We start from the raw sequence: 72089 nt of genomic DNA on the forward strand, positions 1-72089 counted from the left end.
ATTTATACATAGTTATTAAGTCTCCCCTAAGCCATCTTTTTTCTAAACTAAATAACCCTAATTCTGATAATCTTTCTGGGTACTGTAGTCCTCCCATTCCCCTTATTACTCTGATTGCCCGTCTTTGAACCCTCTCCAGCTCCACTATATCTTTCTTGTACACTGGTGCCCAGTACTGTACACAGTATTCCATGTGTGGTCTGACTAGTGACTTGTACAGATGTATATTATAATTTATAAACCGATACAGTTAAACATGTTTTCTGTACTTGATATAGTAACATTATTGGTACTATACACATAAAATGTGAATATCATTTTCCTTAGATTTCCCCTAAAAATGTATTCAGCGGCTCCTCTTCTGCATGCACATGGTAAGTGTACTGGCTCCCTGCATAACACATCTCCTGCTTTACCCCCGTGCCCTGCTTATATGTTAGAGGGTAATACATTCCCTCTACTTTACACATGTGCATAACCACACTTATCCTAATATACACCCATACAGTTTATTACAGGTTTCGGTAGTGTTTATTTGCCTATGGGCACCTGGGATATTCATTTGCCTATAAGATCAATCACAAGACAGTAAACTAGTAAATAGGATCTGCTGTTGGCCTCTGCAAGAAGTAGATGGCTGTGCAAATCAAAGTGGGCGTCTCTACCCTGTGAAAGAAATACAAAAATGAAACATTATTACATGGTTACTTCCACTGTTGCTTTTTTTTTGGCTGCAAATCAATTCAAACAGAGTGTATGTTTTCAATCAGAAATACAAAAGAAACCTCCAGATATTTCAAATAGCCACAGAAGGCACACTTTTGTATTATCCCCTACTCAGTGGTATCTTTTATCTGATTGAGGTATGGATACACAGGGTCCCCTGATGAATTTTAATCAAACTCAAGGTTTCTACTACATTGTTTGTGGGTATAAGAGCGTTTACTGGCATATATACAGAAATGATTAACACATACTATGGCCAATGCAAGTGATGAGTGCTTTGTGATGTCACAATGATGACATCACAAACCCAGTGAATTTATGCTCTGCCAACTCTGCTCCTTGTCACATTCCATTAACTGACGGCTGTTGGTTACTTGGCAAGCTAATGTCTAGCAGAATGATTTTCTGTATTGTATTTCTTTTGGTGCTAATGCCTGATTCCCAGGTTTTAGGCTGCCTAAAATGTCATCAGGACGCTGAAAGAAAGCTTGATCAGTTTAAAATAATTTTGAAAAACAAGCATGTGGCAGATTTTAAAAAAGTCCATGCTTACATAACCAAGGGAATAAGTGACATAACAGATCACTTTGCAGATCTTCTACTTGGTAAGTACTAACAGCTTAATAAATGTATTAGGATTAAAACATGAACCCTTGTATTAAGCATTAGGGTTCTATCTTTGGGAGTGACTGGTTGATTATATTTCATTTACGTTTGTTTGGTTTAATATTGGCCCCTGGAAGGAATGGGATTGTCATATAGAAAGCTTCGAAGGGTCAGCTCGGGTACAATATGTCCTAATTCTAGCTGTGCCAACACCAATGACAATATCAGGGTGAAAAATCCTCTTCAATCTTGTATAAAACTTTATAACTTGAAATTTCTTTTTTTGTTTATGCCGCTGCACTCAGTGGGTCGATTATTCCTGGAGAACATCAGGTCAAAATGGCTTAAAATGCAGTTTTTCAATTTCATAACTTTTACAATGTGTTTTTCAGATAAACTTGCTATTTCCCAATTGGTTGAACAACTTGACAATCCTGTGCAGACGATCGGTGCCTCAGTTGCTGAAGGTATTTATTTGCTATATTTCATTTTATTAACCCCATTATCTCCAGTAGCCAGATATAGACCGATGTGTGTATTGAATATTGTTACAAAGAAGAAGTGCAGTGATTGAGCCATAACACTAGTGGTAGATTCAAAAAAAGGATTAGCGCCGTTGGGCTGGCAGATGCTCGTTCAACGACTCCAATCAACTTTACTTCTGTACAGCAGATCGGGGATTCATTTATACCCAAATTGTTGCTGAGATTTGGAAGGGGTAGAACGTAATTAAAAATAATGTTCTAACAGGTACTTTTCCTCAAAGGAGACAAATAGAGGTTTAGTCTTCACCGACCCGATATTCTAAACATGAATAAACGATATTGTAAAGTATATGGTTACCCCTGCATCCCGACGATCACAGAATGGGTGGGAAATGTATGTATTTGGCCCGTAACTAAACTTTTTTCTTTTGGTAGGAACTCACTACATGAACACAATCGATGCGAGTTTGAAACACCTTAAAGCAAACTTCAGTGCCATCTTTAACCAGTTTATGACAGAAAGTAAGTAAGGATTTAAGAAAAGCACAATCTCTTTGGAAACCTAAATAACTAGTGTGTTAATATTAGATTTGAAATGTAACTTTGCAGGTAATTAACCAATAGAGCATTAACAATAATGAGGATTATTTTTTAGATTTGATGTTTTGTGTTTTTTGCATTATGTGTAAAGAGATTACTGGTGGTTCTGTATTAATTTCTATATAGTTCATCATGTTTATGCTCAGTATGGGGGTATTTATTTTCACATTTTGGGGTTTTTCTTGTTACATTAGTGGTTGGGCAACAGATATTAGACTGTATCCCAGCTCCCTGCTTAGTGCATCATGTGAGAGGGAACACGTAATAGAAATGTGTGATGGAGATGCTTATATCTTGATCCCCTCGTAGTCAGCAACAGGGCTAAGAAAGAAGACTCCTAGGGATAGATAGAAAGCAGTCTTTGCAGTTATTTGGCAGGGCATTGGTTGTAACCTTTATGGATGACTCGAATAGTTCAATTGGCCGATATATACTGTATGCGTGCAAATACACTTTACAGAAGAGGCAATAATGATGTTATCTTTGATTCCAGGGTACTGTCCTAATCTGAAAGGTAAGCACAATTTAAAGTTTCTAAACATCTATATGTGTTTTTTTTATCCAAAATATCAACATGTCCCAAATGGCTTAAAACAATGACTACATTTAATGAATGAAGAACTTTAAAAGAAATTATATCCAGAAATCAGTTTCTTAATGAAAAACCTTTATTGAGATAAACATTAACAACGGTCGAATAACAATAACATCTTCCGACATTGTAGCATTGTGGCATTTTTACCTTGTTGGGTTACAAAATCCCACAATAACCATCACTAAAACAATAAAATATAGTTGTCCAACCTAATGCTCAACGTCATTTCTTGTAAAGGCAGAATTGTGTATTGGCTGGAAAGCTCTACAGAACCTAACTTTAAATATTTGGTGTTTGACTCTTTTTCATGAAGTTATTATATATTTCCGTAGATATATTTTCCTAACTTAAAGTTATTCCAGATTTTTCCAAATTCCTTTCCAAAACTTCAAAATTCCAAATGTTCCAAACTATTATATATTAATTGACCTGGTTTTAACCCAGGAATGCTATGGACATGTCTTATTTAGTATTTATCCACATAGTTTTACTAAATCTATAACTCTGTAATCTAAAAACAGAATAAAATCATTAATTTCCAATTGCGGAATAACACATAATGTAAAAACATGTATCTTTGTACTTTTAGTGTTAAATAGCAAATCATTTTTTTTCATTTTCTTATTCTGTTTTCTTCTCTTTTTAGGGGATAAAGCATGTGGTAAGTGTCTTTCTAATATACTTTAATCACGACAACAAATCACAATCCTTGTCAACATTATGGGTCCAACTGTTCAGCACTGGCATGATTCTCCACATACAATATGTCCTAATTGCTGGTGATTGAGGGTATGAGTGTTAACGGGGGGAAGAGAAATCAGAAATGTATCGTGCAATACAGAGAAAGGAGATAGTCCAATGGAGCAGCCAAGAGGTTAAGATAAGTCCTACTTTGCTAAGGAGAGAAGCAATATATTGTAAACAACAGAAGACCCTAGAATGGAAACAGGACAACAACCACTAAGGGGTTCCCAGAACAGGTCTATATTAATGTGAATGTTCTTCATATCAGCCATCATTGTATTGATTTTTTAAATGTCTTTCTGCAGGCTTGATGATCCAAACTCTCACAAGCTGTAAGAACTGTGAAGAGGTAAAGGTACCGTGCATGGGAGGTCATAGCCAATGTAATGGTAAGTGTTTTGCTCCTCACACAGTATCAAATGAAAATATCCAGTCGTAAATTACATTATATAGGTGATCACTTATTTAAATAAAGTCAGTCGAGATATATTCTCGTGATGTGTCTAGTAAACCTGGTTGGTGGGCTCATAAAAGATTCCATAGCTTCAGTGAAAGTTCTTTTTCTACAAAACTCTACTCAAACATGTGTTATATGTAATTCTCCTACGTATATCTCTTTCAACACGGAATATGCTCTGTGTTGAAATTACCCCTGGATTATTCTATTGCCACCAGAATACGCTGCTTGTTTCTATAACCATTTAATCTAACTATGACTTTTTATTTCTGTTTTAGAAAAGATGGATCAGTGTTCGCTATGCTTTTGTACTGCAGACAACAATAAATGCAAAGGTAAGAAACTGCCAGAAAATTATATTAAGCATTTTTATAATGGTTCATAGGTGAACTCCTTCACATGGCACAAAAAAAGACAGATCCTATTATCAACTAGCAACACTGGCCTGTAAACTCAAAATATCTGTTTATTTTCTGTGAAATAATCACGTATCTAGGCTGATTATCTACACAATATCATTAAGAAGCATGTAATAACTAAATATTGCAAATAATGACATTTGTATTGTTCTAGATGTGCAGAGTGGGAAATCCTGCAAACCTTGTAGCGGGCACGAATCCTGTATGACCGAAGTACTGAAATGTGGAGGTAAGACATTCATAATTTTGTACAAGGAAATAGAAAAATTATTTCTCTTCTTTATTAAAGTCATAGGATACATTGGCAAGACCTGTTCTCCCAATCCTTTACAACCTCTTTTCTCTCTATCCCACATTTTCTTCTTTTTCTAATTATTGTTGTGTTTTATGTTTTGTTTTAACCATTTTAGCCATAACCATAATGGCTAATTTTCCATATTTTCAAGTCACCTTCCTATTTATTTATCTTCAGCAAGAATGGAAACGTATTCCTGGTGCTCTGGTGGAGGTCTATGCATATCTGAGTTAGCCTTACGCTACTAATTATAAAAGAAATGAGTCTTTTTCGCATATTTTATACTACAGTTGATATAATCTTGAGGTCATGATATATATAACACTTGTGATATTTTCATTTTAGATCGGACTACAGACGTAATCAAAGGTCAAGAAGTAATCTTTGATTGTAGTTTAAATTGGCATGTCGATGTGGGGGAACCAATCCAGTACGTTTTTAAGAAGGTAATGTTCACAAGACCTTATAAGACAATTCACAACTAGAATACATATTTCACTGAAGACTAAAAAGTAGTTTAAGTCAAGAATAGTTATTGCAGTTTTTCAAATTCCAAAATACCAAGTAATATCAGAGCACCGCGTTATTCCACATTAAACTGTGTATAACATGAGAAGTCATTTGGCTTATAAACTAAATTGTGGAACTACTGTTCATGGAATGTTTGTCAAAAATACCACCGGTAAAAGCACTCTTTTTTCTGTTAGAAAAAAATATTTTATTTTGCCGCATTAAAGGCAGATCATTCCAGGGGCAAAAATAATCAAAAAGCGACTTAGGGGTTTTTGTAAAAGAGCAAGTGTGACACGAGGGAATTAGTAGCGCACATACTTAATAACAGTAAAAGTAATGAAGCTGATGCCTATTATTATTGTTCTGTTTATCTCCATTACTCATTTTAGGTAGTAAATCACAAAAGTGAAACATTGAGCATCACAGACCAGCCCTTCTTGGAGAAAAAGGGTGTTGACTTTGGTGATGCGGGAGAATATACTTGTACTGCCCAAACGAAGACCAAGACACCGGTCAGCACCCTGTTTTATAAAGTGAACGGTAGGTTTGATTTTGTGATCAAAAAGATGGTGTTTATTTCCACATTCCATATCATTATATTTCCCATACACCACTATATATTGATCTTACCAGTGAGATATATAAGTCAACCTCATGTCCATAGATATTGCTACATGTGGGTCAATTTACTAAAGAGTGAGATATCAATTATTTAATGTGACTCACAAGCTACTGAGCTGATACTTGTTAACTGTAAGTAAGGAGTAACAGTTTATCAGGACCTGATACTCAGACTCAGCTGCCACCTCAGTTATTGAATAGAGCAACAGAAATGCAGTAATTGTTCAATTATCTTCCACTTGGTGAATGAGCCTTATTTTACCCAATACAAGATTTTGTGTAGAGACACTTAACAGGTATGCATCATCTAAGCATATTTCATCGATTCTCTTTCTTTCTCTTCATGCAGTTTCAAAAGGGCCAGGAATGCCCTCAAACGCGACACAAACCCCCATTAATTTAGACGTGGAGATTGTGGAACAAGGCATCTTCCTGATCGGTACGGTTGTACTCATTTGTTTGATTATAATATTTGCTGTGGGAATACGGTGAGTACATTTTATGGAATTTGTTTCTTTCTTCATCCCAGGTCTCTGGAGATTGTGAGAAGTTATTCCTACTATTGGATAAGCTATGAATATATCTTATTACCGTGACTAGATACATACATGCATGGAAGTGCTATTTACATGCAAATAATAAAAAGGGATGTTTTGTTGGGCTATCAGTAACAGGCTTAATTATCTGGTCATGTTTAATCATCACAGGCTGGACATGGATTTATTTGGGCAGCTAAGTAACAGCAACTTTATAAGCCTTAACATGTAAATGAACATGAACTCTTTTCAGTGTAGTTTCAAAAGGGAGAACCAGGCAGTGAGATTATGTGATGTTTTATTAACAATTGCAATACAAATATATGTGACAAATATTTAATGTTTTTTTCAGCATCTTAAAGTACCAAAATGAAAAGCTGGAGAGAGCCATAGTAGAACAACTGAAAGCACTCGAGGAAGGCTTGGAATCCAATTCTGATTAAGATGATCACCAGAAACATCTGTCCCATCCCACAGATTCATGTAACATCTGAAATAAATTCCAATTTCATACAATTAACACCAGGTGACTGTGCAATATGTAATTATTCAAAAATAATTATTTAAAAGATCAGTGGACTCTTACATTTGATGGGGCTTCCCTAAGCCCATATAGTGCGCCTATTCCGGAATAATTTTTTATTTTTTTTTCCTTTTTCTTTTTTTATCTATATATTTTTATTCAAAAGTTCAAAATACACATGTAAGACATATCATTCTCAGAACCATATTTCATATATCAAACTTCTGAGTATGAATACATATATACTGTACGTGTATGCAGATGCGTATCTACTGAAAATAGTGCCTATGGCAAGCACTGAAATTGCGCCCCTGTCCAAATATCTAAAACCAATTTACTAGCCCCTGCTGCCCATATATATATATATATATATATTAGTCCCTGCTGCCGATAGCAGGTATAGATCAACACACAAACCCAGATCAATTGAAATTCACTTGTGATCTCAGCACTGAAGGTATATATCAAATAAACAGAATCAGATACAAATCCTGTATTTGAAGGTATACAATAACAATATATGAAATGTAGCATCGCAGGTATAGATCAAATACATGGAAACATCATTGCAGGTATTAATCAACTGAATAAGATATATTAACCCTGTATTTGCAGGTATACATAAATGATGTATGGAAACATAGCATAGCAGATATGGATCTACAGAATAACACAAAAACCCAGCTTTGCAGGTATAGATCAATCCATCTATTGATGGACAACTCATCCACACATTAACTCATGCTCTTCCTCATTAAGATAATTCATCCACACATTAACTCATGCTCTCCCTCATACAGACAACTCATCCACATATTAACTCATGCTCTCCCTCATACAGACAACTCATTCACACATTAACTCATGCTCACCCTCATTCACTCAATGCATCCACACATTAATTCACACTCTTTACTTATATCTACCCCCTCTCCTGCCCTTATCACTTTGTAACCCCTCTCCTTCCCTTATCACTTTGTAACCCATCTCCTTCCCTTATCACTTTCTAACCCCTCTCCCTCCCTTATCACTTTCTAACCCCTCTCCCTCCCTTATTACTTTCTAACCCCTCTCCCTCCCTTATCACTTTCTAACCCCTCTCCCTCCCTTATTACTTTCTAACCCCTCTCCCTCCCTTATCACTTTAAAACCCCTCTCCCTCCCCCTACTCACTATCTACCCTCTCCCCCTTTGTAGTTCTCTCACCTTGAGGTCCAGCGACGGGAGCAGGAGGCTTCTTTCTTCTAGCACTGTTGCAGTGCCCGCTGCTTCACTGCTGAGCGCCGTAATATGACGTATTACGGCGCTCAGCAGTGAAGCAGCGGGCACCAGCGAGCGCCTTTTAAATGCTGTCTTTTTTTTGATGCGGAGGAGAACGAGGGGCGCATCAACAAATAAGGACAGCGTTTGAAAGCCGATCACTGGCGTGCCCCTTTCAAATGGCGCCGATGCCACGAGCCATAGGTGCCATACCCTAGATACGCCTCTGCGTGTATGCGCCCAATACAAAAGAGATGCAAAGAAAAAATAAATAAATAAATAAATAAAAAAGAATTTCTCATGATATATATATAATTCATAGAACTAACAAATATCGTTTACCCTTTCTTCTTAACATTCATACATCAATGTCAACATTCTCTCCTGGGAGTAGCCGGAATATATCTTGTGGGCCCGCAAGTTGATCTCATAGTAATTTAATAAGTTGATTTCAAATGTGCAGGGGCCAAAAATATAAAAGAAAATGTTGTCATGTAGGGGTACCAACGCGTTCCTCCCAAAATAATTTCCAGGGTCGCCAGATTTTATCAAACAGGGGCGGCGCAAGGAAGGTGCCGGCCTAAAGCACAGTCCAGCGTGGGGGTGCCTACCCTCTATGGTCAGGGGAGGGCTGGCAGCCTAAGGCCTGGGGGGCAAGTCTAGTCAACTGGCCCATTGCACCATCAAAGCGGCTGCGAGCGACATTGAAAGCGGCCGTCGTGCGGCAGTCACTCCACCAGTGCCTAATGAAATTAAAGTGGCCGGCGTGCACGCACCGCATGCCTCAGCTCTTCATCCCACCACTTTTAAGACGTGGGAAGAGGAGCTGAGGCATGGCCGTTGGGTCTGAGAGCCGCATGATGCAGGGGCGTACCTAGAGTATTTGGCACCTGTGGCAGACCCTGTATGTGGCACCCCCCCCACACACACACACACTTTAAAACTGCATAGTTTCTATGGTTAGGCAAACATTGACAGGGGTACAGCATATTTGTTATCATTATATGCTTAGCACAGCATATTACGCAGCACCACCGTCAATGTGAGCCTATACATTGAGCCAGACACTGACAACCCCTATCACTATATACTAAGCCAAACATTGATGTGGTGTAGGCTTACCACTTTAGTGACTGGCATAGTATATAGTAGGGATGCACCGAAATGAAAATTCTGGACTGAAACTAAAAATTCAGCATTCACTTGGCCAAAACTGAAAAAAAAAACAAAAAAAACCTTTAAAATACTTTATTAAAAGTAACACCAAAATTAGACAAAAAAATCAACAATAATATTAACACATATATATATATATATACACACACACATATATATAACAACATAAATCACAATCCTATCATGCCTAGGTTCTAGCATGTGCTGGCTGACTTAGCATGATAGGAGTGTGATTGCTGTTTGCAATTATATATATAAATATATTAATACTGTCATTGAATTATTCTGTCCAATAAAAGTGTTAACACACCGAAGTTGGACCAAAAAATAATTTATAACAGCAATCACACTCCTATCATGCCTAGGCAGCCACAACATGCTGGAATCTGGGCATGAAAGGAATGTGATTACGGACTCCCTATGCCAAGCTATCCCCCAACACTTACACATCCATGCTATCTGAAACCCTCATTCACAAACATTCAGCATAACACCCATCACTCTCACACACTTACATTCAGCATAACACCCATCACTCTCACACACTTACATTCAGCATAACACCCATCACTCTCACACACTTACATTCAGCATAACACCCATCACTCTCACACACTTACATTCAGCATAACACCCATCACTCTCACACACTTACATTTAGCATAACACCCATCACTCTCACACACTTACATTCAGCATAACACCCATCACTCTCACACACTTACATTCAGCATAACACCCATCACTCTCACACACTTACATTCAGCATAACACCCATCACTCTCACACACTTACATTTAGCATAACACCCATCACTCTCACACACTTACATTCAGCATAACACCCATCACTCTCACACACTTACATTCAGCATAACACCCATCACTCTCACACACTTACATTCAGCATAACACCCATCACTCTCACACACTTACATTTAGCATAACACCCATCACTCTCACACACTTACATTTAGCATAACACCCATCACTCTCACACACTTACATTTAGCATAACACCCATCACTCTCACACACTTACATTCAGCATAACACCCATCACTCTCACACACTTACATTCAGCATAACACCCATCACTCTCACACATTTACTAATCCACTCTCTCCTACCTTTTCTTCTTTCACTCTCACTTTTCCTCTTCCTCCTCTTCTTCTTCTACTTCTTCTTCCTGTCCTGTGCACGAGCGCGGAAGACGGTGGGCGTGGCTTCAGTGTTGTGCGCCGGGATTTGACATCAAGTCCCGGCGCACAGCCACAGTTGCCGCGCGCACCATTTCTGGAGGCGTGCCGGCATGGTGGCAGCCCTCAGATGAGCGGCAGCCGGGGCGGACCGCCCCCCCTCCCTCCCCCGCCAGGTACGCATGACGGCCGCATTCGATCCTGCTCGCGGCCGCTTAATTTTTAACTTTGCGGCCGCAGCCGCATTGAATGCCTGTCTGCCGGTCGTCCGTCCGGCCCACCGGCCCGGATTTAGGGCGGCCTGGGGGGCAATTGCCCCCCTGCCCCCCGGCCCAGCCCGCCCCTGTCTATGGTGGACTAAATGAGTAGTCCAGTCATCTGAAGATAAGGCACCTCCATGTAGATCTGCTGGTGGAGTGGGGCCATTTGGAGAGATCATGGCTCTCTCTCTAACTTGCCCTAAATAAAAGGAGCGCAGGGCCTGTTCAGACCTCTGTCTCATTGCTCCCTTGTGAATCTGCCGTCTCCGCATATGACCGTCAGTTGAGCGGACATTGGCTAACCCCCGAGATAAAAGGAGGCATGCATTGCGTGACCCGTTGGGGGTAGCAGGGCAATCTGCATCGAAGACCGGCTGAGGTTTTCAGTAGTAAGTGAGCTACATGTAAGTGTGTGTCTGTCTTGGTATTTTTGTGTGTGTCTGACTATGTATATGTGTCTGGATATGTTTGTGTGTCTGTCTGTTAGTATGTGTGTTGGTATGTTAGCATGTGTGTCTGGGTATGTTCGTGAAAGTGTGTGTTTGGGTATGACAGTGTGTGAACATGTGTCTTTGTCCGGGCATGTTAGTCTGAGTGCCTAGGTATGTTTTCGAGTGTGTATGTTAGTGTGTGAACATGTGTCTTTGTTTAGTATGTTAGTGTGTGTTGTGTGTCTGTGTATGAAAGTGTGTGAATATATGTCTTTGGGTATGTTAATATGTCTGGTTGTGCTAGAATGAGTATCTGGGTATGTTTGGGTTGGTGCATTGGTGTGTATATTAGTTTGTGTGCATTTGTGTTAGTGTCTAGTGTCTGGATGTGTGTGGTTTGAGTGTCTGTGTGCGTTATTGAGAGTTTCTGGCTGTGTGTTAGTGTGAGTGCCTCTCCAGAGATCAGGCTTTGGATCCACACCTGGCTCAGCAAGGAACCTGTGTACACCGCAATGGAGCATTATCTACCCATTATCTACCCTTCCTATCCCTCCCTCCCTCCCTCCCTATTATCTACCCCCCCGTACTTACCTTTCATCAGTCCTGATACGAGTCTCCCTGCTCGGTCTCGGTGCCGGCTTGTAATGCTGAGCGCCGGAAATGACATCATCTTCCGGCACTCAGCATTACAAGACGGCAACGAGACCGAGCTAGAGGGCTCGCAGAGGAGAGAGAGGGGGGCGCCGAGCAGGTACTGACAACTTGGTAAGTGTAAACCACTCGGCGCCCCTCTCTCTCTCTTCCGCTTTAAAAAAAAGGGCTTGGGGCGGAAAAGTGCCGCCCTTCAAAAGTGCCACCTGGAGCAGTTGTCCCACTCGGCTCCATTGTCGGGCCAGCCCTGGTTGCAATGTAGGCTCCATCAACACAGAGGGGGTCATGTGTATGATGAGCTCAATGGCTCTGCCCTCAAGGGGGTATACAGGAGCCAAAGGAATGGCAAAATGAGGTTACAAAAATTGTTGCACCAGCCCTGGCCACAACTTGCCTGCAGAAGTGCTACAGTGGGGCAGCTATGTGGGACCATTGTCTGAACATTGTGATTGTCCTATAAAAACCATGACACTTGGAACGTATGCTAACTTCATAAATACTTGCTAATTTGGTACCATATTGAATGCACAAACTACTGATTCAACTAATCTGTAAATGCTCAAGTTCCCTGTAACATCACACCTGGGCATCTATGCAAGCCTTAAACAGTTACAGCCGTGTGGTGCTATGATTTAGACCCCAATGTCTATCGTTGTTGTAGTAGACCTTATTGGATTTTTTATCACAATTAAAACTTTGGCTAATGTGTCTCACAATGAGAAACAGCTGATGTCCATCCAAGATCACATATGTGGTAAGATTCTAAAGACCCGCATGATACTGCTGTGGAACATTACAAGTTGTGCAATACAGAAAGGTCTGAACATGTAGCAGAAACGAGCAGTTCTTTCTTCTGTCTGTTTCAGTGTTTTTTTCTGGACCAGATTCATATTCTCCATTCTCACCTCATCAGATCCAGAAACTAATGATGCAAATTGGAGATCCTCTAATGAAATTACATATGAAAATTATAATGAGATACAATATGTAAGTAGTGCAGTGGTTTTCATAAAATGGAACATCATAAGACCACACCTTGTTAACAGGGCCGGACTGTTCAACCCTTGAACCCGGCTTAAAATCACTCAAGGGAGCCAGAGGTCTGTTAAAGACCTCCGATATCGCTCCCTTACGATCCGCGCGGCAACAGCTGCTGTGCGCCGGGGTTTGTTGTCAGATCCCGGCGCGCATCACTGAAGCCGCGCCCACTGAACCGGAAGAAGACAGAAGAACTGAAGAAGAGGAGGAACAGAAGCAGTAAGGAGAAAAGAGGAAAGGTAGGAAAGCATTCAATGAGTGAGAGTGGATTGGTGTATGTGTGGATTAGTAAATGTGTGGATTAGTGTATGTGTGGATTGGTATGTGTGGATTGGTATGTGTGTGGATTGGTATGTGTGTGGATTGGTATGTGTGTGGATTGGTATGTGTGGATTGGTATACGTGTGGATTGGTATACGTGTGGATTGGTATGCGTGTGGATTGGTATGCGTGTGGATTGGTATGCGTGTGGATTGGTATGCGTGTGGATTGGTATGCGTGTGGATTGGTATGCGTGTGGATTGGTATGCGTGTGGATTGGTATACGTGTGGATTGGTAAGTGTGTGAGAGTGATGGGTGTTATGCTGTACCATTTCCAATGTATTTTTCATTATATAATTATGCTCTAGTACATCATAACTCCCATCACTCTATACTGTTCCATACAGTGGCAGAGCTGGGAGACAGAGGCCTTGCACCCCCACCGCAGGACTCCTTAAAGGTAAGTGAACTTCAAAGGGGGAGAGGGTAGATAGTTAGGAGGGGGTAGATAGGGAGAAAGAAGTGAGACGGGGGATAGGGGGTAGATAGGGAGAAGGGAGTGAGAAGGGGTAGGTAACATAGTAACATAGTAACATAGTTAATAAGGTTGAAAAAAGACCAAAGTCCATCAAGTTCAACCTATATACATATTGTGTCCCTACTGTTTTGATCCAGAGGAAGGCAAAAAACCCTTATGAAGCAGATGCCAATTGCCCCATACCAGGGGGAAAATTCCTTCCCGACTCCAAATATGGCAATCAGAATAAATCCCTGGATCAACGTTCTGTCCCTATTAATCTAATATCCATAACTTGTAATATTATTGCTTTCAAGAAACACGTCCAGGCTCCTTTTGAACTCTTTTATTGAGTTTACCATCACCACTTCCTCTGGCAGAGAGTTCCATAATCTCACCGCTCTTACTGTAAAGAACCCCCGTCTGTGCTGGTGTAGAAACCTTCTTTCCTCCAGCCGTAGAGGATGTCCCCTTGTTATAGATACAGTCCTGGGTATAAATAGGTCCTGGGAGTGATCTCTGTACTGCCCCCTTATATATTTATACATAGTTATTAAGTCCCCCCTAAGCCGTCTTTTTTCCAAACTAAATAACCCCAATTCTGATAATCTTTCTGGGTACTGTAGTCCTCCCATTCCCCTTATTACTCTGGTTGCCCGTCTTTGAACCCTCTCCAGCTCCACTATATCTTTCTTGTACACTGGTGCCCAGTACTGTACACAGTATTCCATGTGTGGTCTGACTAGTGACTTGTACAGTGGTAGAATTATTTCCTTGTCGTGGGCATCTATGCCCCTTTTGATGCACCCCATGATTTTATTTGCCTTAGCAGCAGCTGCCTGACACTGGTCGCTACAGGTAAATTTACTGTTAACTAAAACTCCTAAGTCCTTTTCCATGTCAGTCGTCCCCAGTGTTTTCCCATTTAATACATATTCCCAGCCTGGATTTTTCTTCCCCATGTGCATAACCTTACATTTATCTGTGTTGAACCTCATCTGCCACATCCCAGCCCAAGCCTCCAACCTATGCAGATCCATTTGTAATCGTGCGCTGTCCTCTATTGTGTTAACCACGTTACAGAGCTTAGTATCGTCTGCAAAGATTGATACTTTACTATGCAATCCCTCTACAAGGTCATTAATAAATATATTAAAAAGAATAGGACCCAAAACTGACCCCAGTGGTACCCCACTAGCAACAGTCACCCACTCAGAGTATGTACCATTAATAACCACCCTCTGTTTCCTATCACTGAGCCAGTTACTTACCCACATACACACATTCTCCCCCAGCCCAAGCATTCTCATTTTATGTACCAGCCTTTTATGTGGCACCGTATCAAATGCTTTGGAAAAATCAAGATATACGACATCCAGCGATTCACCCCGATCCAGTCTTGAGCTCACCTCCTCATAAAAGCTGATCAGGTTAGTTTGACAGGACCGATCCCTTGTAAACCCATGCTGATATGGAGTCATACATTTATTTTCATTGAGATACTCCAAAATAGCATCTCTTAGGAAACCCTCAAACAGTTTACACACAACAGAAGTTAAACTAACAGGCCTATAATTCCCCGGGTCACTTTTTGTCCCCTTTTTGAATATTGGCACAACATTTGCTATGCACCAGTCCTGGGGAACAGACCCTGTCACTATAGAGTCCTTGAATATTAGAAATAGGGGTCTGTCTATTACATTACTTAACTCCCTTAGAACGCGGGGGTGAATGCCATCTGGACCTGGTGATTTGTCTATTTTGATTTTTTTTAGGCGGCACTGCACTTCTTCCTGCGTTAGACAGGCGACATGTACTGAGGCATTTATCTCATCCTGCTGTATATTACCTGGCATTTCATTTTCCTCTGTGAATACAGCAGAGAAGAATATATTTAATAGATTAGCTTTTTCCTGATCCCCATCTATAACTTCTCCCTCATTACTTTTTAAGGGGCCAACGCTTTCATTTTTAACCTTTTTACTATTTATATAGTTAAAGAACATTTTGGGGTTTGTTTTACTCTCTTTGGCAATGAGTCTGTCTGTCTCCAATTTTGCTGCTTTTATCTGATTTTTACATATTTTATTTTTTTCCCGATAGCTTTTTAGTGCTTCCTCACTGCCTTCCTGTTTTAGTAGCTTAAATGCCTTTTTTTGCCATTTATTGCCCCCTTTACATTTTTATTTATCCACATTGGTTTTCTCTTGTTCCTGACTCTTTTATTCCCATACGGTATGTACCTTTCACAGTGAGAATTTAAGATATTCTTAAAAATCTCCCATTGAGTGTCTGTACTCTTGTTTTTGAGGACATTTTCCCAATTTACAGTGTTAAGGGCTTCTCTTAGTTGATCAAACTTTGCCCTCCTAAAGTTCATAGTTCTTGTGGCTCCTCTAAGAGTTCCCTTATTGAAGGACAAGTTATAATGTATCATATTGTGATCACTATTTCCTAGATGCCCCCTGACCTGCACATTAGTTACTCTGTCAGGTCTGTTGGTTAATATTAAGTCCAGTAGGGCGCCCCCTCTGGTCGGGTCCTGTACCATTTGGGACAGATAATTATCCTTACTTATAGTCAGAAACCGGTTTCCTTTATGAGATTCACAGGTCTCGCTTTCCCAGTTTATGTCGGGATAGTTAAAGTCCCCCATAATAACCACCTCATTGTGATTAGCTGCCTTGTTTATTTGCTTTAATAATTGATCTTCTGCTGCTTCCATTATATTTGGTGGCTTATAGCAAACCCCGATCAGTATTTTATTATTTTTCTTTCCATATATTTCTACCCATAATGACTCCACATTATCATTTCCCTCACATATATTCTCCCGCAGTGTGGCCTTTAGGCTGGACTTTACATAAAGGCAAACTCCTCCCCCTTTTCGTTTTTTCCGATCCTTCCTGAATAGACTATACCCCTGTATGTTAACCGCCCAGTCATAGCTATCATCCAACCATGTCTCTGTTATACCCACTATGTCATAATTTTCTTCAGACATTATTAACTCCAGTTCGTCAGTTTTATTGGTCAGACTTCTGGCATTAGTAAGCATACAATTTAGAGGTGTATGGTTTTTTTCCCTATGAAGCCTATCCCTATTAACTATTCTAACCCCTCCCTCCGCTCCACCCCCAGGTACATTTGTAAGCCCCAGTTCTCTATCTACACTATCTTCCCCTTCTATATTGTAGTTTCCCTCCCCCCCTTTCCCTAGTTTAAACACTCCTCCACCCTTCTGACCATCTTCTCCCCAAGCACAGCTGCACCCTCCCCATTGAGGTGCAGCCCGTCCCTACCGTAGAGCCTGTATCCGACAGAGAAGTCGGCCCAGTTCTCCATGAACCCAAACCCCTCCTTCCTACACCAGCTTCTGAGCCACTTGTTTAGCTCCCTAATCTCCCGCTGCCTCTCTGGTGTGGCACGTGGTACAGGTAATATTTCAGAAAATACTACCTTGGAGGTCCTTGCCTTAAGCTTGCTACCTAAGTCCCTGAAATCATTTTTAAGGACACTCCGCCTCCCTCTCACTTTGTCATTGGTGCCAATGTGCACCATGACTGCTGGGTCTTCTCCAGCCCCTCCCAGTAATCTGTCAACCCGATCCGCGATGTGCCGAACTCGAGCGCCAGGCAGACAACACACTGTTCGGCGATCCCGGTCTTTGTGACAGATCGCTCTGTCTGTCCCCCTAATAATTGAGTCCCCCACTACCAGCACCTGTCTGGCCTGCCCTGCGCTCCTCCTTCCCTCCTTACTGGAGCAGACACCCCTCTGGTGGTCAGAGGCAGTGACTTGCTGCAGTACTGCTAACTCTGAACTAACATCCCCCTCATCTGCCAACCGGGCAAACTTGTTGGGGTGTGCTAGATCAGGACTAGCCTCCCTGGTGCTTTTCCCCCTACCCCGCCTTCTAACTGTAACCCAGCTAGCTGCCTGACTGTCCTGTACCTCCATCCCACTATCCTCCCCCACCTCTACCTGCGAGAGAGCTTGCTCAGTGAGCAGCAGACTCCTCTCCAAGTTGTCAATAGATCTCAGTGTTGCCAGTTGCTCCTCTAGACTCAGGATTTGTGCTTCCAAATGAGCAACCCGCACACATCTCGCACAGCAATATGCACCCTCGAAGCGCTGCTCAAGGATTGCATACATTGAGCAAGATGTACACCTGACCGCATTGTCAAACATAGAGGACATCTTGGCAATGGGGATAGCTCAAATAACTGGCAAAAACAGACAGTAAGGCGCAAAATATATATAAATATATTATATGCAATCACAAGGATTTATACTTTACCCTCCTTCTTGCTTTTTAACTCCTTTTTGCTTTTTAACTCCTTCTTTGCTTGTAACTCCTCACTTAGAGATGTCACTTAGGAGATTCGCCCCAGCTCAGGATTCGCTTGTGTGTCCAAGCTAAATGCAACTGCAAATGCCAAGCAGAACTCACAGAGAAGGTTACTTAATTAGCAACACACCTGAAATAGCCCTTACCCTTTTTTTTTTTGCTTTTTTCAACAAAACTTTACACTGAACACAACACAAACAAACACAGTGCTCCCCCTTGCAATAGTAATGGATATACTCTCCTTCTTTGCTTGTAACTCCTCACTTAGAGATGTCACTTAGGAGATTCGCCCCAGCTCAGGATTCGCTTGTGTGTCCAAGCTAAATGCAACTGCAAAAGCCAAGCAGAACTCACAGAGGTAGGACAAAAGGGAGTGAGAAGGGGTAGATAGGGCAATCATACTCCTATCATGCCAAGTTTGGAATCTGGGTATGTCTGGGCATGATAGGAATGTGATTGCTGTTAACAATCATATATATATATCTATATATATTTATATATATATATATTGTTATTTAATTGTTTTGTCCTATTTTGGTGTGTTACTTACTTTAAATAAAAGTGTTAGATTTTTTTTAATGGTGTGGGGGGGGTCATTTCGGTTTCGGCCAGGTAAATGCTGCATTTTCAGTTTCAGTCCAGAATTCATTTCGGTGCATCCCTACTACTAATGAAGTGGTAGGCCTACACCACATCAATGTTTGGCTTAGTATATAGTGATAGGAGTTATGCTGCACTATTGTCAATGTCTGGCTCAATGTATAGTGATAGGGATTACGCTGTACCACCATCAATGTGTGCCTCAGTATATAGTGATAGGTGTTATGTTGTACCACCGTCATTGTCTGCCTCAGTATATAGTGGTAGGTGTTATGCTGTACAACCGACAATGTCTGCCTCAGTATATAGTGATAGGTGTTATGCTGTACCACCGTCAATTTCTGCCTCAGTATATAGTGATAACAGTAAGTGTTATGCTGTACCACCTTCAGTGTCTGAGCCGGTATATAACGGTAGAAGCTATGCAGTTTTAAAGTGTGTGTGTGTGTGTGTGGGGGTGCCACATACAGGATCCGCCCCAGGTGCCAAATACTCTAGGTACGCCCCTGCCACAGGGAAACTACGAGTCGGCGGAAGTGGCAAAGCAGCATGCCCCATTTTCCGCCCCTGCACCTCCCCTACCACCATCCTGCAATGGTAAATGTAGCCACAAAGTTCCCAGGTATGATTTTGTCTTATTGCGGTGTTAAGCAGTGAGGACAGTAGCCATGGAGGGGATATCTGGGGGCACTGTCCTTGGCGAATAGTTTTGCTGGTTTGTCAACCCAGAAAAATATTTATCTTCTAGATTAGAATACTATATAATATTAGCAATGGGTTACCAACAGGTTTCATAATCTAAATAAATGCCTACAAAATTAATAAAAAATTAGGTATACTATTAATGTTCATATTCAATTTTTATTTGGGAAAATAATGTTGAGATTTCCTCATACAGGTGTTCATAAAGTGTTTGTTAATATGAAAACCTACATAGTTGGGACTATCAGCCAGTAGCATGTGGTTTGTTTTAGCAATACTCTTTACGTCAGAAGCAACTGTATAAGGCCACAGCAAAGTGCCCCACTGATAATGTATACTTACACTTAATAGACTTTCCAATAAAATTATTTACTAAAATGTTATAAACACTGGAAGGTCATAAATACCAGGCAATCCTTACAGGGGAGCTCCTAATATTATATTAATTTTAAGGCTCAGGGTACAAATAGGAGCTTTTGTTGTCTTCACTGCAAAGGATTTTGGGGTAGCAGCCAAGGATTTTTATAATCAGTCATATAGCATGAACTCTGAAGACTTTTGTCTGGGGAGATATCCAGTTCTGGCTGATGTCCCGGAAAAGCATGAGGTTCTTGTTTGAAAACTGCAAAAAATGTAAACATTATAATTTAAAGTATGTTTTCCTGATTGTTAGTAGGACACAGCTTTCTCTATACAGTTGGACAATTAAAAAAAAAAAAAAACAAGTAGCATTTTAAAATATAACACCAGTTCACTTACGCGTCTGCAAAAATCTCTTATTCCAACTTTAAACTAGTACTGCCTTAAAGTATTTTTTTTGCTAGTCATTTTCCCGAATTTTCCATTATCCAGGAGCTTGATCAATGTTTAGACTAAGTGTGGAAGAACGTAGGCATTTTCTAAAACTTTACAGCATATATACCATCCTAAGTGTATTCAGGGGAAAGCAATGTGTTCTGTCCTGCAACGCTAATTGTGATAAGGAATTTAACCCCGTTGGCATCTACACCACTTGTATCAGTGTTGTGGCACAAACACAACTAGTGCCTTATGGGACCAAGAGACGCTTCAAAATATGGTTTGGGTAATTAATATTTGGTAGGGAACAGTACTTTAGGAGTACTTGTGGGTATTTGGAGGTACTTGAATCACACTAGTAACTATTGGAAAACGCTACATAAACTCTATGAATGCCATCTACTGACCAAATATTGTAATTCACCATCTCTATTCTGTTACTTTTTACACTAAAGATTTATTCCCTACGAGAAATGTAAAAAATTCTAAAAAGTCCAACAGTTCAGCTTTACGTCCCCAAAATATGCAATACAGAGGTTTAACCTAGGGCATGAATTTGTGACACTAGGAACTGGCCAAAAAAGTCAAGGAAACGGCTTGATTTTTTTTAGGAGTTGATATAAAATAGAACAAAAAATAGGAGCCTAATCTAAAAATCAAGGAGCCACTGCTACCTCGCTCCCTGCATTTGTCAAACTCTGCATTACCAAGACTGATATTTATGAAGGAGCCAATTATCCATAAACAATGGTGTTGGCATGATGGGGGCCATGACTCTACCACCTAAATCCTGTGCCTCTCAGCAATGACCTGCTGAACTGCACCGGGGCATTAACAGTCCTCCATAAGCAGAGAAATCACGTTAGGTCACATATAGAATTGAGGTTCTATGGCTCTTATGAAGGCCGCTAAAGACCAAAAATTAGTATTTTACCAATGTAAGTACGTTTTGCATTTGTAAATTACTTCTGCACATACCAGTGCCTGTCCAGGCATTATTATAGGTAGCCCCCTTTCAAATATGGATTTCTTACAAGGCCTCAGAGTCAAAGCTTCAATGGAGTAAAGGGACATTTTTCCCGAAGAAAATTTGAACAGTAAGAGACAAAAATTTTACTTACCCTGTCGCCTGGAAGACAAGTCTCTTTTGGGGTAATCAACGGAGTGGGAGGTTTGGTAATAGTGAACAAACTAAAATAAAAAAAATGAGGTTTTATCAGTACCTCAAATTCCTGAAAACTTGCCAAACATTTTGTGATATTATATCTAATAAAAGAAAAAAACAAAAAACGGAAATTTTTTACTTACCGTAAATTCCTTTTTCCTTAGTCCAGTGGCAGTACAAGTGGGTAGTAATCTTACTCGGGACAAGTAGAATCTAAAAGTGAATAAACAGTTAAATATCCGAAGCCCCTCCTCCTTACCCATAAAAACCGGCACCTCTCCAAAGATGGCAGTTAGTAACAAGACACACAGAAATGGATGCAAAGTAAAGTTTATTCTCAACGAAGGGAGGGAAATCTGTACTGCCACTGGACTAAGGAAAAAGGAATTTACGGTAAGTAAAAAATTTCCGTTTTTCCTGTCATCCAGTGGCAGTACAAGTGGGATGTAACAAGATCCCGGAGAAGGGGGGGGGGAAATGCCTAGGAGACAACAGCTCGAAGCACCTTGCGCCCGAAATCCGCCGCAGAGGAGGAAAAGACGTCTAGCCGGTAATGTTGTATAAACGTATTGAACGAGGACCAGGAAGCCGCCTTGCAGATCTCTTCAGGAGAAGCCGAAGCCCTTTCAGCCCAAGAAACAGACATGGCTCTAGTGGAGTGAGCCCTAACGGGAAATTGAAGCAACTCGCCCTTGGCCTGGTAGGCCATACGAATGGTGTCAACAAGCCATCGAGAAATGGTAGCCTTTGAAGCCGCCTTACCAGCAGAATGACCAAAAAAATTGACAAAAAGGTGGTCGGTGGTGCGGAAGGATGAAGTACGCTTGAGATATATGTCCAAAGCCCTTTTAACATCCAAGGAGTGCCATTTACATTCTTCCGGGGAGGAAGGAGACGGAAAAAACGAGGGAAGAACCAATGGTTGATTGATACTCGCCCTGGAGATGACCTTTGGAAGAAACGAGGGTTTCAAATGCAACACGACCTTGTCCTGATGGAAAACAGTGAAATCCGCCGAAGACGAGAGGGCTTGAAGTTCCCCCACTCTCTTGGCTGAAGTAATCGCCACCAAAAAAATCGTCTTGAGGGAAAGGATCTTCAATGAAACTTCCTCCAATGGTTCGAAAGGAGCCGAACAAAGAACCTGCAGGACGAGAGTAAGGTCCCAGGTAGGAAAAGGAGACCTTGACGGGGGACGCCGAATGGTCGCAGCTTTAAAGAAACGTCTTACTAGAAGGTGAGAGGCCAAGTCTGAAAGAAAAAAAATGATTAAGTGCCGAGACCTGACCCTTTAAGGTAGAAACACTGAGACCTGAATCCAAACCATCTTGCAAGAACTGCAGAATAGAGCTGATATTCTGAGGGAAGACAGTCAAACCTCGAGCAGAGCACCACAGAAGAAATTTTTTCCAAATACGAAAATATATTCTGGATGTAGAGCGTCTCACAGAATTCAACAGAAGATCAGAAAGGTCACCGTCAACACCTTGGTTCCGCAGAATCATCCTTGCAAAAGCCAGGCCGTCAACCGAAACATCCGAAGGAGGTCTGGACGAAGCTCCCTGTTGTCCAACAAAGGCTCTGACGTCGGAAGTTCCCAGGATGCCAAGGTAAGTTGTCTGAGAAGGGCAAACCAACTTCGACTTGGCCAGTAAGGTATGATGGCCAAGACCCTGGCCCTGTCTGAGCAAATCTTTTGGAGAATTCTCGGGATCAAGGCCACCTGAGGAAATATGTAGGCCAAACGGAAATTCCATTGAATTGAAAGGCCGTCCAGAACCTGAGGAGAATCCAGCCTGTTGAGGGACGCAAAAACCGGCACTTTCCTGTTTTTTCTGGTAGCCATCAAGTCTATCTCCGGGAGGCCGAATCTTGCCACCAAGATGGAGAAGGTCTGCGCGGTCAGGGACCACTCCGCCTGAGACCACTTTGCCCGGCTGAGGTCGTCCGCAATAAGATTGTAGCAGCCTCTGATGTGGGTTGCCGAGATGTCCTGCAGATGTTGTTGGGACCACTTCATTAAAACAGAGCACAGAATCTGAAGCTTTCGTGTTCGCGTTCCTCCTTGCTTGTTTATGTAAGCCACTGTCGTAGCGTTGTCCGACTGAATTCTTACAAAACGACCCTCTACATGGGGCCTGAAAGCCATGAGGGCCAGAAGGACTGCCTTTAATTCCCTGTAATTTGAAGACTGATGAGAATCTTCCGGAGACCAAATTCCCTGCCTGAAGAGGCAACCTAAATGCGCCCCCCAGCCGATTCTGGAGGCATCCGTGGTTAGAGTTATCCAATGTCTGGGTTGGAACGAGAGACCCCCGGAAAGATGGGTTGATTTCTTCCACCAGTTCAGCTGAGATAGGACTTGGCGTGATATTGTGAAGATTGCGTCTAAGTCTTCTTCCCTTCTTGACCATTTGGAAAGGATCTGCCACTGTAAGGGACGCAGCTGAGACTTTGCCCAACGGACCGCAGGGATGGACGCTGTAAGAACACCCAGGACACTCATAGCCCTTCTGACAGAGCAGGTAGGATTCCTTTGAAGAAAGGAAATTTCCTGTCTTATCCTCCTGATCTTTGATTGCGGGAGGAAGATGCACTGGGAAACTGAGTCCACCATCAACCCCAGGAACTGGATCCTGGTGGAGGGAAGGAGATTGGATTTCTCCTTGTTGATGATCCAGCCATGTTGTTCTAGAAAATGAACCGTGGTGTCCAAGTCTGCCAGAAGTTTTTTTGTAGAGTTGGCCTTGATGAGCCAGTCGTCCAAGTATGGTATGATAGCGAAACCCCGGAGTCTTAGGCTTGCCGTCAATGGGCACAGGATCTTGGTAAAAACTCTTGGAGCCGACGAAAGACCGAATGGGAGGGCTGTGAATTGAAAGTGATAAATTCTCTTGTTTACTCGAACCGAGAACCTGAGGAACTTTCTGGACGCGTCGGCCATAGGCACATGAAGATAGGCGTCTTTCAAATCCAGTGTAACCATAAAATCTCCTCTTTGCAGAATATGAGTGACAGATTGGAGGTTCTCCATACGGAAATGTTGATAACTGTTGACCCTCTTTAGATCCAAAACCGGACGGAATGAACCGTCCGGCTTTGGAACCAGAAAGAGACGAGAGTAGACACCCTGGAATCTGTGACGGACTGGGACCTTCTCTATGACTCCTTTCTGTAGCAGCGTGAGGCATGCTGAAAACAGGGCTACATTTTTGCTTTCCGCAGGATATGAGGAGATGAGAAAGCGGCTCAAAGGAGGTCGAAAAAACTTGATTTTGTATCCCTCCGCAATGATCTTCCGAATCCAAATATTTTGAGTGGTCTGCTCCCAGGCGTCTCTGAACCATAGCAATCTTCCTCCTACTTTGTCAGAACTTCCTCTTTTCTTGCTTACCAGGACGTTCTTGGAATTTCCGATCTCCGTAGGGACGACGAAAATTCTGAGAGTGGGAAGACTGGAAAGGTCTGGCATTCCGATAAGGGTATTTACGATTCCACTTGATCCTTCTATCTTGAGGGAGAGCTCGTTTGGTATCCGACATCTGTCTGATCAGGTCTTCTAGCGGAGCTCCAAACAGCTTTTTCCTCTCAAAAGGTAAATCACATAAAGAGGCCTTGGATGCCGAATCCGCTGTCCAGGATCGTAACCACAGGGCTCTTCGTGCCACTGAGGACAATCCCATAGTTCTGGCCGATAATTTAAGAGATTCATGAGATGAATCCAACAAAAAACTATTGGAGAGCTTTAACCTGTTAAGGAGTCTGGAAATCTCAGAATCTGAGTCATCGGAGAGACATTCTCCCAAGGCGTGAATCCAAATATTCTGGGCTCTAGCCACCGCTGCGCTGGCCACCGTTGCCTTACACTGCGAACCTGCAGCCTGAAATATGCGCCTACACGAAGTTTCTGCCCTTCTATCCATGGGGTCTTTAAGACCTGACACCCCTCCAATTGGAATGGTCGTCTTTTTGGAAAGCTGTGCAATTTGGAAGTCCACTTTAGGGGGATCATCCCATGTGTCTTCCCCTTGAAGTTTAAACAGTTGTCTGAACTGTTTTGAAATAAAGGCTCTTTTACCTGGGTGCTTCCATTCTCTTTCCATAAGTTCTGTTAATTTCGGAAGAACCGGAAAACCTTTAACCTTCTCTGAATCCTCCTCTAGTAACAGACGCGAAACCTCCTTAAAAAGCTTACGAAGCTCCTGAGGAGGGAAAAAAACCTCATCTTCTGAACTATTACTTGAAGTAGAAAGAGATGAGTGAGAGATTTCACCGGAGGAAAGGTCTGATCTAGATGATGATCTGGACCTCTTGCGTTTATGCGAACTTTCCTTCCTTTTCTCCTGGGAATGAGAAGCAGAAAGTTGAAAAGCTTCAAAGGTCTGGGCCAAATTCTCCTGGAACCAACCCAGGAAGGAATGCAAATCTTTTTGCTTTTCAGTAGCAAGTTGTTCCGCCAAGCATGAATTACACATTTTCTTACGACAACCATCCGGGAGAGGAGTAGCACACTCTGAACAAGCCACATGCTTGGATTTAGAAGTAGCTTTTCTGGGAGCCGGTGGCCTTTTATCTTTCTCCGGAATTTCTATAGGAACCGGACTAGACATCTGATAAAAGAAAACAGAGGTTAAAAAAAAATTATTTTTTATTTTTTTTTTTTATATATGAGGGCAGAGAAAGTATAGAGCCAAGATAAATAAAATCTTACCCTAAACTCCTCTGAACCGTGTGGGGGGGCTGGTGACACGGTAATCCTGTACTGGCAATGCCCCTGCAGTCAGACAGGAAAAGCGCCTTTTATAGCATTCAAAAATGCCGCCCTCCGGAAGATGCGATTCGCGCATGCTCAGTAGCGCGATCGGATCTTCAGTGGAACGCAACGACACCCGGGCGTGCGTTCCACCGTAATGCGCATGCTCCCGCATCACCACTACAAAAGGATGCATAACAGTCATCTTCCGTAACGCGAACCGCTACGGAAGGAAAAGCCTCTCTCTGCTCACCACCCGGGGAGCAATCGGAGGAAGAGGAACCCCCAGGCAGCAACCCGTGCGCCTCACCAGCAAGTCCGTCCGGAACTGAAGATTCTACCGTCCGTCCCTGAAAGGGACAAGAAAAAAACTGCCATCTTTGGAGAGGTGCCGGTTTTTATGGGTAAGGAGGAGGGGCTTCGGATATTTAACTGTTTATTCACTTTTAGATTCTACTTGTCCCGAGTAAGATTACTACCCACTTGTACTGCCACTGGATGACAGGAAAAAACTTATGGTAGTGGATGGAATGGGAATAATCAATTCAGAGCATTGCACCTAGGCTTCCATTCATTTTACCTCAGAGAAGAGACAAAAGGTGGAAATAGGATATTAATTACTGTTCTGAAATCTATTCCATCTACTCCATCCACATCGCGCTTACCTATAGAAGAGGCCGCCTTTATAAGGTTACCCATTCCTTCAGTCGTATAAACACATAACAGTAATTCTGATAAAAAGATGAACTCTAGATTGTAAGCTCGTTTGAGCAGGGCCCTCATCACCTGTTGTCTCTGTAAGTCAATTTGTTATGTTACATATTACTTATGTCCTGTCTACCCATTGCACAGCGCTACGGAATTTGATGGCGCTATATAAAACAATAAATACCGTATTTGCTCGATTATAAGACGACCCTGATTATAAGACGACCCCCCAAAATCTGAATATTAACTTAGGAAAAAAAGAAAAAGCCTGAATATAAGACGACCCTAAAGGAAAAAAGTTTTACCAGTAAATGTTAATTCATGTAAACTATTTTTTTAAATAAAAGCTATGATTGAGAAAAATATTTTTTTTGTTTTTATTTCCTTGTATTTTCCAACCTGTCCCCCAGTTACGCACATCTGCCCCCAGGCTTGCCACACCAATATGGCACTGTGGCCCATGATATGCCTTTTAACCCTCTATATGCCACTGTGCCCCATGGTATGCCTTTTGACCCCCTATGTGCCACTCTGCCTCCAGAAATGCCTTATACCCCTATATCCCATTCTGGCATTTAGGGGGTTAAAATGCATATTATGGGGCAGAGTGGCATATAGGGAGGTATAAGGCATTCCAGGAGGCAGTGGCATTAAGGGAGTTAAAAGGCATTGTATAGAGCACTCTATAAGGCATTTCAGGAGGCAGAGTGCCCCCTTAACGCCACTCTGCTTCCTGAAATGCCTTATAACTCCCTATATGCCACTCTGCCCCATAATATGCCTTTTAACCCCCTAAGTGCCAGAGTGGCATATAGGGGTATAAGGCATTCCAGAAATGCCCTATGTCCCCCATTTAACACACACACGCACACACACTTACCGGTGCTTCCAAATTCCTGCTGTATTGCCGGGGCAGCGGGTTGACGTCTCCTTCCGCTGCAGCCGGAAGGAGGTGGAGTTGGCAGCGGGGGGTTGTCTGCGTCCGTCGCGGATACCTTTCCCGGCTGTCAGAGATCAGAGTTCCGGCACCTGTGCGGGGAACTCTGATTTCTGACAGTCGGGGAAGGTATCCGCGACGGACGCAGACAACCCCCGCTGCTAGCCACACCTCCTTCCGGCTGCAGCGGACGTTGTCTACGCGGATCGCGTAGACGTCAACCCGCTGCCCCGGCAATACAGCAGGAAGCACCGGTAAGTAAGTGTGGGGGGGGGGGAGACAGGAGGATCCAGGTCCCCTGCAGCGGTGCGGGGGATCTGGATCTTAGTCTCATAATCAGACCTCTATTTGAGGTCTGATTAGAAGACGACCCCGATTAGAAGACGAGGGGTATTTTTCAGAGCATTTGCTCTGAAAAAAACCTCGTCTTATAATCGAGCAAATACGGTAATAATAATAACACCACCAATACAGAGATTCTTAGATTTGGGGACACTGACAAATCCACTTTAACATAGACCTATCATGCCCAGTTATTTAATAAACCTCTTAAAGGAGTTTTTAGCCAATTCCAATTACTTTTTGGGGTTAGTTGGCCCCAGTCACATAAACCAAAGGACAAAGAACACACCATTTACCAAAGCAGTTTGGGTAAACACATTTTTATGTGTATCGTGGTTCATCTTAAGCTAGGGTTGCCACCTTTTCCTCAAAAAAATACTGGACATAGTTATGGGTTGGCGAGGGAGAAGCCACAAAAACAGACTTTTTCACTCACTCTAACTCACACTTTCTCATACTCTCACCCTCAATGTCTCCCAACCCCCTCCGTGTCCTCTTCTCCTTTTCCATAGCTCTGCTTCTACGTTATCTTTTGTTTTCTTTTTTTCATCTTCTTCCCCAATATCAGTTTTGTTGACCAGGCCTTCCAGAGAGCTTCTGCATAACGGCCTTTTGAGTAAGCACTCTAGGAGGCCTGGTCAACAAAGCTGACACCAGCAAGAACCTGAGGAAAAAAGAAGATGGCAGAACAGGAAGAGGCAAGAGAGGAAGTGGAGATTGGAAAAAAAAAGAGACAAGGATGTGGAAGAGAGAGGGGAAAAGAGAGGGGAGAAGAGAGGGGAGAAGAGAGGGGAGAAGAGAGGGGAGAAGAGAGGGGAGAAGAGAGGGGAGAAGAGAGGGGAGAAGAGAGGGGAGAAGAGAGGGGAGAAGAGAGGGGAGAAGAGAGGGGAGAAGAGATGAAGTGGAGACTTGGAAAAAAGAGACAAGGATGAGGAGGAGAGAGGAGGGAGAGAGAAAGTATAAGAAAGCTTGAGCAACCCTACCTAATGCCACCTCTCTATTATAAAACTGTAGCCCTACCACAGTAATGCATATTCTCTAGTTATTGGCTCCCAAGTACCTGTGAGGGCATGGGCTTCCTCTCTTTCAGTTTACGTAGGTCATTCCGTTCCTCATTCCAGTTACCCATGAGGGTCTTATTGGAGTAAGAATCCTCTTTAGTTGTACATCTCCAGCCATACTGCTTGAACTTAGAGAATGGCCCATGATCCATCCACACCTCTCCATGTCTATCTGCATGTAAGAGAGATCCGTAACAAGGTCTGGAATATAGGCGCTCAGACATTCCGCTGAAACAGACAAACTTAAATGTAAATACAGTGCGCAAGGGTGGAGACTGTCACTAAAAATATTAGATCATCTGTTTAGGGCCTTGAATGCTTTACGGGAATCCTTAGTGGGTTTTCTCCTAGTTTTCCTGTATTATGTCGCTTACAGATATCGTATGCAACTATATCTGTTTAAGTCTAGTCTTCATGTTGTCAGTTACTGATAACTCCTCGCACTTTCCGAGCCCCGTGCAACATCTATTCAAACGATACAATTCACATTTAGAAACTCAATACTAAAAACAAAGCAGATTCACATTGTGAGACATTGCAAATATTTAAATTGTACATTTTTGTCTTAATAACATGCTAAACATGTGGTCTATTTTTTTGTTACAGGTTCATTGAGATGCATATAGAGATCTGCAGAGGCTGCATTCTCAGGTGCTTCAATTTGGATAAAAAAACAGCTTTACTTGCAAATAGTATCCAAATAAACTATATTGACAAACATGTTTATCATTGAAAAATCAAAATTGCCTGTTTTATTAGTATTTCGAAAAACAAACTTACAAACTCTCGTTTAGATATATAGATATAGATATATATTACCGTATTGGCTCGAATATAGGCCGCACTTTTTCCCCCCACTTTAAGTCTTTAAAGTGGGGGTGCGGCGTATATTCGGGGTCTAGCGCCCGACGCCCGGGACATGTAGTCCCGGACGCCGGGCAGGCAGCGGGGCTAGGATACAGATCCCCCGCAGCGGTGCAGGGGACCTGCATCCTACTCCCCGATACGCTCAGACAGCCTCCCCTGCCAGCACTTCCCACGGAGGGGGGGTGCCGGCACGGGAGGTTGTCTAAGCGCATCGTGCGGTTGTCTAACCGCACGATGCGTTTTACCTCTGGCCCCCCGCCTGACTTACCGGAGCAGACTCCCGGGTGTCTTGCGGGGCCGGCGGCGGACATCTACGCAATACGCGTATACAACTTCCGGTGCCGGCACATCCGGCACCGGAAGTTGTATACGCGTATTGCGTAGATGTCCCCCGCCGGCCTCGCAAGACACCCGGGAGTCTGCTTCGGTAAGTCAGGGGGGGGACGGACAGTGGCAGCATATCTCGGGGGACGGGGGGGACGGACGGACAGTGGCAGCATATCTCGGGGGGGGGCGGACAGTGGCAGCATATCTCGGGGGGGGACGGACAGTGGCAGCATATCTCGGGGGGGGGGCGGACAGTGGCAGCATATCTCGGGGGGGGGCGGACAGTGGCAGCATATCTCGGGGGACGGACGGACAGTGGCAGCATATCTCGGGGGACGGACGGACAGTGGCAGCATATCTCGGGGGGACGGACGGACAGTGGCAGCATATCTCGGGGGGGGGGACGGACAGTGGCAGCATATCTCGGGGGGGGGACGGACAGTGGCAGCATATCTCGGGGGGGGGACAGTGGCAGCATATCTCGGGGGGAGGGAGGACAGTGACAGCATATCTCGGGGGGGGACGGACAGTGGCAGCATATCTCGGGGGGGGAGGGAGGACAGTGACAGCATATCTCGTGGGGGGGGGCAGAGTGGCAGCATGTTTTTTTGGTGCTTTTTTAAAGAAAAAAACTTTTTCTTTAAAAAAGCACCAAACTTTTAGGGGGCGGCCTATATACGGGGGCGGCCTATATCCGAGCCAATACGGTATATATTTAGCATTCGAGACTCACCAATGTGCGGGCCACTAGTACCCTGACCTGTAACCTAAACTTGTTGATACGTTACTTGGCAACCACGACGTCATCAACGTGCGCTCTGGGAGACAAACGCGTGTTGGCCGGTGTATGTGCTGATGCCTTTTGTAAAGTATTTTCGGGTCTGTCAGGATCGTGCGCGGCCTGTGTAGAAGTCGTAACAGAGATCGCTGACAGAGAGGGGATGTAAAAGCAAGCGACTAAAGACAACAACTTCCTGGGACGGATCTCGAGTGTGCGTCGCCATGGGTGAGCCCCTTAATCTGTGTGATGCATACAGTCTTCTTTGTAGGGATTAACCCTTTGGTTGTCGGCTTGTCGCGTTATGAAAGTGGTCTCTTGGGACCAAAGGCCAAACTGAATCCCCTATGTTGGGTAAATAGAGGCTGGTTGAGCGCTTCTTGCATATAAGTACTCATAAGGGGTCTGGCTTCCAGAATCATAGACGGGATACAAAGATTTGTCTCTGGCACTTTAACATAATAGGAAAGTCTATGCTTCTGGTTCTCGGTTACTGGATCTGCTCCATTATTATTTTCCTGCTAATCGCGATTGGGCAGCCAAAGGCAAGAACATTTCCTAACTATGTGTACACAGCTTGTATGTTTGTCACTATTTTTACAAGGTACCCCTTATATATATATATAACGGTATATGTCAGAAATTTCCATGGTTTTGTGGGGAAAAAAAACCAAAAGCATATTTTGTCCAGATGGTGTTAATGTTGTACATAACTGTTGCAGCTGTAAACTGCTGATTTCTAATGGAAGATCTTTATAGGCGTACGGAGGCTCTTTATCACTGTGTTCCAATAGCACGTTGTGTTCGCTAATTCATACGTTTAAAAGGTTAATTTGTCATTAGAAAACCCTTTTCCAATTATGTCACCATGCCGTCGTTAGCAGTCAAGGGGTTAAACCTAAAGGCCCTATTAACCATAACTGCCCCTAAATTAACCCTAAACACCCCATCAACCATAACTGCCTCTAAATGTACCCTAATGACCCATTTACCATAACTGCCCCTAAATTAACCCTAAACACCCCATTAACCACGACTCGCCCTAAATTAACCCTAAACTCCCCATTAACCATGACTGATCCTAAATTAACCCCCACCTCCCCTATCTTTCAGCATCCCAAATATTAATTTTATACTCAGATGAGTTGCTGAGCAGTGTGGACGCTATACGGAAATGGGCGGGGCCAATCATCAGTGTGGCTGCAGGGAGGGACTGGGAGAAAAAAGGGGCTGGGCCAATCATCGGAGGGACTGTAAGTAGTAACTGCTGCGAGTCACACTGAATGAAACAGATTATAAAATGAGGGGTATTATTCAGAGCATTTGCTGTGGAAAATACCCTCATTTTATAATCTATCAAAAAAATTGATTCAACTAGTCAATAATGAAATTCGTTGGCAATGATTTTCATTATCAATTTTATCGATTAGTTGTTGCAGCCCTATAAACCAGTGACTAACACTTTGTTTAAATTCTTAAACTAAAAAGAGATGTTGGTGTGCCTTATGGCTTTGTTTGAAATGAGCATGGCGTATAGTGAAAAATTGTTGTATAGCTACCGGCAGCCATGTGTACGCCGAGGAACTATAAAAGAATGTCAAAACAAAAGAATTGCGTAGTCCCCCCTTTTGTTCTAACTGGATTTCTCTTTTAGATCAAAATAACACAGAGGAACGTCTTAATGTCTTGTTGGTGGGTGAAGGAAATTTCTCCTTCTCCCTTGCCCTTTGCAATACCAGCCAAGACAAATATCATATTACTGCCACCTGTTATGATGCTGAAGATACAATATGCGAAAAGCCCTTTGCCTGCCAGAATGTACAGACACTTCGAGACAAAGGTAAAAGCGGAGGAACGATTTGCAGCGGATTGGTTAAATTACTATCTAGACGTAGTTCAATGTAAGTTCTCAGTCTCGTGATGTTCCTACTGTTTTCTTTCGTTGCACTGTAAGAACTAGGATTCATAGAATTCCATTAGGGAGTTAAACTCTGACGCACAGCTCGATGTACCTTTTATTAAACAATGTCTCACACTAAAAGAAAGTAGGATATTGGCAATCATGCATGCATTTGCTAGACGTGTAATGATGATCTGTTATGTAAGTTTGAATGTTCTGCCTCAGCGTGACATTTACTCTCCAAGCTGTCCTTAGTGAAACCATTTCTTAAGGCTTTTTACAGAAATTTGGAACTTGGCTTATTGGTTTGATTAGCCAATGCCATGATTCACTCAGCGGTATAAATAATATAATCTTGAGTTTCTTCTCTTCAGGAGCTATAATCTACTTTGGAGTGGATGCAACAAGATTTAAAGATCATGATTTGTCTTCCAATGCACCTTATGATAGAATTATTTTCAACTTCCCTCATTGTGGAAGGAAGGCTGGTGTGAAGAAGAACAGAGAGCTGCTTGCAAATTTTTTTCAAAGGTTAAGTATTAACTGGCAACCAGTTCATTTTAAATCTTTTTTTTCACAAGGTGTAGAATTGTTGATGGGAAATGGTCCAAAAGGCAACGTCCCATTGGTATCCCCAAACGCTCTTCATGCATGCTGGGTAAGATGGGTCAAAAGAACAAAAGTGTGAACATTACACAAAGTGATGATGGAGCAGACCACATATGGAATTAATGCAAGCAGCCAGATTGGCAGGTCCAGGAGCAAGAAAGATGTGTCACTGTAAAATGGGACAAGATATAAAAATCTAGGAACCACGGCATTTTTGTTTTAAAGGCAAGAATTAGTGATCATTGACAGTGATACCTATTCTTTTGCAGCTGTGCAGATGTTTTAACCCAGAAAGGGGACATCCATGTGGCCTTATGTAAAGGACAGGGTGGGACTCCTGCTGACCGTCCAATGAGAGAATGGCATAACAGCTGGCAAGTGGTATCCATGGCAGCCAGAGCGGGGTTTTTTCTGAGTGCAGTTGTTCCCTTTGCCAGTGATGTATACAGTGGGTATCAGTCCACAGGGTACAGGTAAGTTGATGGTGGATCTCCATGTGTCTCTGTATTTTAAATGTATTGCCAGAAATCATTCCATTCAGGGATTAAGAATTGCTACTATCCAAGTTATGGGACCTCGTGATATATAACTGCCAGCATAATGTATTTACCATATTTGCTCGATTATAAGACGACCCTGACTATAAGACCCCCAAAAATCTGAATATTAATTTATGAAAAAAAGCCTGAATATAAGACGACCCTATAGGAAAAAAGTTTTACCAGTAAATATTAATTCATGTAAACTATGTGAACAATTGTTTGTTAATAAAAGCTACGATTGAGAAAAATATTTTGTTTTTATTTCCTTTTTTCAACCTGCCCCCAGGCTTGCCACTCTGCCCCAGAAATGCCTTATACCCTCTATATGCCACTGTGCCCCATGATATGCCTTTTGACCCCCCTATGTGCCACTCCAGAATTGCCTTATACCTCTATATGCCACTCTGGCATTTAGGGGGTTAAAAGGCATATAATGGGGCAGAGTGGCATATATGGGGGTATAAGGCATTTCAGGAGGCAGAGTGGCGCATAGAGGGTTAAAAGGCATTTCTGGAGGCAGAGTGGCATTAAGGGGGTTAAAAGAGCACTCTGCCTCCAGAAATTACAACTACACTTAGTCCGGGCGAATCGCGTAGAGCTCTACACGCTGCCCGGACTAAGCACCAGGGACTCAGAGGCACCGGTAAACTGGGGGGGCATAACACAGGAGGTAGATTCCCCTCCCTCCTCCAACCTTACCGGTGCTTCTGAGTCCCCGGTGCTTAGTCCGGGCAGCGTGTAGAGCTCTACGCGCTTGAGCGGAAGTTGTCTACGTGAATCGCGTAGAGCTCTACCTGGACTAAGCACCGGGGACTCAGAAGCACCGGTAAATTGGGGGGAATAACACAGGAGGATCCAGGTCCCCTGCATCTGAGTCCCCGGTGCTTAGTCCGCTGTCCTCGCTCTACACGCTGCCCGGACTTAGCACCGGGGATTCAGAAGCACCAGTAAGTTGGGGGGCGGCATAACACAGGAGGAAGATCCAGGTCCCCTGCATCGCTGTGGGGGATCTGGATCTTAGTCTCATAGTCTGACCTATTTGAGGTCTGATTATAAGACGACCCCAATTATAAGACGAGGGGTATTTTTCAGAGCATTTGCTCTGGAAAAAACCTTGTCTTATAATCGGGCAAATACGGTATATTGTAAATAGTTTATTCAAGTGAACGCAATTCTTTCAAACCAAGGACCTGAGGCATGCCTGTAGGGCATACTCAGCTTTCATGTGCAATAAAGTGCGTTTGATGGTTTGAGTGTCCCTTAACTCATGTCATAAGGTTTTCTTTTTTCTTTGCCTGTTTAAGATGCCGGTAATCTGTTGCAATAGCATCTACTAATCATGCACCATGAAGGTTGTATACGGTACATGCTTTTCTTAACAGTCCACAATAATGTTTAGCTCCTTGCTCTTTGCGTGAAGGTTCCACGTATATACATTTGATATTATTCAGCAGCAGCTCATGGGCCTCTGCTTTGCCTAAAAAGTTAAACATATCTTGTGGTCACTGAACACATGGATGTTTTATATAATTGTTTGTGCCCGTTTCTCTTTGCCACAGAAGCCAAGAAAAATAATTTCTTGTGGATGGCTCATTGAATCATATCTTCACCAGAGGTTTGCCAGTGGAGAACATGATTCCGCTGGACATAATCAGTATGTTAATGGAAACGCCACCTTCTCACCAGACCCCAGAATGGAGTGATAAAATGTAAGTGCTAATGATGGCTGTCTAGTTAGGTACTAATGCGTGTATGTTCCATTTGTGTGATCTCACTATATGTTTGCGGTTTGTTCACTAAAGTAAACTTGACTTCACTATGCATTATAAAGGTCCACCACTGGTGTGTATTTGCTGCAGGAGCTGCCTGGCTCACTGGCTGGCTTTTTATAATGTATGTTAAATCAATGAGTGTTCAGAATTTTCTTATGCATTATACAGGTCTAGGTGAGTTCAGCCCTTCCTGCTCAAGAAAGTTGCCACTGTTGTGAAATGAGGCATTTGAAACTCCAACGCTCTTGCAAGCTCTTCTGCTAACTCCCTATTGCCCAAACTCATGGAATTGCCAAAATAGCTTCTACATAAGCATGTTTATGTAAAATATTGTCTTGAAACATCCCCCATCAGTCATTGTCTAGCTAAGCAGGATCTTGCCAGAATCATTATGATCCATCAAATCATACTTTTGGAAAATACAAGGAACATTTAGTGTGTCCAGCTGATAACTTTTGACAACTTCAATAATAATCTGTCTGTTGTATATGGCATATATTTTTAGATTTATAATTACATCTCATTAAGAGGTTGTTCCTAACATTATATAACAATGTCGCTTCTTTCATTTATGTAGTGGAGATTTACTGAGAAGAGATCCATGTCATCCCACCAACCTACTCAATGATAAACTTGTGGCCTTCCTTGGCCAATCCATGATCCTAAATCATTTCAAAGACACATTCCCTCTTGTACGTGAGACTTGTGTTTCTTCTGCTTGTCCTTGGCAATTAGAGTCTCAAGCCAGTTTGTATTATATCCGGACTACTGACAAGAATGAAATACCATCAAGGGACTTTCATGATCTTCAGGAAAAGAAGGCTTCTTGTGATAAAAACACTTATGTGATGGATGTCCATGCAACATGTGATGAAAACACAGATCAGAACTTTAGAATCAGTTACTTGAGGCCATCACTGACACACTGTATTGACTGTATAATTAAGAAAAATCATATTTCATCCAATTCTCTGTATGTTTTAAGTGGGCCTGTTTTTAGGAAGTGTTTAATATCACCGTGGATTATGCCAGTTTAGCGTGAGACTCTTATCATGTTGGGCTTTCAGAGTAACGATGCCACAACCAATCATCAACTGCTGATTGATGCTGTTGAAAAGGCTATAATGTCTCTAGTGACTTTTACATCCAGTGAATCTATTTGTTTTGTTAAGAATGAATTAGAATCCTGTACAAATGTGAACCCTTTAACTGCTCACCAGAAGCTTACTGGTGCACATTATACAATTAATATGTCAGCACCTGCTTGTAATGGAGATCAAGTTGTAGGACGTATAATTTCAGTTTTACCAGGGCAGCTAAGTAACAACTTTGGTCTTCTACTGGTGACAATTAATATAGACCTAATAACCTTGCTTCTTTTAGGTGTCCCTGATTGGCGACTGCTCTGGACAGCAGATGCTCGATTCATGCAACAGTACAAGCATCACCAGCTAAAACCCTTTCAAACCTTATCTTTGTATCCGCCATACTATGTCCATGATGTCAGCTTCTGGGTCGGTGAAGGCTCAGTGTTTGATGATATAGCGTTTCACACTATTGTCCAAAGAGTCTCCAAGGGGACTGTTGTTCGCATTCAGCTACAGGATCGATTTGAGAACTCCCCAGCCAGAAAGACCAGCCTGTGTTATCGGGTTATCTATCAGTCTTGTGATAGGGCTCTTTCGTATGAGGCAGCATCAGCAATGCAACTGCTATTAAGGGAAGAGCTGCAACGGTGTCTAAGTGTCACTCTTAGATAGTAAACTGCTGTGTGCATGACAGCAAAACCTTGCTCCTGTTAACAAGGAAAAATGGTCACTTTATCAGGTACACCTGTATAATTGGTTGTTAACACAAATAGTTAATCAGCCAATAACATGGCAGCAACCCAATGCATTTAGGCATGTCTATGTTGTTCAAACATCAAGTCTTCCAGTCTTCCATTGTCCGGTTTTGGTGGTCCTGTGAAAATTGGAGCCTCAGTTTCCGGTTCCTAGCTGGCAGGTGTAGCACCCGGTGTGGTCTTCTGCTGCTGTAGCCCATCTGCTTCAAGGAATGGTTATATGAGTTACTGTTGCCCCTTACAAAGAATTACTGCAGTTTTTCTGAAGTAATACTGCAGTTTTTTGGACATGAAAAAACTGCAATACTGCACATTTACTGCAGTTTTACTGCATTTGTACTTCACTGTACTGCAGTTTTACTGCACATTTACTGCATTTTTTTTTTTATATTGCAAACCTACAGTTGTACTTCAATGTACTGCAGCTTTATTGCATTTATTGCAGTAAATGTGCAGTAATACTGCAGTAAAAGTGCAGTATTGCAGTTTTTTCATGTCCAAAAAACGGCAGTATTACTTCAGAAAAACTGCAGTATTTTTTTGTAAGGGGCCTTTCTGTCATCTCGAACCAGTCTGGCCATTTTTTCTTTCACTTCTGTAAAGTATTTTTCAAATAAAAGTCAGAAGCTGTGTTTTTGGTTCATTTTTTCAACATATTCTATAATTCTTTAATAGTAAATTAGATGATATGATTAAATTAATGGTATCTTGTCCTGAACAAAAAAACAATATTTGAATATTAATTCAGGAATTCCTCTATAGGAAAAAAGTTTTATTAGTAAATATTAATTCAATAAACTATGTTTCTATGTTTAATAAAAACTGTGATTGAATAAATGCCTTTTTTTTATTTAAATGCCACTTTGCCCCCCCCAGATATGCCACTCTGCCCCCTTATATGCCATTCTGCCCCAAGAAATACCTTATACCCTGTGGCGTCACTAGCTTTCATATTTGGGGGAGGCACATGGGGGGACAGAGACCAAAGTGTGTGGGGGACAATTATAAAACCCTACATATACACTTATATATATATATATATATATATATATATATATGCGTTAGACATGCATTTTTAACGATGCAATATATACTGATCTCTTTAAAGTAAAGACTATGATTAAAATATGATTTCTGCTGAACTGGCAGTTTTCATTCTTTAATATTAGACCCTACTGCCGATATTTATAAATATTAGCCCCTGCTGCCAATATGAATATAAATATTAGACCCTGCTGTCAATATATGTTAATATTAGACCCTGCTGCCAATATATATATAAATAGCCCTTGCTGCCAATATATCCAATATATATAAATATAAGATCCCGCTGCCAATAGATATATATATATATCTATAGATATATATCTATATATAGATATATATATATAAATATTAGACCCTGTTGCCAATATATTTTAATGTGAAATAATTGGACCCTACCCAAGCACTTCCTTGGGCCCTGCCCCACGCTCCCTGTCATGCAATTAATTCCTCCTCTACAACACCCCCCAAAAAATTGCCCACACTGACTGCAGATCAGGGGACGACTGTGAGAGTCTACGCAGTCTTCCTTCCTTCTGACAGCACCGTGACATTGAGAGGTCCTCTCCCCGTAATCATCCCCAGAGTCCCTTTGTCCCCTCATTTACTAAACCACACCCCTCTTTTACTTACTCCCTGTAGTTCAGGTATAGATCAAATAAATAACACATGTAAATAGCTCATGCATGTATAGATCAACTGAATAAAACATAAAAACACTGTATTTGCAGGTATACATAAATAATGTATGGAAACATAGCATTGCATGTACAGATCAACATAACACACAAACCCAGCATTGCATGTGTAGATCAACTGGAATTCACATGTAAACTCAGCACTGAGGGTATAGATCAAATAAACAACACATGGAAACAGCACTCCAGGTATAACCCCTGTATTTGCAAGTATACATAACTAATGTATGGAAACATAGCATAGCAGATCAACAGAATAACACAAAAACCCAGCTTTGCAGGAATAGATTAATTGGAATTCACAGAAAAACTCAGAATGAAAGGTATAGATAAAACCCCCTAAGGCAAAGATCCAGGGGCGTAACTAGACGCCTCAGGGCCCGGGTGCGAGAATCTGTTAAGGGCCCCCTCACCCCCCCATGAAAAACATGATTTTTACCCAACAATTTTTTTTCAACAAATTCAATTTACATATTGAATCATATCTGTAAAAAAATCAAAGAAAAAGGGGCGCATGTACAAAGGGCATAATCCAGGGGTGTCCAAGTTTTTTCTGCAGTGGGCCACTTCATCAGAATTGTATACGTGCGCGGGCCGCACTCATTTTTCACTGTGACAAAAAATATGGCCTTTAATAAAACATGCAGATTAAAATAAAGTAAAATGACACAAAACCTTTACTCTTCCTCTCACTGATTTCTGGGCCTTGAAAGTTTTGCGACTACAAATTCAGGATTCCCTAGATTTATTCTAGGGATGAACTAAAATGAAAATTCTGGACCAAAACATTCAGGGTTCACTTAGCCAAAACCGAAAATGACCCCCACCTTTAAAAATAATAATAAAAATGTTTAATAAAAGTAGGTAACACACAATTGGACAAAATTAGCAATATGACTTGGCATGATAGGAGTGTGATTGCTAACAGCAATCACACTTCTATCATACCCAGGCAACCAGTAAATGCTGGTACCTAGGCATGATGGGACTGTGCTCGCTGTGATTGCTGTTAGCAATCACACTCCTATCATGCCAAGTCAGCCAGTACATGCTGGTACAGGGTGGCTGTAAGTGATGTGCAGACCCCATACTGCTGGCAGCATCACTACACAAGGGGGGCAGCTAGCTAGGTTTCAGCATGTACTGGCTGACTTGGCATGATAGGAGTGTGATTGCTAACAGTAGTCACAGTCCCATCATGCCTAGGTTCCAGCACTTACACATCCATCCAGTAAATGCTGGAACCTAGGCATGATGGGACTGTGATTGCTGTTAGCAATCACACTCCTATCATGCCAAGTCAGCCAATACACGCTGGTACAGGGTGGCTGTAAGTGATGTGCAGACCCCATACTGCTGGCAGCATCAATACACAAGGGGGGCAGCTAGCCAGGTTTCAGCATGTACTGGCTGACTTGGCATGATAGGAGTGTGATTGCTAACAGCAATCACAGTCCCATCATGCCTAGGTTCCAGCACTTACACATCCATCCAGTAAATGCTGGAACCTAGGCATTATGGGACTGTGATTGCTGTTAGCAATCACACTCCTATCATGCCAAGTCAGCCAGTAAATGCTGGTACAGGGTGGCTGTAAGTGCAGACCCCATACTGCTGGCAGCATCACTACACAAGGGGGGCAGCTGGCCAGGTTTCAGCATGTACTGGCTGACTTGGCATGATAGGAGTGTGATTGCTAACAGCAATCACAGTCCCATCATGCCTAGGTTCCAGCACTTACACATCCATGCTATCACACACACATCACACACACACACACACACACACTCATAATCATTCATTCACAGATTCATTCCCTCAATCACACACACTCATTCAAACACCCTCCCCACCCCCTTACCTGCACTGCAGCTCCTCGATGCCGCTCACAGACTTCAGCAGGGGGCGCGGCCTCCCTCTGCCTTCTCTGCTAAAGCACAGAGGAAGTAGGATGTCACGTGAACTCCGCTTCCTCTGTGCAGTCCAGAAGACCCTCCCACAAGTAAGTAGCAGGGCTTGAGGTGCGGCTCGTGTAAGATCGGTTGCCCTGGCCGCATGTTGGACGCCCCTGCCTTATTTAAAAAAAAAAAAAAAGGAAAAAAGATTTCGGGCGGCCCCTTGGCTTGGGCCCCCCTGCCGCCGGGGCCCGGTCGCAGTCGCGACCCCTGCGACCCCGGTAGTTCCGCCACTGCAAAGATCACAGGCCACGCACCCCAAAGGCCAGCCTTGGCATCAACGCTATTCACATTATTCACACAATCATTTATTCTTTCACTCTTTCACACAAATTTGTAACACATAATCATTAATGCATTCTCACAAATTCATCCATTTTCTCACTCATTCACACAATTCATCCACACATTAATTGATAACCTCACTCGTTCACACAATTCATCCACACATTAATCCATTCATTCTCTCTCTCATTCTGACTCTTTATTTCAATATTCTCACTACCCTCCTTTCTCACTATCTACCCCGTCTCTCCCCCCTTCTCACTATCTACTCACTCTCCCTCCCTTCTCCCTATCTACCCCTTCTCACTCCCTTCTGCTTATCTACCCCTTATCACTCCCTTCTCCCTATCTACCCCTCCTATCAACCCTCTCTCCCTCTTCTCACTATCTACTCTTTCCACCTTTTGAAGTTCAATTACCTTGTAGAAGTCCTGCAGTGGAAGCGCCTCTGTCTCGCTGCTCTGCAGAGAGCGCGCTGATTCACTGCTGAGCGCTGGAATATAACGTTAAACCTTTTAATCCCCTATATGCCACTCTGCCACCCTGATATTCATTTAACCCCCTTTATGCCACTCTGCCTCCAGAAATCCCTTATAACCCCCTATATCACTCTTACCCTGCCCCCAGTTACCAGTGCTACCCTAGACTTGTTCACATGCTTCAGATTCCTTGCTGTCTAGTGGGTGGCAGCCATTGGAGGTCTGCATGATGCGCACAGAAACCTCCGCTGCTCCTGCCAGTACTTCCACCGAAGTTTATATGAAAGAGCACCAGAAAGCCATGTGATGTCGGTGCTCCGTCACAGAAGCCCCAGTGGATGTGGCAGCAGCAGTGGAGGTTGTCTGCGCGCATAGCACAGACCTCCACCGACTGCCAGAGAGAAGGATCCAGGTCCCCTGCAGCACTGCAAGGGATCTGGATCTTACTCCTCTATTTGAGATCTGATTAGAAGACGACCTCGAATATAAGACCATAGTTATGGTTCTATGATCGAGCAAGACGAACCCCCACAATCTGAATATTAAATTAGGAAAAATAGAAAAAGCCTCAATATAAGACAACCCCATAGGAAAAAAGTTTTACTAGTAAATGTTAACTCATATAAAATATTTTTTCATATTTAATAAAAGCTATGATTGAGAAAAAAAAATTTCTGTTTTTATTTCCTTTTATTTGTCAACCTGTCCCCCAGTTCTGCACATCTGCGGCTAGGCTTGCCACTCTGCCTGCCTGATATGTCTTATACCCTCTTATACCCTCCTATATACCACTCTGCCTGCCTGATATGTCTTATACCCTCTTATACCCTCCTATATACCACTCTGCATCCCTGATATGCCTTATAGCCTCCTATATGCCACTCTGCCCCATGAAATGCCTTTTAACCCATTATATGCCACCCTGCCTCCAGAAATGCCTTATGCCTTCTTATGCATATAGGGGTTAAAAGGCATATCGTGGGACAGGGTGGCATAAAGGGGGTTTAAGGGATTTCTGGAGGCAGAGTGGCATATAGGGGGATTTATAGGCATTTATGAAGGGTATTTTTCAGAGTATTTGCACAGAGTATGTGAGTGCAATGTCACCAATTCTAGACAAGAACCTGGTTGCATGAAATATGACTGGGGGATGGGTTTCAAACGTAATCAAACTAGAAAGAAAGAATCAGAGAATTAGGGATCACAGAACGACTTCATCCGTTATAATATAATCAGTCCATAATACAAACCATGCCCCATATTTCTGAATGAATACAGCCAAACACCTTTCGTGGACACAATTTGAGTGTTTGTTTCTGGTGGTATGACTGGTGTGTAATCAAGGTAGTCTTGAGTGTGGTTTTACCGATGCTGGCTGATGACATTTGGATTCCCAAGCAATACCTATTATCCAAAAAAAATAAAAAATTCACGGGACAGAAAGAGATACATGCAGGACCTGGGACTTAACTCTTCATTCCAGGACCGTGCAAGTGAAATCTGGGTAGGATGCCGACTCATAGCACAGCGCACCTGCGTGGCTCAGCATGTGGGTTTCAGAGGTCAAACCACCTTACTGGAAGTTCCCAATGTATGATTTGACTTAAAAAGTGCAGTCTTTTTTGCCACCTGCGAGATGTTGAGCTCAGCTACAGGGAGTTACACACCATACATTATCAGCATGGGAATAATACTGATGTATATTATAATTTACAAACCGATACAGTTAAACATGTTTTCTGTACTTGATGTACTGTAGTTTAAGTGTCCAATTACTTTTACATGTTGTATTAGGTAACATGTACATTATTGGTACTATACACATAAAATGTCAATATCATTTTCCTTAGATTTCCCCTAAAAATGTATTCAGTGGCTTCTCTTCTGCATGCACATGGTAAGTGTACTGGCTCCCTGCATAATACATCTCCTGCTTTATCTCCGTGCCCTGCTTATATGTTAGAGGGTAATACATTCCCTCTACTTTACACATGTGCATAACCACACTTATCCTAATATACACCCATACAGTTTATTAAAGGTTTCGGTAGTGTTTATTTGCCTATGGGCACCTGGGATATTCATTTGCCTATAAGATCAATCACAAGACAGTAAACTAGTAAACAGGATCTGCTGTTGGCCTCTGCAAGAAGTAGATGGCTGTGCAAATCAAAGTGGGCGTCTCTATCCTGTGAAAGAAATACAAAAATGAAACATTATTACATGGTTACTTCCACTGTTGCTTTTTTGTTTTTGGCTGCAAATCAATTCAAACGGAGTGTATGTTTTCAATCAGAAATACAAAAGTAACCTCCGGATATTTCAAATAGCCACAGAAGGCACACTTTTGTATTATCTCCTACTCAGTGGTATCTTTTATCTGATTGTGGTATAGATACATAGGGTCCCCTGATGAATTTTAATCAAACTCAAGGTTTCTACTGCATTGTTTGTGGGTATAAGAGAGTTTACTGGCATATATACAGAAATGATTAACACATACTATGGCCAATGCAAGTGATGGGTGCTTTGTGATGTAACAATGATGACATCACAAACCCAGTGAATTTATGCTCTGTCAACTCTGCTCCTTGTCACATTCCATTAACTGACAGCTGTTTGGTTAGTTGGAAAGCTAATGTCTAGCAGAATGATTTTCTGTATTGTATTTCTTTTGGTGTTAATGCCTGATTCCCAGGTTTCAGGCTGCCTAAAATGTCATCAGGACGCTGAAAGAAAGCTTGACCAGTTTAAAATAATTTTGAAAAACAAGCATGTAGCAGATTTTCAAAAAGTCCATGCTTACATAACCAAGGGAATAAGTGACATAACAGATCACTTTGCAGGTCTTCTACTTGGTAAGTAGTAACAGATTAATAAATGTATTAGGATTAAAACATGAATCATCATAAAATGTTGTATTAAGTATTAGGGTTCTATCTTTGGATATGCTATGAATATATCTTATTATCGTGACTAGATACATACATGCATGAAAGAGCTATTTGCATGCAAATAATAAAAAGGGATGTATTGTTGGGCTATCAGTAACAGGCTTAATTATCTGGTCATGTTTAATCAGCACAGGCTGGCCAATGCAAGTGATGGGTGCTTTGTGATGTCACAATAATGACATCACAAACCCAGTGAATTTATGCTCTGTCAACTCTGCTCCTTGTCACATTCCATTAACTGACAGCTGTTTGGTTAGTTGGAAAGCTAATGTCTAGCAGAATGATTTTCTGTATTGTATTTCTTTTGGTGTTAATGCCTGATTCCCAGGTTTCAGGCTGCCTAAAATGTCATCAGGACGCTGAAAGAAAGCTTGATCAGTTTAACATAATTTTGAAAAACAAGCATGTGGCAGATTTTCAAAAAGTCCATGCTTACATAAGCAAGGGAATAAGTGACATAACAGATCACTTTGCAGGTCTTCTACTTGGTAAGTAGTAACAGATTAATAAATGTATTAGGATTAAAACATGAATCATCATAAAATGTTGTATTAAGTATTAGGGTTCTATCTTTGGATATGCTATGAATATATCTTATTATCGTGACTAGATACATACATGCATGAAAGAGCTATTTGCATGCAAATAATAAAAAGGGATGTATTGTTGGGCTATCAGTAACAGGCTTAATTATCTGGTCATGTTTAATCAGCACAGGCTGGCCAATGCAAGTGATGGGTGCTTTGTGATGTCACAATAATGACATCACAAACCCAGTGAATTTATGCTCTGTCAACTCTGCTCCTTGTCACATTCCATTAACTGACAGCTGTTTGGTTAGTTGGAAAGCTAATGTCTAGCAGAATGATTTTCTGTATTGTATTTCTTTTGGTGTTAATGCCTGATTCCCAGGTTTCAGGCTGCCTAAAATGTCATCAGGACGCTGAAAGAAAGCTTGATCAGTTTAACATAATTTTGAAAAACAAGCATGTGGCAGATTTTCAAAAAGTCCATGCTTACATAAGCAAGGGAATAAGTGACATAACAGATCACTTTGCAGGTCTTCTACTTGGTAAGTAGTAACATCTTAATAAATGTATTAGGATTAAAACATGAACCCTTGTATTAAGCATTAGGGTTCTATCTGTGGGAGTGGCTGGTGGATTATATTTCATTTAAATTTGTTTGGTTTAATATTGGCCCCTGTAAGGAATGGGATTGTCATATAGAAAGCTTCCAAGGGTCAGCTCGGGTACAATATGTCCTAATTCTAGCTGTGCCAACACCAATGACAATATCAGGGTGGAAAATCCTCTTCAATCTTGTATAAAACTTTATAACTTGAAATTTCTTAACATTTGAAAATGCTGATTTTTTATGATGCCGCTGCACTCAGTGGGTCGATTATTCCTGGAGAACATCAGGTCAAAATGGTTTAAAATGCAGTTTTCCAATCTCATGACTTTTACAATGTGTTTTTCAGATAAACTTGCTATTTCCCAATTGGTTGAACAACTTGACAATCCTGTGCAGACGATCGGTGCCTCAGTCGCTGAAGGTATTTATTTGCTATATTTCATGTTATTAACCCCTTTATCTCAAGTAGCCAGATATAGACCGATGTGTGTATTGAATATTGTTACAAAGAAGAAGTGCAGTGATTGAGCCATAACACTAGTGGTAGATTCAAAAAAAGGATTAGCGCCGTTGGGCTGGCAGATGCTCGTTCAACGACTCAAATCAACTTTACTTCTGTACAGCAGATCGGGGATTCATTTATTCCCAAATTGTTGCTGAGATTTGGAAGGGGCAGAACGTAATTAAAAATAATGTTCTAACAGGTGGTTTTCTTCAAAGGAGACAAATAGAGGTTTAGTCTTCACCGACACGATATTCTAAACATGAATAAAGGATATTGTAAAGTATATGGTTACCCCCGCATCCCGACGATCACAGAATGGGTGGGAAATGTATGTATTTGGCCCGTAACTAAACTTTTTTCTTTTGGTAGGAACTCACTACATGAACACAATCGATGCGAGTTTGAAACACCTTAAAGCAAACTTCAGTGCCATCTTTACCCAGTTTATGTCAGAAAGTAAGTAAGGATTTAAGACGCACAATCTCTTTGAAAACCTAAATAACTAGTGTGTTAATATTAGATTTGAAATGTAACTTTGCAGGTAATTAACCAATAGAGCATTAACAATAATGAGGACTATTTTTTAGATTTGATGTATTTTTTGCATTATGTGTAAAGAGATTACTGGTAGTTCTGTATTAATTTCTATATAGTTCATCATGTTTATGCCCAGTATGGGGGTATTTATTTTCACATTTAGGGTTTTTTCTTGTTACATTAGTGGTTGGGCAACAGACCACCTATTGTGGAATTATATCGATTTATGTATTTATGAGGAATAATAATTTTATCCAGACCTCAGCTTCCACCCTAACCCACATAATCACATTATCAGGCTCTGTCACCCCCCACTCAAAGCAGACATACTTTGTGATTAAGTGGGGATTGAGTGCTCTCCTAGTGAAGTTCTTGGATATTAGACTGTATCCCAGCTCCCTGCTTAGTGCATCATGTGAGAGGGAACACGTAATAGAAATGTGTGATGGAGATGCTTATTTCTTGATCCCCTCGTAGTCAGCAACAGGGCTAAGAAAGAAGACTCCTAGGGATAGACAGAAAGCAGTGTTTGCAGTTATTTGGCAGGGCATTGGTTGTAACCTTTATGGATGACTCGAATAGTTCAATTGGCCGATATATACTGTATGCGTGCAAATACACTTTACAGAAGAGGCATTAATGTTGTTATCTTTGTTTCCAGGGTACTGTCCTAATCTGAAAGGTAAGCACAATTTAATGTTTCTAAACATCTATATGTGGGTTTTTTTTTTATCCAAAATATAAACATGTCCCAAATGGCTTAAAACAATGACTACATTTAATGAATGAGGAACTTTAAAAGAAATTATATCCAGAAATCAGTTTCTTAATTAAAAACCTTTATTGAGATAAACATTAATGGTCAAATAACAATAACATCTTCTGACATTGTAGCAGTGTGGCATTTTTACCTTGTTGGGTTACAAAATCCCACATAACCATCACTAAAACAATAAAATATAGTTGTCCAACCGAATGCTCAACGTCATTTCTGGTTTTTGTAAAGGAAGAAGTGTGTATTGGCTGGAAAGCTCTACAGATAGACAGAACCTAACTTTAAATGTTTGGTGTTTGACTCTTTTTCATGAAGTTATTATATATTTCCATAGATATATTTTCCTAACTTAAAGTTATTTCAGATTTTTCCAAATTCCTTTCCAAAACTTCAAAATTCCAAATGTTCCAAACTATTATATATTAATTGACCTGGTTATAACCCAGGAATGCTATGGACATGTCTTCTAAAAACGGAATAAAATCATTTATTTCCACATTTAATTTATTGTGGAATAACATACAATGTAAAAACATTTATCTTTGTATTTTTAGTGTTAAATAGCAAATCATTTTTTTCATTTTCTTATTCTGTTTTCTTCTTTTTTTAGGGGATAAAGCATGTGGTAAGTGTCTTTCTAATATACTTTAATCACAACAACAAATTACAATCCTTGTGAACATGATGGGTCCAACTGTTCAGCACTGGCATGATTCTCCACATACAATATGTCCTAATTGCTGGTGATTGAGGGTATGAGTGTTAACGGGGGGAAGAGACATCAGAAATGTATCGTGCAATACAGAGAAAGGAGATAATCCAATGGAGCAGCTGAGAGGTGCTGTTAAGAGAGTGGCCACTGAGAGGTTAAGATAAGTCCTACTTTGCTAAGAATGGAAACAGGACAACAACCACTAAGGGGTTCCCATTTTAGGGATACTGTCACCAGAACAGGTCTATATTAATCAGAATGTTCTTCATATCAGCCATCATTGTATTGATTTTTTAAATGTTTTTCTGCAGGCTTGATGATCCAAACTCTCACAAGCTGTAAGAACTGTGAAGAGGTAAAGGTACCGTGCATGGGAGGTCATAGCCAATGTAAAGGTAAGTGTTTTGCTCCTCACACAGTATCAAATGAAAATATCCACTCATAAATTACATTATAAAGGTTATCACTTATTAAAATAAAGTCAGTTGTGATATATTCTCGTGATGTGTCTAGTAAACCTGGTTGGTGGGCTCATAAAAGATTCCATAGCTTCAGTGAAAGTTCTTTTTCTACAAAACTCTACTCAAACATGTGTTACATGTAATTCTTCTACGTATATCTCTTTCAGCACGGAATACGCTCTGTGTTGAAATTACCCCTGGATTATTCTATTGCCACCAGAATACGCTGCTTGTTCCTATAACCGTTTAATCCAACTATGACTTTTTATTTCTGTTTTAGAAAAGATTGCTCAGTGTCCGCTATGCTTTTGCACTGGAGACAACAATATATGCAAAGGTAAGAAACTGCCAGAAAATTATATTAAACATTTTTATTATGGTTCATGGGTGAACTCCTTCGCATGGCACAAAAAAAGACAGATCATATTATCAAGTAGCAACACTGGCCTGTAAACTCCAAATATCTGTTTTCTGTGAAATAATCACGTATCTAGGCTGATTATCTACACAATATAATTTAGAAGCATGTAATAACTAAATATTGCATTTCTTTAGAAAAAAGTTGTCAGAATAGTGGCAAATAATTACATTTGTATTTTTCTAGATGTGCAGAGTGGGAAATCCTGCAAACCTTGTAGCGGGCACGAATCCTGTATGACCGAAGTACTGAAATGTGGAGGTAAGACATTCAGAATTCTGTACAAGAAAATAGAAAATTTCTCTTATTTATTAAAGTCATAGGATACATTGGCAAGACCTGTTCTCCCAATACTTTACAACCTCTTTTCTCTATATCCCACATTTTCTTCTTTTTCTAATTATTGTTGTGTTTTATGTTTTGTTTTAACCGTTTTAGCCATAGCCATAATGGCTTATTTTCCATATTTTCACCTTCCTATTTATTTATCTTCAGCAAGAATGGAAACATATTGCTGGTGCTCTGGTGGAGGTCTATGCATATCTGAGTTAGCCTTACGCTACTAATTATAAAAGAAATGAGTCTTTTTCGCACATTTTATACTACAGTTGATATAATCTTGAGGTCATGATATATATAACACTTGTGATATTTTCATTTTAGATCGGACTACAGACGTAATCAAAGGTCAAGAAGTAATATTTGATTGTAGTTTAAATTGGCATGTCGATGTGGGGGAACCAATCCAGTACGTTTTTAAGAAGGTAATGTTCACAAGACCTTATAAGACATTTCACAACTAGAATACATATTTCACTGAAGACTAAAAAGTAGTTTAAGTCAAGAATAGTTATTGCAGTTTTTCAAATTCCAAAATACCAAGTAATATCAGAGCATCGCGTTATTCCACATTAAACTGTAAATAACATGAGAAGTAATTTGGCTTATAAACTAAATTGTGGAACTACCGATCATGGAATGTTTGTCAAAAATACCACCGGTAAAAGCACTCTGTTTTCTGTGAGATAAAATATTTTATTTTGCATTAAAGGCAGATCATTCCAGGGGCAAAAATAATCAAAAAGCGACTATGGGGCTTTGTAAAAGAGCAAGTGTGACACGAGGGAATTAGTAGCGCACATACTTAATAACAGTAAAAGTAATGAAGCTGATGCATATTATTATTGTTCTGTTTATCTCCATTACTCATTTTAGGTAGTAAATCACAAAAGTGAAACACTGAGCATCACGGACAAGCCCTTCTTGGAGAAAAAGGATGTTGACTTTGGTGATGCGGGAGAATATACTTGTACTGCCCAAACGAAGAGCAAGACACCTGTCAGCACCCTGTTTTATAGACTGAGCGGTAGGTTTGATTTTGTGATCAAAAAGATGGTGTTTATTGTCACATTCCATATCATTATATTTCCCATACACCACTATATATTGATCTTACCAGTGAGATATATAAGTCAACCTCATGTCCACAGATATTGCTACATGTGGGTCAATTTACTAAAGAGTGAGATATCAATTGTTTAATATGACTCACAAGCTACTGAGCTGATACTTGTTAACTGTAAGTAAGGAGTAACAGTTTATCAGGACTTGATATTCAGACTCGGCTGCCACATCAGTTATTGAATAGAGCAACAGAAATGCAGTAATTGTTCAATTATCTTCCACTTGGTGAATGAGCCTTATTTTACCCAATACAAGGATTTGTGTAGAGACACTTAACAGGTATGCTACATCTAAGCATATTTCATCGATTCTCTTTCTTTCTCTTCATGCAATTTCAAAAGGACCAGGAATGCCCTCAAACGCGACACAAACCCCCATTAATTTAGACGCGGAGATTGTGGCGCAAGCCATGTTCCTGATCGGTACGGCTGTATTCAGTTGTTTGATTATAATATTTGCTGTGGGAATACGGTGAGTACATTTTATGGAATTTGTTTCTGTCTTCATCCCAGGTCTCTGGAGATTGTGAGAAGTTATTCCTACTATTGGATACGCTATGAATATATCTTATTACCGTGACTAGATACATACATGCATGGAAGTGCTATTTGCATGCAAATAATAAAAAGGGATGTATTGTTGGGCTATCAGTAACAGGCTTAATTATCTGGTCATGTTTAATCATCACAGGCTGGACATGGATTTATTTGGGCAGCTAAGTAACAGCAAATTTATAAGCCTTAACATGTAAATGAACACGAACTCTTTTCAGTGTAGTTTCAAGAGGGAGAACCAGGCAGTGAGATTATGTGATGTTTTATTAACAATTGCAATACAAATAAATGTGACAAATATTCAATGTTTTTTTCAGCATCTTAAAGTACCAAAATGAAAAGCTGGAGAGAGCCATAGTAGAACAACTGAAAGCACTCGAGGAAGGCTCGGGATCCAGTTCTGATTAAGATGATCACCGGAAACATCTGTCCCATCACAGTGATTCATGTAACAACTGAAATAATTCCAATAAAATAAAATTTCATACAATTAACACCAGGTGACTGTGCAATATGTAATTATTCAAAAATAATTATTTAAAAGATCAGTGGACTCTTACATTTGATGGGGCTTCCCTAAGCCCATATAGTGCGCCTATTCCGGAATCAAGTTGTTTTTGGTTTTTTTCCTTTTTCTTTTTTTATCTATATATTTTTATTCAAAAGAGAATAATATAATATTCTCAGAACCATATTTCATATATCAAACTTCTTAGTATGAATACATATATACTGTACGTGTATGCGTCCAATACAAAAGGGATACAAAGAAAAAAAAAATTATAAATAAAAAAGAATTTCTCACGATATATATAATTCATAGAACTAACAAATATCGTTTACCCTTTCTTCTTAACATTCATACATCAACGTCAACATTCTCTCCTGGGAGTAGCCGGAATATATCTTGTGGGCCCGCAAATTGATCTCATAGTAATTTAATACGTTGATTTCAAATGTGCAGGGGCCAAAAATATAAAAGAAAATTTTGTCATGTAGGGGTACCAACGCGTTCCTCCCAAAATAATTTCCAGGGTCGCCAGATTTTATCAAACATGTTGATCTTTTCAAGTTGATAATAATATCCCCTTTCCATTGTGTACTGGTATTGTATTTGGTTAATAACTATCATCTCCCAATTTATTATGCCAGCGTTTCTCCACTGCCTGGCGATACAAATCTTTGCTGCCAAAAAAACCCATGTATAATAAGTATTCTTTGATTTAGCTTACGTTCCTCTAACCCCAGGTGGAACAGAAACATCCGTGGATCCACCTGGTCCTGGAGTTGGAAAAGGAGATTGAATAATTGCGAGATATTCTTCCTAATATTTTAGTTAAATGTCACAGAGAAAAAAAAAAAGGGTAGTCACTGTTTCTGCGCTCTCCCCTCTATACCAGCGGCACCTTATTTATGTGATTTCCCATACACATACAAATGTGAAATATACACACAAAAAAGAACACAAATAATGTATAAAGTGCACTCAGCATGTGTCTATTGACAAAAATAAAATATATATATATATACACAACGTGTATATGTTTTGGTTCTGAACGATATCTGGGTATGATTTATCTTTAAATGAGAAAACACATAATGGTGTAGTAGATCAGAAAGCGATATGTTGATTAAACAACCATTGCACTCACATGCTTCATAATGAAATTAGGCTCCTCAAAAAGTCTTTTCCTGGGGTTTTGTCTCCAGCAAATGGTATAGGAACTCCGGCTCTGTTTCAAAGGACAGCTTGCCACATTTCCACACCTCCGTAATAAGCAAGAAGAAAAAGACCGTACTCGAGAATAGAAGATAAATAAATATTTATTCCGATTCGTTAGAAGTTTTAAAATCCGTTCGCTAAAAAGTTTAAAAAAACCGTCCGCTACTCGTTTCGCTCCGTTGAGCTTCTACCAGGTGTTTCAAACTTCTTCTCGGCGTCTTCAGTTTACGTGATGCTATCTTCCTCTTCCTCATACGTCACACGCATGCTGAAGGAAGTATCGCGGGATCTCGTGTACAGTCAGTTCTTCCTTCAGTCAGTTCATTATAGTCTTTGAGTCTAAAGTTCATCTCCGGATATCTCTCAGGTAAGTTGTAGGTGAATGTATAGTGGAATTAATATTCACAATTCTTTGACACCCAGATTTTATAATTTTCCATAATTTATAGTGATGTATTTGTAGAGATAAAAAAAAAATATTTATACTTTGTTCTAAAGAAAATTATAAAGATCAAACTCAGCATTTAGACCTTTGGGTTTTAATGTTTCAAATTCAAGGACCCACTTCATTTCTTTTGTCCTATTTGTTTTATAGTATTGCCTCCTCTCCAGTGTTTATGAATTTCTTCTATAGCGCAAAATTTTAATTCCTTTGGATCTTTATTGTGAAACTCTAAAAATGTTGAGATACTGAGTGTTGTAAAAATCCTTTTTTTATATTTCTGATGTGTTCACTAACCCTAATCTTTAATTTCCGTATTGTTCTACCTATATACTGGAGTCCACAAGGGCATTCCAGAATATAGATCACATTTTTAGAGTTACATGTTAATAATTTCTCGATATCATACTCTTGATATAACTTTTTTATAGGAACTTTTTGTTATTCTATCTATAGAAAAGGATTAAATTTGATTTCCATGGAGTTCATTCTAAATATAGGTATCCTCCCATTTTGACATAAATAAATTTGCTTAACTGGGGGCTGCCTTAGTGCCCATTGCCGTACCTTTTATTTGAAGAAAATATTTATTGTGAAAACTGTATATTATTGTGAAAAAAAAAAATATTTTTTTTTTCAGAACTAAATTGACTCCTTCTATGATATACTCCACAAATGAGGCACCCTCATTTTCCAATACCTGTTGAATAGCTGCACAGCCTTGTTCATGTGCAATAATAGTATAAAGCGATGTTACATCGTTTGATACTAGCATGTAATCTTCCTTCCATTCAAAGTCTTCTAGTACCTTATTGTGTCTTTTAAATATGATTTCATTTTTTGTACGAATGGTTGTAAAATGATGTCTAAATATTCCGATAAATTGGAAAAGAGGGAATTGACCACCGAAACTATAGGCCTTCCTGGAGGTTTCTCTACATATTTATGGATTGTTGGGAGGAAATAAATACCTGGTATTATTGGGTTAATCTTATCAATATATCTGGCTTCACCTTTTCAAAGAAAATTGAAGCCTCTCCCATATTTCACATATTTACTCAAAGTTGTGCTATATTCTTTTGTTGGATCTCCTTGTAGTCTTTCATATGTATCCTGTTGATTTAATTGTCTGTAGGCTTCTTCCATATAATATTCTTTTGTTAGAATGACTATTCCACCCCCTTATCTGCAGGTTTTATTACAATACTCTCATCCTTTCTCAGTTCTTTTAATATTTTCAATTCCTTTTTATTTAGATTATATTTATCATATTTAGATGTTTTTATCCTTTTTAGGTCATCTATTACCAATTTCTCAAACATTTCCAGAGCCGCTGATTTGTACGTAGTGGGGTAAAAGAAGGACTTATTTTATAGATTCGTCTGTGATATTTCTTTAGGGGGATTTAATGTAAAAAATCTTTTTATCGTAGTGTTTCTAATAAATTTATTGATATCAATAAAGGCTGAAAATCCGTCAAATTTTTTTGTGGGGGCAAATTTAAATCCCTTTTTTAGTGTTTTTTCTTGTTCTTTAGTTAGAATGTTATTTGATAAATAAAAAATTCCCCCTTTTCCCTCCTTCCCTATTTCGCAAATAGTTTTTTGAGTACCTTCTTTCCTCCCCTCTTACCTCTCCACCTTGATCTTTTACTTTTTTTACATATGTATCTTCTTCTTGTCTTATTACTCTGCGTTTCAGTCTGCGACTGTCTGAGTCTAAAAAAGGACTTGGTAGATCTCTTATAACAGATCTCGGACCTTTTAGTTCTTTTTTCTTTCTCTCACATTGTTCCAATGAATGTGCTGTAAAGTCCCTTTCCCATCTCAGGATCGGTGGATCTTTCTCATCTATATTAAGGCTTTGTAAGAGCATAATTGAGCTCGAGATTTGCTTTTTTTATGTGTTGTCAACCAGTGTCCTATTGCCGGATTATTATCTATTCCTATCCGATTAATAACATTTTTAATCCCTAAATATGTAAATAGTTCCGAATTTGGTAAGGAATATCGTTTGCTAATCTGGGAAAATGGCGTAAGAACATCTTGGTTTAAGATATTGCCAATACAAGAGATACCACTCACAGGGGCGTACCTAGAGTATTTGGCACCTGGGGTGGATCCTGTATGTGGCACACCCCCCCACACACACACTTTAAAACTGCATAGCTTCTACCGTTATATACCAGCGCAGACACTGAAGGTGGTACAGCATTACTGTTATAATTATATACTGAGGCAGAGATTGACGGTTTTACAGCATAACACTTATCACTATATACTGAGGCAGAAATTTACGGTGGTACAGCATAACACCTATCACTATATACTGAGGCAGACATTGACGGTGGTACAGCATAATACCTATCACTATATACTGAGGCACACATTGATGGTGGTACAGCGTAATCCCTATCACTATACATTGAGCCGGACATTGACAATAGTGCAGCATAACTCCTATCACTATATACTAAGACAAACATTGATGTGGTGTAGGTCTACCACTTCAGTGTCTGCCTTAGGGATGCACCGAAACGAATTCTGGACTGAAACCGAAAATGCAGCATTTACCTGGCCGAAACCGAATATGACCCCCCCAACATAAAAGAAATCTAACATTTTTATTTAAAGTAAGTAACACACCAAAATAGGACAAAACAATTAAATAGCAATATTAATATATATATATATATATATATATATAATTGTTAACAGCAATCACATTCCTATCATGCCCAGGCATACCCAGATTCCAGGATGTACTCGCAGACTTGGCATGATAGGAGTATGATTGCCCTATCTACCCCTTCTCACTCCCTTCTGCCCTATCTACCCCTTCTCACTCCCCTCTCCCTATCTACCCCCTGTCCCCCGTCTCACTCCCTTCTCCCTATTTACCCCCTCCTAACTATCTACCCTCTCCCTCTTTGAAGTTCACTTACCTTTCAGGAGTCCTGCGGTGGGGGTGCAAGGCCTCTGTCTCCCAGCTCTGCCACTGTATGGAACAGTATAGAGTGATGGGAGTTATGATGTACTTTAGAGCATAATTATATAATGAAAAATACATTGGAAATGGTATAGCATAATACCCATCACTCTCACACATTTACCAATCCACACATACACTAATCCACATATATACCAATCCACACATATACTAATCCACACATATACTAATCCACACATAGACCAATCCACACATAGACCAATTCACACATATACCAATCCACATTTACCAATCCACACATATACCAATCCACACATACTAATCCACACATATACTAATCCACACATATACTAATCCACACATACACTAATCCACACATACACTAATCCACACATACACTAATCCACACGTATACTAATCCACACATATACTAATCCACACATAGACCAATTCACACATACACTAATCCACACATACACTAATCCACACGTATACTAATCCACACATATACTAATCCACACATAGACCAATTCACACATATACCAATCCACACATACCAATCCACACTCACTGTCACTCTCACTGAATGCTTTCCGACCTTTCCTCTTTTCTCCTTACAGCTCCTTTTCCTCCTCTTCGCTCCTCTTCTTCAATTATTCTGTCTTCTTCCGGGTCAGAGGGCACGGACAGCGGTGGGCGCGGCTTCAGTGTTGTGCGCCGGGATCTGACAACAAACCCCGACGCACAGCAGCTGTTGCCGCACGGAACGCAAGGGAGCGGTTTAACAGACCTCCGGCTCCCTTGAGTGATTTTAAGCCGGGTTCAAGGGAGATCTTTGAACCGGCTTAAAATCACTCAAGGGAGCCGGAGGTCTGTTAAAGACCTCCGATACCGCTCCCTTGCGAGCCTGCTCCTCCAGCGGACCGCCCCCCCCACCCCCCGCTGTATCGTATATTATGGGTTTCAGATTACTTATCTTCTTTGCTCGAGATGCATTAGCCCAGAACAGATAACCTAGTTCTACTTTCTTAATGTCTGCTTCCTCAATTTGTAGCCATCTTGGTAGGTTATTAGATCTTTTATCCCATGCTAAGTAATGGATCAAGATTGTTGCTTCGTGAAGATTTTTAATACTTGGATAGGATATTCCCCCTTGGTGTGATTTTTTAGTTAAAATATTATTATTTATTCTTGGCCTCGAGTTATTCTTGGCCTTAATCAAGGTGCTGCCTTTCATCCGGACTTTATCTCATCAAAATCAAGAGATAATAATGAAGGTTGGTGGTCTTAAACAAGATGTTGTATTCAGCTTCTTTGTAAATACAATCCGCAATGTGAGAGTAGGTAAAGAGCTAAAAAGAAAATTTCACCCTAAGAAAAACGATGAATGAAAAAGGAAAGTGGCTTTAAAATGTCATAACCCTTAAAAAGTGCACACATCATACCCAAAGTACACGTGAATACTTAGACATTATGAAAACTGATTGACTCATCTTATATATTACATTTATAAGAAATCCAAGCATTAACATGTAACTTTTATTGACATTTATTAAAACACCATTTGATGTTCTTACACTGATTGCTAACAACAGCCTTCCCAAAACATCCTACAGACGAGGTATCAACACAAAATATTTGAGTGTTATGTGCAAAAACTCATCCTGGTACAATGTTTAAAAAGTAGTCTCATCATTGTAGCCACCAAATTAAGGCACTTGCTCATTTTAGTATATTAATTCAAAATACTCATAAGTTTTAGTAAGCATTTAAAGTGCTCAAAGTAATTGCAATCGGTGGTGACTATTATGTCTCTAATTAATCTCTCTATATCTATTATATGGAGAAAAAAAAAAATAATTAATAAAGTGCCACTAAATTAATAAAGTGCCTAAATATAATACATATTTAAGCAATTAAATGAATTTATATGTATATTACTCCGTTATTAGACAATTGATTAAAGTGGATATTTCAGTAATTCAACTTAACAGAATCCCACCATTTTTGAGCGTCTTCTAAAGATCTAAATGTTATTGCTCGGTTTTCATAAGTTACTATTAAGTTAGATAGTTGATCCCATTTATATCTTAGTTGTTTCTCACGTAGATTTTGAGTGGCAGAACTGTATTGAGAACGAATTTGTCTCGTACGTCGTGATATATCTTGTAGAAAAATTATTTTTTTATATCTGGAATCGTCCGTCTTATATTTTCTTGCTTCTTGAAATATTTTCTGTCGTGCATATATTGTAGAGAACCGAACTATTACATCCCGTGGAGATTCTGCAGCAATTTGTGGTGGTTTAGCGACTCTGTAGGCTCTTTTTATTGAAGATATTTCCTGAAGGTTGTCAATGCCCATATCCTGAAACAACAGTTTTAGCTGAGGGATTGGATCAGAAGAGATAGGTTGGTCTATTAATCCCCTAATACGAATATTTTTGTGTCGATTCATATCTTCCATAATTGTTATATGTGATTCCAATTTTAATATTTTTTCTTCTGAGTTTCTCAGCTTTTTGGTTGTGTCATTTAGTACAGATTCCATCATATCAACTTTTTTTTCTATTAAATTTATTCGATCCCAATAAGGGTAATCTTTTTTGATATATCTTCATAGTGATTCTGTAATTCTTGTTTGATTAGAATTAATTGTTGATCAGCACATAATTGTATACATTGCAGCATTTTAGAGTGTGAAAATACTTCTTCTTGTTTTTTTGTAGTTTTAGTAGATTTTTCATGAGAAGATATTTCTGGATATTCTGCTGAATCTTCTAATAATGAAGTGAATGTTGCTGAGATTGAGTCGTCCGAATTTATGTTTTGCTGTGATTTCTTACCAAGATTAGGGGAAAATATAGATGCCGTTTTTCTATCTTTTTTAGCCTCTACATTCCTCTCTCCCCTCTTATCTTCAGCTGGTTTTTTTTGAGACATGATTCCTTCCTTTCCTTCCCTTCTCCCCTCCTCTTTGTTCAAATTTAAGAGTTCAGCGTATTTTTGCAGAAATTTATATTAACATCATGATTTTAGTAAATTTGCTTTAGCTGCCTCTCGGTCTTTAAAGTGTCCGTTTATATATATATTGTACTCTTCAGACTAGTAAAGTGCAAACTATAGTGCTCTTCAGACAAATAAAGTGCAGATTATGGTGCAGAAATATAAAGTGCATCATATATGTTCTTCCTTAGCTGCCTCTCGGTCTTTAAAATGTCCGGTTATATATATTCTGTGGTCTTCAAACAAATAAAGTGCGAACTATGGTGCAGGAGATAAAGTGCAGCGAAGGGTAAAAATCCGCCTCAAAAACCAATCTGCGCTCATATTTTATATTCCATCCTATGGAGTAGATAGTATGTTGATTAAAGCTCCAAAACGGGAAGAGTCAAATCGGCTGAAGAACCCCGACAGCAGCACCAGACCGAAGAGCACCAGACCGAAGAACAAGCAGCAGCACTACCGCACTACCGCAGAGACTCAGATCGGCATTACATGGAAACCGTCAGCCTTCCAGCGTCGGACACCATCCCATCTTCTCTCACTTTGCCCGCGAACTCCGGACGCCGCCCCTCTGGCGTCTTGACATTGATAGGTATTTAGTTGGTGTGTCCTTTTTCTTTAAGCTGGCTGGGAAGCAGCATGCGTTTAAAGATTTTTTGATTAGGCAAATTTTGAAAGGGTATCATAATCGGTTGAGGATGCCTGATGATAGGAAGCCCTTATCTTCGGAGGTTTTGAAGTGTTTAGTAGGTGTTTTGCATAAAGTTTGTTGGGACAGTTTTGAATGTTTATTGTTTCAAACAGCTTTTGAGATAGCATTCTTTGGAGCTTTTAGGGTGAGTGAGTTGGTAGCGAATAATAAAAAGGGAGGTTCGGGTTTGCAGTTTAAGGATGTTATTTGTCGAAAGGATTTGAGATTGTTTTTGAGGGAATCAAAGACAGATCAGCATGGTAAAGGTTGTTGGGTTGTTTTGAATAGATTGAGTGGTTCAGAGATTTGTCCGGTTTTTGCTGCTGAACGGTTTAATGCTGTCCGTCCTGCGGTCAGTGGGAATTGGTTGGTGCATCAATCAGGTTTACCATTGACTAGGTTTCAGTTTAGGAGGGATTTGAGTTTACGTATGCGGAAATTAGGTTTGGGTGAGGAAAAATATTCAACACATTCATTTAGGATTGGAGCTGCAACGGAAGCAGCGTTATTAGGTTTAGACGAATCAGTTATTAAAAGGGTGGGTAGATGGCATTCAGAGCGACCACATTTGTTGTAAGATTGTATGTATTTGTTTTCTGTTTAATCATAATTTCTCAGCAAAAAGTCCACTAGGGGGCGCTCGTATGTTCCATTCAATAAAAAATAAAACAGAGAAAAAAATATATAGTGTAGGAGTAAAACAGTGTGTTATGCCCTGCGTATCGTAGATTTCCCACTCACAGTGTGTTGATGGGGTTCAGTACGTCATAGAGATGGCCTTGGGGTCCATATACAGGAATATATACCGAGGAAACAAACCAGAAAAGAATCCAATAGTGTATTGTGTATATAGCGCTAGGTACGCAACAAGTGGAGATATACTTACACTTAAATAAGTGTCAAAATGCCCGTAATTTCTGACGATAATCTGGTCACATCCGTATATTCTTCTGGTTTGAAGGGTCCGATGGTGGGATACCAATGTGTGTGTGGTGTATAGAAACAGCCACTATCCACATAGAAAGTATGTAAAAATAAGTATTTATTCTTAGTTAGCAGCCAGCTGGATCCATATCAGCTGCAGCTATAAAAAGTATTTTTTTAAAATAACATAAAAAGTACTAATACAAATAAAAATGCTAATACAAAATAAAAAATATATCATAAAAGTCCTTAAAAAAGTCACTCTACGCGTTTCGCCGTGTGTGGCTTCATCAGGAGTATTTTCTTCTCGTATGTGGAGATCTTTTTAAATGTGCAGCACCATCTGTTGTGGCGTCTGACGTCAGTCCAGTAATTGCTTCCGGATTCCATTCATTTGTCTGCCTGTAGGGGTCACTGTCTTCTGCATCATAGATGTCCCGGTCGGAGATTTCGTTTCACCATAAAATTAAGGTAAGTGAAGATAGTGTTTGTCTCAATCATACTAATAGATTTTTTCGTTCTTTTAGGTTAGAAGGTCACCAGAAGACGGGACAGATCTATCAGAACAAGGAAAGAGCCATCACCGTGTAGAATGTGTATTCTCCCTGGCCTGCTTGTCGGTGTGTAAATCAAAGGGGGGGGGGGAGGCACGGGTCTCTGCAAGAATGTCTGACAACATTTATGGCTTCCAGAGAATGTGGACGGGAGAACTCTTTCAGGGGTTACAGCCGGAGTGTTGGATATGCAAATACAAATCCTATCGGCAGTGCGGGAGTGAAACAGCTTGAGGGGCTGCTAATAATGTGAATCATATTGATCATAAAAAATTTTTTGTGGATAGATAGAAAATCAAATAAAATAAGGTTAAATAGAAATGAAATGAATATCTTATTGTATAATAATCCAAAACATGTGGGTCAGAAAATCTTGTAAACGAGTGTAATAAAATGAGATAATGCAAATAAATGAATAGCTGATTCTATTGTTATGTTATAATATGATCTATATTCTGAGAATACACCCATGATGAACGTTAATAAAACCCAATAAAATACTCTTTCGTGGTTATTTGTATGCTGTGGTGTATGGAGGGAACAAAACTAGATGTGAGCTAGGATATCTAACTCCATATTTAATCCCCCACTCCTGAAGGTTTTTAATTTAAATATCCACTCTGTCTCTTTTTTAATGAGGTTCTCCGTTGTATTGCCTCCCCTTCAATTCTTGGGCACCCAGTCTATGCCTATGATTTTAACTGTGTCCTGTGAAAAGAGAGGGCAAGCGTTACAGTGTCTTGGGACACTGTGTTTGGGATTTTTATTTCTAATGTTGCCCAGATGTTCTAAGATTCTCTCTTTTAGTGGTCTTGTTGTCATTCCCACGTACTGCAAGCCACAACCGCACAATCGGAGCAAATATATGACATTTTTGGTGGAACAGTTGATAAAGTTTTTGATGGCATACGTTAAACCTGTTTTGTGTCCTGTAAAGTGTTCGGTCTTTCTAGGTAGTGGACCACACATTTTACAGTGGCCACATTTATGGAAACCGTTAGGTTTGGCCCCTAGAAACGTATATGAGGATGTATCTGGCTTTGGTTTAGAGAGTACACTGGGTGCAAGCATGGTTTTTAGGGAACCTGTTTTCTTAAAGATGATCTGTGGCTTATCTGGTAGGACTGTCCCCAAAATCTCATCATTTTTTAATACATGCCAATGTTTATTGAATATTCTTTTTATCTGGTTGGCGTGGGTATTATATTTTGTGAAAAAAGGAAAGCTATAATCTTTCTTTAGGTCTGGTTTCTTATTTTTGACCGGGATTTTGGGATGTTCTGCCTTTAAATAAGAATGTTCTTTCTTATTCAGAACTTCAGAATTTAGACCCTTCTCCAGTATGGCATATAATACCGCACTAAAATCTTTTGTTGGGTCTTGGTTAAGTATTTTATATGTGGTTGTATCCCCTAATATTCTGTTTGCCTCTTTGATGTAATATGTTCTGTCCATAACCACTATGGCCCCCCCTTTGTCCGCTTGTTTTACAACTATATCATATCTTTCTTTAATAGTGCGTATAGCTAGTTGTTCCTCCTTGCTTAAATTAAATGATTTGTGTTTAGGGTTTAGTTTTTCTATGTCCCTCAGGATTAAATCAGTGAACACGCCTATGTGATCACTCTTTTCGTTGTATGGAAAAAATCTCGATCTAGGTTTGAGATCTGTATGTATAAACTTAGTTTGAGCTTGATTATTTGTGTTGTCCATAAGTTCAACGGATGTTTCTGTGGATTTTTCTGATTTGCAGAAGAATCTCTTAATGGTGAGTTTTCTAAGATATTTCTGCGTGTCTAAAAAAAGTTCAAACTGGTTGGGTCCTTTTGCCGGGGCGAATTTCAAACCTTTTCTGAGGAGACGAATTTCGTTTTGTTTTAGTTGTATCTGGGATATGTTTATGATCCCTTCCTCCTCAGGTGTTAGTATCTGTTGGTGTTCACTCTCCTTTCCTCTGCCCCTCTGACCTCTTGTTCTTTTTGGTATTTTCTTTTCTTCCATGGACTCTGCTCTAGAGGGATGTACCGATTTCTTAATTCTATCGCTTCCCTTCGTGGGGGGGTTTCTTTCCTCTTTGTGCCACCCTTTCGGGATGGCTCCCTGTCTAAAAAAGTCTGCTCTTGTTCAATATTCCTATTTATTCTGTTAAACGTGTCGTCTTGTGGTGAGGGTGCAGAAGTGGTAGGAGCGGACTTATAGTCCGTATGTGGTAACCTAGGTCGTGGAGGTGAAGTGGGACCAATATAGCTATATTTTTGTTGTGATCTAGGACGTGTAGATGAATTAGAATGCGTTCTGATGTATTCATGTTGGGTGTTCCTATTACGTGGGTGAGTGTGATTGTGTATAGGTCTACCCCATTGGTTCCTATGGGGCAAGTAGTGTTGATTATTAATGGTCCTGGGTGGGTGAATTCCATTCTGCATGTCGTTCTTGCCTCTGAAGAACTTTCTCTTTTTGTTATAAATGATCTCTTCTTCTATTCTATTTAGTTTTCTTTCTATATTAGCCCTGTGAGACTTGGCATTAGTTGAGTCACCCTTAATTCTTATGTTGTCTTCAAGTGTATGTATGTCTTGCTCTATATGTTTTAATTGTTCTTTTTATGGATTGTTGGTCACTCGTTCGTTTTTTGGTCACAAAGAAGAGCGGCAATAAGAAGTTATGGCGAAAATCTAGGTTTTAACAAAGATGAGATAGTTATTTACTGGGTGGGCATTAGAGGGTTAAGGATAGTGCGGTTGAAAGATTCGTTAGATCAATGTGTTAATTGTCTTCCGTGGCCTAATGCCATAATTATTCATTGTGGGGGTAATGACTTGGGTAAGATGAAATCATTAGAGTTAAGTATTTATTCCACGTCTTCTGTGGCTTCAGAGGCCAGAATTTCGTGAGTTGGAAAGAGTTCGACGTAAGTTTAATAAATCTATGGAAAAATGTATGCTCTTGGAGGGAGGTGTTACATTTAGGCATAAGGAATTGGAAGGTGGGTGTTTGGGTTTATATAGGCAGGATGGTGTTCACTTGTCTGACATTGGTTGTGACATTTTTAATGTGAATTTACAATGTATGGTTGAACAGGCCGTGGTTTTGTGGGGTAGGGCCTCAAATGGTTTAGAAAGACTTTAATAAATAACCATTTGAGGCGGTTGGGGTGAACTGATATTTAAAAGTTATGCCAGCTGGCTTATAGGGCGGTTGGCAATTGGTGTTTTTTGATTTAGGAAGTGCTCTGGGGCTTGTGCCAAGGGCTTAAGTGGTTTGGTTTATATGTATCGGTTATAAGTTATATGAAAGTTATTTTGTATGTAATGTTAAAACTAAATAAAAGTGCACGGCCTGGTTCATCCAAGATTTATTGTGTTGTGTATTTATTTTGTGCTTGTTTTGTATATGTGTTTCTTTAAATTTATTTAAATTAGGTCCCCTACAACTTCATGATAAAGCCTGCAACCATAGGGCAGGCTGACATGAGGTTGTGGGGACAGGGTTAGTTATATTCCAATAGATTTTATATAGGGTTCAAATAAAGGTCAGGAGTTTAAAAATAAAAATAAAAATGTGTTATATAACTAAATGGTGTTTGCGCCTGCGCTAGCGCCTTCACGGTCTTTTTAGTGGTCTCGCGGGTGCCTCGCGCTTGCCTCGCGCTGCGTTTGGTTGGTCGCACCCTAGCTTGCGCCGCGTTATGGGCGGGAAATTTAAATATAAATAGGGGCTCATGAGGGAGATATTTTACTTACCTTGCGAACCTCTGAGCCGATACTGCACTGTCCTTGAGACTGGTGAGCAGTGGCAAAGCGGTTAGCGGAAGATGGAAGACCTAATGAAAATGCGCCCTCCCTTATGTTATTCTGTATTTAAATAAAAAATAAAAAAACGTAAGTCTTTTCTATTCCTCTGTGAATCTCAGAAGTGTTGGAAGGTTTTGAAGGTTGTTAGATTTATGAATGTTTTTCAGAGTTAGTGGTGCTTCTGTCTTCAGTCTCTTTTTGCCTGGGAAGAACACCGAACTCTGATGTTACCGGATTATGTTGTATGTAACTGTGTAGAGTTGTTACCGCTTCGGCTGTATGTCATGTTTAGGTTCTATTTTCTGGATTAGCAGCCTGTAGCAGGAGGACATGTTGTTCAGAATAGGCAGCCGCTGATTATATCTTCAGATTATGATGTCAGAAACTGAACCTGCGGAGATCCCAGAATCTCAGCAATAAAACTGAATACAGCTGAGGCCGTACCAAAAATCATTTATACAAATTGAACGGTTACATTTCAAATATTTTCCATATATGGTCAACATGCATGACACGCCTTGATTCCGCCAGAGCTTCTGACATCACAATGGGCACAGCTTCGTAACTGGCACAAGGTAAGTGTAGCAAGGATCTGAAGCCTCCAGGTAAGTTATTTCTTTTAGCTTGGAAAGGGAAACCGGAGAAGAGGCAATAGATTGACAATCAGAGGACAAAGCATTGAAGACAAGAAGATTCTGGACTGAAGATGTGAACTGCTAAACCGTAAGTCTTTTCTATTCCTCTGTGAAATCTCAGAAGTATTTGAAGATATCGTTAGATTTATGAATGTTTTCAGAGTTTGTGGTGCTTCTGTCTTTAGTCTTTTTTTGACCGGGAAGAACACCCAACTCTGATGTTACCGGATTATGTTGTATGTAACTGTGTAGAGTTGTTACCGCTTCTGCTGTATGTCATGTTTAGTTTCTATTTTCTGGATTAGCGGCCTGTAGCAGGAGGACATGTTGTTCATAATGCGCAGCCGCTGATTATATATTCAGATTATGATGTCAGAAACTGAACCTGCGGAGATCCCGGCATCTCAGCAATAAAAACGAATACAGCTGGGGCCTTAACAAAAATAATTTAAAAAAATGAATGGTTACATTTCAAATATTTTCCTTATATGTTCGACATGCATGACATGTCCTGCCACAAGGTAAGTGTAGCAAGGAGCTGAAGCTTCCAGGTGACTTATTTCTTAAAGCTTGTAAAAGGACACCTGAGAAGATTTGAAGGTTTTGAAGATATCGTTAGATTTATGAATGTTTTCAGAGTTTGTGGTGCTTCTGTCTTTAGTCTCTTTTTGACCGGGAAGAACACCCAACTCTGATGTTACCGGATTATGTTGTATGTAACTGTGTAGAGTAGTTACCGCTTCTGCTGTGTGTTATGTTTAGTTTCTGTTTTCTGGATTAGCGGCCTGTAGCAGGAGGTCATGTTGTTCAGAATGCGCAGCCGCTGATTATATCTTCAGATTATAATGACGAAACGTTGAAGATAAGAAGATTCTGGATTGAAGATGCAAACTGCTAAACCGTAAATCTTTTCTATTCCTCTGTGAAATCTCAGAAGTTTTTGAAGATATCGTTAGATTTATGAATGTTTTCAGAGTTTGTGGTGCTTCTGTCTTTAGTCTCTTTTTGACCGGGAAGAACACCCAACTCTGATGTTACCGGATTATGTTGTATGTAACTGTGTAGAGTAGTTACCGCTTCTGCTGTGTGTTATGTTTAGTTTCTGTTTTCTGGATTAGCGGCCTGTAGCAGGAGGTCATGTTGTTCAGAATGCGCAGCCGCTGATTATATCTTCAGATTATAATGACGAAACGTTGAAGATAAGAAGATTCTGGATTGAAGATGCAAACTGCTAAACCGTAAATCTTTTCTATTCCTCTGTGAAATCTCAGAAGTTTTTGAAGATATCGTTAGATTTATGAATGTTTTCAGAGTTTGTGGTGCTTCTGTCTTTAGTCTCTTTTTGACCGGGAAGAACACCCAACTCTGATGTTACCGGATTATGTTGTATGTAACTGTGTAGAGTTGTTACCGCTTTTGCTGTATGCCATGTTTAGTTTCTGTTTTCTGGATTAGCGGCCTGTAGCAGGAGGACATGTTGTTCAGAATGCGCAGCCGCTGATTATATCTTCAGATTATGATGTCAGAAACTGAACCTGCGGAGATCCCAGAATCTCAGCAATAAAACTGAATACAGCTGGGGCCGTAACAAAAATCATTTATACAAATTGAACGGTTACATTTCAAATATTTTCCATATATGGTCAACATGCATGACACGTCTTGATTCCACCAGAGCTTCTGACATCACAATGGGCACAGCTTCATAACTGGCACAAGGTAAGTGTAGCAAGGATCTGAAGCCTCCAGGTAAATTATTTCTTTTAGCTTGGAAAGGGAAACCGGAGAAGAGGCAATAGATTGACAATCAGAGGACAAAGCATTGAAGATAAGAAGATTCTGGACTGAAGATGTGAACTGCTAAACCGTAAGTCTTTTCTATTCCTCTGTGAAATCTCAGAAGTATTTGAAGATATCGTTAGATTTATGAATGTTTTCAGAGTTTGTGGTGCTTCTGTCTTTGGTCTCTTTTTGACCGGGAAGAACACCCAACTCTGATGTTACCGGATTATGTTGTATGTAACTGTGTAAAGTAGTTACCGCTTCTGCTGTGTGTCATGTTTAGTTTCTATTGTCTGGATGAGCGTCCTGTAGCAGGAGGACATGTTGTTCAGAATGCGCAGCCGCTGATTATATCTTCAGATTATAATGACGAAACATTGAAGATAAGAAGATTCTGGATTGAAGATGCGAACTGCTAAACCGTAAATCTTTTCTATTCCTCTGTGAAATCTCAGAAGTTTTTGAAGATATCGTTAGATTTATGAATGTTTTCAGAGTTTGTGGTGCTTCTGTCTTTAGTCTCTTTTTGACCGGGAAGAACACCCAACTCTGATGTTACTGGATTATGTTGTATGTAACTGTGTAGAGTTGTTACCCGCTTTTGCTGTATGTCATGTTTAGTTTCTGTTTTCTGGATTAGCGGCCTGTAGCAGGAGGACATGTTGTTCAGAATGCGCAGCCGCTGATTATATCTTCAGATTATGATGTCAGAAACTGAACCTGCGGAGATCCCAGAATCTCAGCAATAAAACTGAATACAGTTGGGGCCGTACCAAAAATCATTTATACAAATTGAACAGTTACATTTCAAATATTTTCCATATATGGTCAACATGCATGACACGCCTTGATTCCGCCAGAGCTTCTGACATCACAATGGGCACAGCTTCGTAACTGGCACAAGGTAAGTGTAGCAAGGAGCTGAAGCCTGCAGGTAACTTTTTTCTTTTAGCTTGAAAAGGGAAACCGGAGAAGAGGCAATAGATTGACAATCAGAGGACAAAGCATTGAAGATAAGAAGATTCTGGACTGAAGATGCGAACTGCTAAACCGTAAATCTTTTCTATTCCTCTGTGAAATCTCAGAAGTATTTGAAGATATCGTTAGATTTATGAATGTTTTCAGAGTTTGTGGTGCTTCTGTCTTTAGTCTCTTTTTGACCGGGAAGAACACCCAACTCTGATGTTACCGGATTATGTTGTATGTAACTGTGTAGAGTAGTTACCGCTTCTGCTGTGTGTCATGTTTAGGTTCTTTTTTCTGGATTAGCGGCCTGTAGCAGGAGGACATGTTGTTCAGAATGCGCAGCCGCTGATTATATCTTCAGATTATAATGATGAAACATTGAAGATAAGAAGATTCTGGATTCAAGATGCGAACTGCTAAACCGTAAATCTTTTCTATTCCTCTATGAAATCTCAGAAGTTTTTGAAGATATCGTTAGATTTATGAATGTTTTCAGAGTTTGTGGTGCTTCTGTCTTTAGTCTCTTTTTGACCAGGAAGAACACCCAACTCTGATGTTACCGGATTATGTTGTATGTAACTGTGTAGAGTTGTTACCGCTTCTGCTGTATGTCATGTTTAGTTTCTATTTTCTGCATTAGCGGCCTGTAGCAGGAGGACATGTTGTTCATAATGCGCAGCCGCTGATAATATCTTCAGATTATGATGTCAGAAACTGAACCTGCGGAGATCCCGGCATCTCAGCAATAAAAACGAATACAGCTGGGGCCGTAACAAAAATAATTTAAAAAAATGAATGGTTACATTTCAAATATTTTCCATATATGTTCGACATGCATAACATGTCCTGCCACAAGGTCAGTGTAGCAAGGAGCTGAAGCTTCCAGGTGACTTATTTCTTAAAGCTTGTAAAAGGATACCTGAGAAGATTTGAAGGTTTTGAAGATATCGTTAGATTTATGAATGTTTTCAGAGTTTGTGGTGCTTCTGTCTTTAGTCTCTTTTTGACCGGGAAGAACACCCAACTCTGATGTTACCGGATTATGTTGTATGTAACTGTGTAGAGTAGTTACCGCTTCTGCTGTATGTCGTGTTTAGTTTCTATTGTCTAGATGAGCGGCCTGTAGCAGGAGGACATGTTGTTCAGAATGCGCAGCCGCTGATTATATATTCAGATTATGATGACGAAACACTGAAGATAAGAAGATTCTGGATTGAAGATGCGAACTGCTAAACCGTAAATCTTTTCTATTCCTCTGTGAAATCTCAGAAGTTTTTGAAGATATCGTTAGATTTATGAATGTTTTCAGAGTTTGTGGTGCTTCTGTCTTTAGTCTCTTTTTGACCGGGAAGAACACCCAACTCTGATGTTACCGGATTATGTTGTATGTAACTGTGTAGAGTTGTTACCGCTTCTGCTGTATGTCATGTTTAGTTTCTATTGTCTGGATTAGCGGCCTGTAGCAGGAGGACATGTTGTTCAGAATGCGCAGCCGCTGATTATATCTTCAGATTATGATGTCAGAAACTGAACCTGCGGAGATCCCGGCATCTCAGCAATAAAAACGAATACAGCTGGGGCCGTAACAAAAATAATTTAAAAAAATGAATGGTTACATTTCAAATATTTTCCATATATGTTCGACATGCATGACATGTCCTGCCACAAGGTCAGTGTAGCAAGGAGCTGAAGCTTCCAGGTGACTTATTTCTTAAAGCTTGTAAAAGGATACCTGAGAAGATTTGAAGGTTTTGAAGATATCGTTAGATTTATGAATGTTTTCAGAGTTTGTGGTGCTTCTGTCTTTAGTCTCTTTTTGACCGGGAAGAACACCCAACTCTGATGTTACCGGATTATGTTGTATGTAACTGTGTAGAGTTGTTACCGCTTCTGCTGTATGTCATGTTTAGTTTCTATTGTCTAGATGAGCGGCCTGTAGCAGGAGGACATGTTGTTCAGAATGCGCAGCCGCTGATTATATATTCAGATTATGATGACGAAACACTGAAGATAAGAAGATTCTGGATTGAAGATGCGAACTGCTAAACCGTAAATCTTTTCTATTCCTCTGTGAAATCTCAGAAGTTTTTGAAGATATCGTTAGATTTATGAATGTTTTCAGAGTTTGTGGTGCTTCTGTCTTTAGTCTCTTTTTGACCGGGAAGAACACCCAACTCTGATGTTACCGGATTATGTTGTATGTAACTGTGTAGAGTTGTTACCGCTTCTGCTGTATGTCATGTTTAGTTTCTATTGTCTGGATTAGCGGCCTGTAGCCCGGGAGCATGTAAAGCCAAGCGGCCCCATCGGCCCCTTACCCCCATAAATTACATGCACACCAGCTCACAAACTTACTAACACACACTCCTTCTCAGACAGACATACAAATTGACATACACATTTATACTTACACACACCGACACATAAACATTCATTCTCAGATGCTAATTATAATTATAATAAATATAACTTAGAAAGAAATAATAATAAAAATATTAATATGCACTCACACATTTACATTATTATACATTCATGCTCACACACACTGGATTATGTTGTATGTGACGGTGTAGTGTTTTTACACACTTACACATTCATCCTTACACACAATCATTCACGCTCATGAATTCATTCATACATTCCTACATGGGTCATACATGATAAAATCTACGAACAGAT

The 72089-nt window shown here is 40.4% G+C and overlaps 1 protein-coding gene and 1 pseudogene across 1 annotated transcript; one reads left to right on the forward strand and one right to left on the reverse strand.

Moving 5' to 3' along the window:
• Positions 1 to 20050: 20050 nt before the first annotated feature.
• On the reverse strand, positions 20051 to 29553 carry LOC149298001 (cilia- and flagella-associated protein 68-like). The gene is made up of 3 exons (XM_089487863.1): positions 29329 to 29553; positions 21485 to 21554; positions 20051 to 20187 (listed from the first exon to the last, which is right to left on the reverse strand). The coding sequence occupies exons 1-3, from the start codon at positions 29551 to 29553 to the stop codon at positions 20051 to 20053; spliced, it is 432 nt and encodes a 143-aa protein (XP_089343989.1).
• A 1972-nt stretch (positions 29554 to 31525) lies between these two features.
• On the forward strand, positions 31526 to 53249 carry LOC149298002 (uncharacterized; annotated as a pseudogene).
• The last annotated feature ends 18840 nt before the right edge of the window (positions 53250 to 72089 follow it).

Source organism: Sceloporus occidentalis, unplaced genomic scaffold (genome assembly GCF_023333645.1).
Source record: "Sceloporus occidentalis isolate IW3139 unplaced genomic scaffold, rSceOcc1.0.p SCAF_35, whole genome shotgun sequence".
NCBI classification, from domain to species: domain Eukaryota; kingdom Metazoa; phylum Chordata; class Lepidosauria; order Squamata; family Phrynosomatidae; genus Sceloporus; species Sceloporus occidentalis.

Coding starts and splice junctions, on each gene's coding strand:
- LOC149298001 (XM_089487863.1), bottom strand. CDS start 29,553: ATGTCTGAGCGCCTATATTCCAGACCTTGTTACGGATCTCTCTTACAT. Junction 21,555..29,328: donor GGAAGCCCATGCCCTCACAG/GTACTTGGGAGC, acceptor TTTTTATTTTAG/TTTGTTCACTATTACCAAAC. Junction 20,188..21,484: donor CTTGTCTTCCAGGCGACAGG/GTAAGTAAAATT, acceptor CATTTTTTGCAG/TTTTCAAACAAGAACCTCAT.